Source organism: Panicum virgatum, chromosome 4N, assembly GCF_016808335.1.
Source record: "Panicum virgatum strain AP13 chromosome 4N, P.virgatum_v5, whole genome shotgun sequence".
NCBI classification, from domain to species: Eukaryota; Viridiplantae; Streptophyta; class Magnoliopsida; order Poales; family Poaceae; genus Panicum; species Panicum virgatum.
The window spans coordinates 6,116,193-6,186,086 of NC_053148.1; the positions used below are offsets into that span (position 1 = coordinate 6,116,193).

Below are 69,894 nucleotides of genomic sequence, written 5' to 3' on the forward strand. Positions count from 1 at the left end.
ATAAATAGCTACACAAGAGAACTGATCATGAAATTTTTATAGCAAAGCTAGTGTAACATGATTCAACTACCACAAAAATTTCAGAGCAATACAAGCTTTTAAGCATCAGATAAGAAAAAGATTAAAGAACAAGTATTTATATACCTATTAACACAAAACCATTTATACAGCAAAAGTTTGCAACTAAAGCCTAACATATTATGGTTCTACTGCATAGAGATCTTCAAGAGGATTCCAAAACATCAAGATTTGCTATTTTACGAATTTTCTACAAATTGATATTGAATTTCAAAGATCACAGCAAACTATTTCAAACAAGTCCTTAGAGCACTATTCCTCTGAGTCACTGACATCGCAGACAACCCCCTGAGCTTTCTCAAATTCAAAACCGAGCTCCTCGGGTCGGGTCAGAGGGGGAGGCAAGGTTTGACCGGTGGTTTCCCGGCGAGGGGCTCACCGGCGGCGAGGGTGGAGGGGTGCGTGAGCCTCACGGGTTCAAGGCGCACCTCTGGGTGCTTGGAATCGAGGCTAGGGCGGTCGGAGAGGGGGTGTCGACGGCGAGCGGCGGCTTGCGGGCTCGGAGCACGGCGGCGGGGTGGCTCCGGTGGTGTTCGGGTGAGGGGAAATGGCCTAGGAGCTGCGCGAGGTCGAGGCGGTGCTAATGGTGGGGGATGTAGGGGTGGAGCGGGTCTGGGTTGGCGGCTCCGCGGTGGGGTGGAGCTCGCCGGGGTTCAAGCGGGGCGGCGATGGTGTTCTGCAGCGTGGGAGCGAGGAGAGAGCAAAGGAGCGAGTGAAATCGAATCCTGGGGTTCTTGTAGTGCTCAGGCGCGCGAAAGATCGAGAGCTGGGCCTCTGGTTTGGGCTCTCCACGGCGGCGTCGCGGTGGCGGCCGCCGGGGAGGTTCTGGGCACGGCGGGGGTGCGTGGCGAGGGGTGGAGGCTCCAGCACGAGGCAACAGGAGGGGGAGGAGCTCGCCGGCGACGCGTGGAAGCCAGCGCACGGCGAAGTAATGGCCGGGAAAGCCGGGAAGGCGCTCCACGGCGGCGCTGTCGGTGGCCGGCGGCGAGAAGCAGAGCAGGGAGGGGGAGATGGTCATAAGGGCGATTTTGCAATTTCTAAAAGTTCCAGGGACCTTTCTGTAAACAAGCAATAACTTTTAAACCAAAGCTCAAATGAAAAAGTGCCCAACATGAAAGTTGTTCAACTTTTCAAGATCTACAACTTTGATGTTGTGCAAAAATTTATTTGACCAAATACTCAAGAGCTAAAATTAAAATCATTGAAGGGATTTTGAATTCTAGGAAATTTGTCTTTTTCAAAGCAAAATCACTTCAAATGTAGACTTACAAGCAAAATGACTACCATGCATTAAATGCACTGAAATTTTGCACAACACCCTCCACTAAAACTATAATTACACAACCCATTCAACACAACTGCAAAAAGGACCTTGCATAGAATCATAATTACACATATAACCTTTCATAATTACAAAAAGATCCTTTTTACGCATTTCAAGCACAAGATGCATAGCAACAAACACAATTACTGTGCAGACACCTATTTAATTACTGTGTAAACACCCGGGGTGTTACAGTGAGGTTGCAGCGGTTTTGCTTTTTTTTATTTTATTTTTTTATTTTGATAAATTTTTTGAAAAATCACAGTAAATCACAAAAAAATCATAAAAGGGATAATTTGATTTTGTTGAACTCCACATAAGCAAATCTACACATGAAACATATTATATGACATAATTTAGTACAAATGTTTTGCTGTAGATTTAGATATATATTTTTCTGTAATTAATTTATAGTTATAGTCTCCGTCGTCCAATTACGGTGAAATTTTTATGGCGGTCTAATCATTATATGATTGAGATGTAGTAAAAAATTTATGATTATCAGATTATGTATGACTGAGTTATTGATTTATCTATGTTTATTTATAGATTGGTCTAGATTTATCTAGGTTTATATAAATAAATCTATAACTCAGTCAAATATGATCCAATAATTATAAAATTTGTACTATATCAATCATAGAATGATTAGCCCACCATAAAAAATTCACTATAATTGGACAATAGAAACTATAGATATAAATTAATTACAAAAAATCATATATCTAAAATTATAGAAAATAATTTGTACTAAAGTATATCATATAATATATTCAATGTATAGATCTACTTACGTGGAGTTCAACAAAATTAGATTTTCTCTTTTATGATTTGTTTGTAATTTACTGTGATTTTTTAAAGATTTTGTCAAAATAAAAAATAAAAGAAAAGTAGAATAACTGCTGCCACCTCACTCTTAAACTGTTCATGGAGGTTATATGAACGGTTTTGTGAGTCGGAGGAGGCTGGACTTCAAATTAAGCATAATGACTGTAATTTGAACACATCAGGCGCATTAGCTTAATGGTTTAATTTGGCGATCCTTTCTCAACTCACGGCCCGATCGAAACAACACCGGTAGTTTCACACGAAGGTGAGCGCAGATGCTACGAGCACCACACACTACTTAAAAATACAAACACCACATGCTATGAAACATTTAAATTACAAACCGAGCTTGAAATACATAATAATATACAAGTGTGTCTACCATTTATACAAAATTTGATAAACATAGAATCCACCACTACAATATATAAGAACGGAAATGAATTACACACTCAGCCCACGAGTGTGCAATTCCATACACTCCAAAGCTACGCGTCTGGGTCTTCAACGTTCCACTCATCCGCGTCCAGTCGAACGATGGTCCAGGGAGGAAAAATAGATTCGGCCCAAAGTTAAGGGAGGAAAAAGAACTTTTTCCATTATTATCTTAGAAGGCCCAATACGGACTAAAATGTCGTACGGGCTGAGAGTGAGCTCGGCCCACGAAATCCTCGCCGCCACCCCACAAGAAAAATCCTCGCCGCGTGGCATCCTCACCCGCTCCGGCATAGTTCTTCTCTCCGCAGCAGCAGGAGCCCTGCCGCCGCCAGCAGCATCCTCTACAAGTTCCAAGCCCAGTGCCCAGAGAGCCTGACGCCATGCCGCCCTCGGCTCCTTCCCGTCTGCTTCCCAGCCTCACCCTCCACTCCAGGCGAACCGTCGCAGCCGCTTCCTCTCCCGCGCCGGCAGGAGAGCACGGCCGCCGTCCCCTACGGTACGCCGTCCTCGGCGCGGGCTTCGCGGGTCTCTCCGTCGCGTGGCACCTCCTCAAGGTCACCCTCCCCCTCCACGCCTCCGCTTCCCCCTTCCTCTTCTCTCTCCCCCTTTGTGCTGTGACAAGCAGAATGGCCTGAACCCGCCGGTGTCGATTTCAGCATAGCCCGAGGGATTCCCGCGTGTCCGTGGACATCTACGACGAGAACGGGGTCGGGGGAGGCGCGTCGGGCGTCTCGGGAGGGCTTCTCCATCCCTACTCACCTAAAGGTCCGCCACTTCATTGTGTCCAGCATCGCAAATTATGGTTTAAAATCATTAGTTTCGTACCCTACCTATGCTATTCAGCGAATGATTTGGCACCCAGTATCCAGCTTAATCCATATTCGTCACATCTATGAATTCTCCGTTAACTGCAGTGAAGCTTCTCTGGAGGGGTGCTGAGTTCTGGAAAGAGAGCATGGATCTCCTCCGAAGCGCAGAGCAGGCAAATGGAACCGCCGCATCAGATATGACTAGTCAAGACGAGAGCCTTATCTGGAGAAGGTAATCATTCCATCTCTGTAGTCTGTATTAGTAGTCTTAGTCCTTACTTGTCTCCTGCTGCTCTATGTTTAAGATGGGTTTGTAACTGAGCAGGGGGATTGTGCGGCCACCTACAACTGAGAAGGCCGCTGATATATTGCTGGAGGTATTGCTGAACTAAGATTACGCAGATGCTCTCTCAGGTGCTTCTGTTGTGTTTGTGGCGCACCATTTTAATTGCTTCGACCTATTCAAGATAGAATGCTCAGAGTTGCCTCGAGAGTTGCAGCCTTCAGGTGCTTGATTCTGCTGCCGCGCAGCACCTGATCCCTGGGTTGTGTGTTCCATTTGACTTTGCAGTTTATATGCCACTGGCACTGAACATCAACCCTAAGAAATATTTACAGGTGCTGCATTGCTTCTCGCTTTGTCTTGGTCTCACTTGTTCTGCCATCCTCTGTTCTTATAAGCTGGTCTACTTCGTTCCTGGATTTGTACAGGCACTGTTCTCTGCATGCCAAAATCTGGCAGATGAAGCATCCTCATTACCAAGTGAGTCGAAAGAATTGAAGCTTTACAAGCACCATGTTGATAATCTACACCAATTGGCAGGTACATTCTTGTAGTCTCTAATGAGCATATTACTTAACCAATAACTTGGACTTCTATTTTGGCGTTGTTCTTTACATAATTGTAGTTTCGGTCTGCGCTTAAGTATTTTAAGTGATGCCGCTACTAAATCTGAACTCCAATATTGTCACCTTGACACTTTATCAGTTCAGCAAAAATGTTAATGGATTGCATATGTGTGACAGTTTGCTCTTTGAAGCAATTGCATTGCAATAACCATTAAGAATTTTTTTATGCCTAAGCCACTTCAAACATGTGCAGGTGATTATGATTCGGTGATCATCTGCCTTGGGGCAAAAGCTTGCTCACTTCCTGAACTTGCAAATAAGTTGCCTCTTAGATCCTGTAGAGGAGTTATTGTTGAATTCCAGTTGCCATCAGATACAGTGTAAGGAGGTTCTGTGTACTTGAAAGTCATTACAGCATTAGTTCAAAAAATCTGATTGATGCATTTACTTCCTGCAGAGAGGAATATGGCAATCAAAGCCCTTCGATCTTATCTGATGCATGGATGGCATTCCAAGGTCCCCGCACAGTTTCAATTGGATCAACTTGGCAATGGAAGTCTGAGAACTACTCTTCAACTGTATCTGATGAAGAAGCTCTTATGGCAAAGGATGAACTGCTCCCAAAAGCTTCTGGTGTTTATCCAGGAATAACTAAATGGGACTTTGTGCACGCAAGGGCTGGGATACGAGCCATGCCTCCACTAACAGCAAATGGATCATTACCACTTTTGGGTTGTTTGGATGAAATGATAGGCAAGAAGAGCAACTGTAAATTTTGGCTAGTTGGTGGGCTTGGTGCAAGGGGCCTTCTGTATCATGGTTTGGTTGGGAAGCTGACTGCTAAAGCTGCTATTTCCTGTGACGAAAGCATAATACCTTCTGAATTCACTTGCTGGAAGGCGGTGAAGCCTTTGCAATGAATAACTTTATGCAGTTCAAACTTCAAGCATGCTTTCCTTTATCAGGGATATTGTAGAAGTCCAAGGAGGAGGATGGTGCAAAACCCATGGGTACTATCCTAATGCAGTGACTATTACTCCATATTGAAACCTGAGCAGTGAGCACGGAGACATTTCCAGTCAACACACGGTAATGCTACAGACACAGAAAGTAAGGTTCTGCTTCAGATGTCTGAGCTAACTGTTCTAAGAATTGTGCTAGCTCTATGTTTTCGATGGTGAACTCAAATGTCAGTGCTGAAGCTTGGTTGATCTGGAAGTCATTCTTGGTGTCCCAGGAAAGCATCGGTTAGGTGTTCAACAGAGGTCCGTGCATTGGTTAGGTGTTCAAGTTCGACAGAGGTCCGTTGACACACTTGCCTAGAGGAATTGCTTTGCTTTTATTTTCCTATATTTTGTCTGTGTTTCTGTAAACCTGTCAAAAAGATTGTGAATTTTGCCTGAGTAGAGTGAGTATTATGGCATTCACTAACCTGTTGTCTCCCACTTACCATGTTTAATAGTAGGAAATGCTTTGGACTGTTTGAGATTAGTCATGCCTGGACTAATAATATACTTCCATTACTCATAAGTAAAAAAGTCAATGAACCAGAAAACTGCTGTCAAGATGGTAGATACAATTAGTTATGTCGTATATGGACGTTACACCCTCACCATTCCCGTACCGTTGTATAATGTATAGCTGTACAGAATTAAGGACACAACAATACTCCGTAGGTACATATTTACTTGATCAGACCCAAAATCGGATACACCAGTTTCACAAACCAACCTCTTGCCGCTCGAAATCCACCCAAACACAAGTACACCTAAGGAAACGAAGAACACAGGACTCCCTCTCCGGCCGCCGCTGCAGGCACCAAGAAGACCGGCGGCGAGATCAGAGGCTGGAGATGGTTAGCTAGCCACCGGCGGCCGGCGAGGAGATGGAAGCTGCGTACCTTGCGACCTCGGCGCGCTTGGTGGCCCTGCTCGGCGAGCTCGGAGTGCTAGCTCGTCCTTGCTGCCGAGAATGAAGGTTGGATCGGAGGAGGTTGCAGGCTGGTTCAGGCCGTGGATGGAGTGTCCTCTGGTCCTCCGCTCACCGCCCGTGCCCCGCGCTCGCCGCCCTTGCCCCTCTAGTCCTCCTTGTTCGTGCACGCCCTCCGCGCGAGACAAGCACCGCCCGGAAATGTTTCACTGGAGTGGAGACGATGACATGAGCAGCAAGAAGCAGGCAGCCGATCAATGCAAGGTCGATGATGATGCATCGCTTGCCTTGTTGTGGTCGCTGGTGCAGCCCTTGTCTCTGAGCGCAGAGCGGATCATGAACTTGAGCACGTCAAGCGGGATGTAGGTGACGACGCTGAACATCCAGATGGCGCCGGCCCACGCCCAGCCGATGCCCTGGATGCGGCAGAACTCCCAGTCGGCGTACACGGCGATGGACGTGGCCACCAGCTGGGCGGCGAAGAAGGCGAAGAGCAGCAGGTAGCCCGGCCGCTCGACGAAGGACCAGCTCCGGGACCGCGTCACGAAGATGAGCGCCTGGCTGATGATGCTCACCTGGAGGTAGAGCGCCGACATGAGCTCCCCGTCGTTCTCCTTGATGGACGTCACGCCGAACACGTCCGTGAAGAAGTCGGTGTCGTGCGCGAGGTAGAAGAAGAGGGCGGTGACGAGGGCCATGTAGGTGCCGAGCACGATGCCGGTGGCGAAGATCTCGTTGAGCTTCCACGAGTCCGGCTTGGGCGACGGCTTCACGCGGTCCTTGGAGATGGTCATGATGGTGCCGTCGTTGAGGATGGCGATGATGAGCACCATGAAGGGCGCGAAGTCGAACTTCCAGATGAGCGCGATGAGGAGGAAGCCGAGCACGATGCGGATGGTGATGGACACGGCGTAGATGGTGTAGTTCTTCATGCGCTGGAAGATGGAGCGGCTCGTCAGCACGGCGCTCACGATCACGCTCAGCCCGGGCTCCGTCAGCACGATGTCCGACGCGCTCCGGGCCGCGTCCGTCGCGTCGTCCACGGCGATGCCGATGTCCGCCTTCTTCAGCGCCGGCGCGTCGTTCACGCCGTCGCCGGTCATGCCGCAGATGTGCCTCCGGTCCTGGAGCCGCTTCACGATCTCGTACTTGTGCTCCGGGAACACGCCGGCGAACCCGTCGGCCTTCTCGATGAGCTCGTCGATGGGCATGCCGTTCACCGTGCTGCCCTTGTCGCCCAGGAGGGTGGTCGAGGGGTACATGTTGGTGCCCATGCCCAGCCGCCGCCCGGTCTCCTTGCCGATGGCTAGCTGGTCGCCGGTGATCATCTTCACGTTCACGCCCAGGTGGAGCGCGCGGCGGATGGTCTCCGCGCTGTCGTGCCTCGGCGGGTCGAACAGCGGCAGGAGGCCGATGAACTGCCACGGGTCGCCGGCGCTCTCCTTGCTCTTCTCCGGCACCTGCTGGTACGACACGCCGAGCGACCGGAGGCCGCGGTCGGCGTATCCGTCGATCAGGGCGTGGACCTTCTTCTCGGCCTCGGCGCTCATGTTGCAGAGCTCGATGATCTGCTCGGGAGCACCCTTGCTGACCCTGTGCCAGTCGCCGTTGCCATCGATGTAGGTGATGGCCGTGCGCTTCTCCACCGGGTTGAAGGGGAGGAAGTGGACCTCCTGGATGCCGGCGCGGGCCTCCTTGGGGTCGGCGAGCATGTTGACGATGCAGGTGTCGATGGCGTCCTGGTTCTCGACGCGAGAGGCCCTCGCGGCGTAGAGGAGCACCATCTCCTTGTCGACGCCCTTGGAGTACACCTCGATGAGGGACTTGTCGACGGTGAGCTTGTTGAGGGTGAGGGTGCCGGTCTTGTCGCTACAGAGGATGTCCATGCCGGCCATCTCCTCGATGGCGGTCATGCGCTTGGTGATGGCCCCCTGCTGCGACAGGCGGTGGGAGCCGATGGCCATGGTGACGGAGAGCACAGTGGGCATGGCGATGGGGATCCCGCCGATGAGCAGCACGAGGAGGTTGTCGATGCCGTCGCGGTACGCGCGGTGCTGGATCGGGTACATGACGACGACCTCCACCAGCATGCCGGCGGCGATGGAGATGATGCAGAAGTTGCCGATGGCCGTCAGCACCTGCTGGAAGTGGCCGACGTTGTTGGTGCTGTCGACGAGGTGCGCCGCCTTGCCGAAGAAGGTGTGCACGCCGGTGGCGATGACGACGGCCTCGATCTCGCCCTGCTTCACCGTGGAGCCGGAGAACACCTCCTGCCCGGGGTGCTTGTTCACCGGCAGCGACTCGCCGGTGAGCGCGGACTGGTCGATCTTTAGCGGGTCGCCCTCGAGCAGCCTCGCGTCGGCGGGGATGATATCGCCGAGCTTGATGCTGATGATGTCGCCGGGCACCAGGATCGACGCGTCCTGCTCCTCCCACCTGCCGTCCCTCAGCAGCTTGGTCTTGGGCGCCAGCCCCGCCATGAGCGCCGCCGCCGCGTCCCCGGCGTTGGCCTCCTCGATGTAGCTGATGGTGGAGTTGATGATGAGCAGCGACACGATCCCGACAAAGTCCTGCCAGTCGGGGGGCTTGCCGCCGCCGTTGGCGAGCACGATGGCCATGATGGCCGCCATCTCCATGACCCACGACAGCGGGTTCCACATGAAGCCCAGGAACTTGAGCAGCTTGCTCTCCTTCTTCTCCTCCAGCTTGTTGGGGCCGAACGCCTTGAGCCGGCCCTCCCCCTCCGCGCTGGACAGCCCCTTGCGGCTGCACTTGAGCGTCTTGAACACCTCCTCCACCGGCATCTTGGACTGCAAAAAAGGAAAACAATCCCAAAAGCCATGAGACGCGAGTGCTGCGTGCGTGGCGGCGGCGCCGCCGGTGGAGGACGGACGTACCAGATCGACGTTCCCATTGCGGACGTCCTCCGGGGAGATGGACGCCATGGCTGCTTCTTTTTCCTCTTTTCTTTTATTGAAGGGGGTGGGCGTGCGGCGGGGCTAGCCTCTAGCCAGAGGAGCGGCACGCCGTCCGGCCGGTCGCGAGCTCGCCGCGCCGGGCGCGGAGGTCTTCGGGGCGCACGGAGGGAGGGAGGGGCACGCACCGGCTGCCTGCCTCTGCCGCTCTCTCCGCGTGGATGGACGAAGACGGCGATGCCCGTGGCGCGGGCGCGTCCGTCTTATAAGGCGCGGCGGGCGCGGGCCGCGACGCCGAGCTCTTGGCTGCCCGGCCTTCGTGGGGCGCCTCTGGTTCCCTGCGTGCGCTGGCCCTGCATGCAACTCGACTTGAACTGCATGCGATTCTGCGACAGAGACGACATATATAGGAGATCAAACTAAAGGAGAAACAGCCATTCATACGCTCGTAAATAAACGACAGTTTGATTCAAATTGGTTTTCTGTAAATTGAGTAAAGTTACAAAAAAATTATTTCAAGTTTTTCCTATAAATACACTCAAACTTGTAGCTAGAGAACATGTTGATGCCCATAACAGAGTAGTGCTTCTCTAAGCATGTGTTTGGTTTGGAGATAGGTTGGGTCCATCCCTATTTTTTAGGTTGGGTTCAACCCGGGTTCAACCCACGTAGTGTTTGGTTGGAGGGATAGGTTTAACCCAGTTTTTTGTTTGGTAGGAGGGATGAGGTTGTTTGTGATGGATGAAATCTTTAACACCGTTACGCATCTTTCTCACAAGACCCACGTGTCAGTCTTTGCTCACTTCTTTCTTCTTCCTCTTCCCTTCCTCCACCCGCATGAGCTCGTCCCTCGTCAGAGTACCCGCGCCCGCGCCTCTGCCCACGGCTGTCTGCATCTCCCGGCACCTCCGCTCCTCAGTCCGCTTGCGCTTGCCGCCGTTGGCTTCACTCCGCTGCGCATCGCGCCTCAATCGGATCGCCGTCGTCCACCTCCCTCCGTGCCTCCACACCACAGCTCCCCACCCGTCCGCTCGCGCTTGCCGCCGTCCACCGCACCTGCGCCTCCACTCGCCGTTGTCCGCCCCGCCGCAGACCATGCTCCCCTGGCCCCGCACCCCTCCCGGGCCGCCACGAGCGGAAGTTCCCCAACCCGGCACCACTCCCGCGCCGCTCCGCCGCCGTCGCTCGCCCCCGCGCCTGTGTGCTGGCCGCGCCGCGCCGGCCACCGTCGCCTGCCCCCGTGCCTGCGTGCTGGCCGCGCCGCGCCGACAGCCGTCGTGTCGGGTACCATGATTAGGGGCACCCTAATCAAGGGACTAAATCGCCCTAAAAATGCAAACACATATTAGCCAACTGGGCCCACGAAGGCCTACAGTCTCCTTCCAATCCGGAGAAAAGGAAAGGACGCAAAGAAGCCCGATCCACGGCTCAAGTACACAGTGCAGCCCATCCAAACCCCCACGAACCCGCGGGGCGATCTCTGCTTCGCTCGAGGGCTCCCCGCCGAGACCCTCGACAAGCACCCCGCGTCTCCGCCTAGCTCGAGGCCACCCCTCGACGGAAAGGACAAACGGCCATCTGCTCACCCGTCCGCTGTACGGGGGCATTAAATGCCAACCACTCCTCCGTAGCGCTCGGGTCAGATGGCGTTAGGTCGCCACACCGCACAGTGGCTGTGACCGGAGTCCCGTCCGCCAACTCCGGTCACTGCTCCGCCATTCTGGATGCTATGGCGCCACTGTAGGAACCTGCGACGCTGTGCGAGACGTGCTCGGCACTGCTCCAGCCACTGTGCTGCCAACTCTCCGTACTTCCCTTGTACTTTCCTCCCCGCGGAACCCTCAAACGGCATGGGCACAGCCCTCGGAAGCGGCCCCGACCTTGACCAGGACAAGACCCCGGCCTGCAGGACCCTCGAAATGCCGCCACGTCGGGCGCAGAGGACGGTACCCTCTACAGCAAACACCACACCGCCCGCTGGGGCTGTCAGGATGCCGGCGCGATCTCCGCAAGGCCAAGGACGACACCCAGGATGACTACACGCCCGGCGCCTCACTCTCCAGTGCGGCACAGTGTACTTTCTACAGTATTCTGCCACTGCACGCCCCCGATTCGGTGAAGACGACAACTTCTCCCTCCCCCCTGTACATGTACACCGCCCCTCCTTGTGTCTATAAAAGGGGGAGGCGGTCACTGTCTTCTCCATCTGGGATGTTTTCCACCCTCAGCACCACTCACAGAGCACACACACTCTTGAGCCCCGATATTGGCACTCGCCTCAATCACTTAGCAGAGACTTGGGAGCTTCCCTCCCTCTCTCGCCTCGCTTGTACCCCCTACTACAGGCTCCCCCGGTGCAAGATAGTATAGTGCACTCGCACACCCCTTTATTGGGCGTACGGCCTCGCGGCCGGAACTAGGATAAACCCGTGCGTTACTATGTTGCCTCTTGCATCAACCATCTGGGACTAGGGACACGCAGCAGCATCACTAGTTGGTGCCGGACCATCAGGTCAGGACACCGACAGTTGGCGCGCCAGGTAGGGGACGCTGCGTGACATTCCTCTTTTGTTCCCATTTGATCTCTAGGGATGGCGAGCAGATCCAACCCATTTCCCATGGGCGCCTTGGATCCGCTCCCAGCGGGATACGTGATTTGGTTCAGGAGTCTTGAGTTCAGGGCAACCGGCAACGGTTACCTCATGGAGCTCCTCTCGCCCAGACGCAACTCCGACGCTCCGACTTCACCATCCTAGCGGAACAGGCGCTCGGGCCAGCGCTCGCGACAAGCGCGCATGGAGCGGCACAGGACAGCACGCCTCAGCTCCCCCACATGGGTCGAGGATGGCATGTTGCAGCTCAGCGTCGCGGCCGATGGAATCACCACTTCGACACCATGTGCTCCGGCGCCATCTTCGCCGGCACCATCACCGACTGCAGCCCCAGTGCCTCCCAGGGAGGGCGCGACTATGCCGTCACCTTTTCCCTTCGGGATGCGCAACGCTGCCACCTACGCCTCTTCAGCCAGCACCAACTTCACCGAGTACAAGGATCTGCCGGGTCATCACCTCTCCTCGATCCGCAACCTCATCGCGTCATCTCCTGACGACTCCTACCCCGAGACGGCGGGCTCGATCGCCGACGACATCAACTTCTTCATGGACAACTTCACGGCCGAGGAGCCGTAGACTACTCCGGAGTCCGTGACCCCGACGTCTTCCGCTCGTTCCAGCTTGCAGCGGCTTTCTGCCACACCTGCTCCGAGGATTCCAGCGAGGGGGATTACGATACCTCTCGGGAATGCTTCATGGTCGAGCTGGCAGACGGAGCCGTCGAGGAAGCATTAAGCAACGACGGGGACCACAGGGAGCACCTGCCAGCGAACCAGGTGGTGGCACCCCCACCAGCGAACGGGGGGCAGTTCCCCCTCCGAACCCCGCCGCTTCGTCAAGCTTGGCATCACGACAGGCGCAGCTGGCGCAACTCACAGAGCTCGAGAAAAAACTCGAAGAGGAGCGTCGGCAGACACGACTGCTACGAACCATGCTTGAGCAGGAGCGCGCGATGCGCGGTGTGTGAGCTCAGGCAGCGGGACGCATCGCCCGGTAGCGGATCCTGTCCGACGACAACGTCAGCAAGTCGCTGGAACTGAAAAGGGCCAGCGAGAAGCTCGTCGCTGCAGCTTAACTACTCCAAGCCATGCCGGAGCCCTCTACGACTGAGGGACGCAACTTGCATAATGAGGCGAAGGTGCTCATCGAGCAGGCTGCAGTGCAGCAAGCTGAGAGCTCTGCGTCTCGCATGCGCTCGGTATTCCCGAAGGCCGGAGGTGAAGAACACCAGGGCCGCGAGGCCTCGGTGCACCCTCCCCCGGAAGGAAAGGGCAAGGCGGCTGCAGCGGACGACGCGAGAGCACCCTCGGTGTACAACCGCATTAAGAGGACTCCTGCGAAGGAGCACCTCCACGACACGCGCGGGCACGCCGGCGACGGCGACGCCCGCAACATCATCAACGGGAGGATATACACTCCTCGACGGGGTGGACGCTTCGATCCTGAGCACGACAGGGGATGCGCCTGGCATGCCAACTGGGCGATGCGACGGATGACGCTGTGATCATCCGCAACCTTCCTCTTCACCTTGCCGACGCCACACGAATGTGGCTCGAGCATCTGCCCGCGGATCAGATCCACGACTGGGCCGACCTAGTCAAGATCTTCGTGGGTAACTTCCAGGGCACTTACGTGCGCCCTGGAAACTCCTGGGACCTCAAAGGATATCGGCAGAAGCCCAATGAGTCCCTGCGTGACTACATGCGGCGCTTTTCCAAGCAATGCACCGAGCTCCCCAGCCTCACCCACGTCGAGGTCATCAACGCCTTCCTCGAAGGCACGACGTGCAGGAACCTGGTGCACGAGCTTGCGCGAAGCCGTCCCGCCAACACCAACGAGCTGTTCGACGCCGGGTGCCATCTTCGATGGCAAGGTGAACAAGCGCAAGGAAGATGTGCCCGCAGACGGCAGCAACAGCAAGACCAAGTCCCCCGCCAAGAAACAAAAGCGGGGGAAGAAAGGAAAGAAGCCGGCCCCACTGAAACAGCGCGGACAGGGGCAGGTGGAGGACTCCGACGAGGCCTTCGTCGCTGCCCCGGACTGCAAAGGTCCTCGAGAGTTCCCCCCGGTGGACAAGAAGAAGGACGCATGCGACAAAGGTGGAGACGACGAGTTCCCCCCGGTGGAGAACACATTCTTCATCTTTGGAGGGCCGACGACGAACATGACCTCTCGGTAGCGCAAGCGTGAGCGCCGAGAAGTCTTCTCCGTCACCAAGGCCACGCCATCCTACCTCGACTGGTCAGAGGACACCATTTCCTTCGGCCGCGAGGACCACCCCGACTACGTCCCGCATCCGGGACGGTATCCACTCGTTGTCGACCCCATCATCGGCAACACCCGCTTCTCCAAGGTGCTCATGGACGGGGGTAGCAGCCTCAACATCATGTATGCCCACACCTTGGAGCTCATGGGGATCGGATTGGACAAGCTCTGCCCCAGCAAGTCGCCATTTCATGGCATTGCGCCGGGGAAGCGAGTCCAACCCCTCGGCCAAATCGACCTGCCCGTCTGCTTCGGCACGGCGGCCAACTTCCGCAAGGAAGTGCTCCCCTTCGAGGTGGTGGGGTTCCGGGGAGCCTACCATGCCATCCTTGGCCATCCCTGCTACGCCAAGTTCATGACCATCCCCAACTACACCTACCTCAAGCTGAAGATGCCGGGCCCGAAGGGTGTCATCACCATCGGCTCCTCGTTCGAGCACGCCTCCGAGTGCGACGTCGAGTGTGTCGAGCATGCCGAGGCTCTGGCGCTCGACGAGGCCCTTGCCGCGCAGCTGCAAGGAATGACAGAGGCGGCCATGGACTCCAAGCAGCGGCACGCTGGCACCTTCGAGCCTGCCGAGGGCACCAAGGATGTTCCCCTCAACCCAAAGACCTCCGATGGCAAGACGCTGAAGATCAACACCACCCTCGACAGCAAATAGGAAGTGGTGCTCGTCGACTTCCTCCGCGCCAATGCTGACATCTTCGCGTGGAGCCCCTCGGACATGCCTGGCATCCCGAGGGAGGTCGCCGAGCACTCCCTTCATATCCTGCCGAACTCCAAGCCGGTCAAGCAACGCCTGCGGCGCTTCGACGAGCTCAAGCGACGGGCGATCGGCGAGGAGGTACATAAGCTTCTGAAGGCCGGATTCATCAAGAAGGTATTCCATCCCGAGTGGCTTGCTAACCCTGTCTTAGTTAAGAAAAAGAGTGGGAAGTGGAGGATGTGTGTAGATTATACTAGTTTAAATAAAGCATGTCCTAAGGTTCCCTTTCCTTTGCCACGAATTGATCAAATCGTTGGTTCAACTACGGGATGTGAACTTTTATCCTTTCTTGATGCATATTCCGGTTATCATCAAATCAAAATGAAAGAGTCCGACCAGCTCGCGACTTCTTTTATTACCCCTTTCGGCATGTACTGCTACGTCACAATGCCCTTTGGCCTTAGAAACGCCGGAGCCACATACCAGCGATGTATGCTCCATGTGTTCAAAGACCATATAGGGCAGACCGTAGAGGCATACGTCGACGACATCGTTGTGAAATCCAGGAAGGCGGACGACCTGGTAGCCGATCTCAGGATCGCATTTGATTGCCTTAGGGCTAAGGGGGTGAAGCTCAACCCCGAAAAATGTGTGTTCGGAGTCCCTCGAGGCATGCTCTTGGGCTTCATTGTCTCCCAGCGGGGCATTGAACCCAACCCTGAGAAAGTCTCAGCCATCACTCGGATGGGACCGATCCGAGACCTAAAGGGGGTACGGAGGGTCATGGGATGCCTGGCGTCCCTTAGCCGATTCATCTCGCGCCTTGGCGAGAAAGGCTTGCCCCTGTATCGACTCCTGAGGAAGTCCGAACGCTTCTCGTGGACCCCCGAGGCCCAGGAGGCCCTCGACAAACTCAAGGCGTCGCTTACGAGCGCTCCGATCCTAACACCACCAGTGGACGGCGAGCCCCTCTACCTATACGTGGCAGCAACGACTCAGGTCGTCAGCACAGCCATCGTTGTAGAGCGGCAAGAGGAGGGACATGCTCTGCCCGTCCAGAGGCCGGTGTACTTCATCAGTGAAGTGCTGTCTGAAACCAAGATACGATACCCACAGATCCAGAAGCTGCTCTAGGCAGTGATCCTGGCTCGGCGCAAGCTGCGCCACTACTTCGAGGCTCACCCCATCACAGTGGTCTCATCCTTCCCCCTCGGGGAAATAGTCCACAACCGGGAGGTCACGGGTAGGATAGCCAAGTGGTCAGTGGAGCTGATGGGAGAGACCCTCACCTATGCACCTCGCAAGGCGGTCAAATCCCAGATCTTGACAGACTTCATAGCTGAGTGGACCGACACTCAGCTGCCCCCACCCCAGATTCAAGCGGAATGTTGGCTCATGTACTTCGACGGGTCGGTGATGAAGACCGGCGCAGGCGCGGGCCTGCTTTTCGTCTCACCCCTCGAAGAGCATGCGCTACGTGGTGTGTTTGCACTTCCCGGCATCCAACAATATGGCGGAGTACGAGGCCCTCCTTAGCGGCCTCCGCATCGCCATCGAGCTTGGCATCAAGCATCTCGACGTCCGGGGGGACTCCCAGCTCATCACCGATCAGGTGATGAAGGAGGCAAGCTGCCATGACGATAAGATGGAGGCGTACTGCAACACAGTGCGTCGCCTCGAGGACAAGCTCAACGGGCTCGAGCTCAACCACATCGCGCGCAAGTACAACGAGGAAGCAGACCAGCTAGTCAAGATCGCATCCGGGCGGACCACCGTTCCCCCGAACGTCTTCACCCGCGACCTCGTTAAGCCGTCTGTCGACTTCAAGAACCCTGCAGAAGCCGTCGGGGCGGCGCCCAGACCCTCTGGGACTGCGACCACGGGGCCATCGGCCGAGGACCCCTCGACGGAGGAGCCCGAGGCCATGGACACTGACTTCGAGACCTCCTCTGTGGATGAGGCTGAAGCAATGGAGATCGACGAGGCCCCGCCACCGCGAGATTGGTGCATCCAGTACCTTGACTGGATGATTCGAGGGGTATTACCCTCGGACCGTGCTCAGACACGGCGCATCGCTAGGCGGGCCAAGTCATTCGTTCTGATCGACGACGAGCTGTATAAGCGCAATCCCTCGGGCGTTCTGCAATGATGCATTCCCATTCCCGAGGGCAAGGAGCTGATCCGCAACATCCACGCTGGCATCTGCGGTCACCACGCCGTGCCGCGCACCCTCATGGGTAATGCGTTTCGTCAAGGCTTTTACTGTCCCACCGCGGTCGCCGACGCCACCGACGTCGTGCGGACCTGCGAGGGTTGCCAGTTCTATGCCCGGAAGATGCACCTCCCGGCCCACGCTCTGCAGACCATCCCCATCACGTGGCCGTTTGCGGTATGGGGACTGGACCTCGTTGGCCCACTACAGAAGGCGCCCGGGGGCTTCACCCACTTGTTGGTGGCAATCGACAAGTTCTCCAGGTCGATCGAGACTCGACCCATCGGCAAGATCAAGTTTGAGCAAGCTGTTCTGTTCTTCACTGACATTGTCTTCAGGTTTGGGGTCCCGAATTCGATCATCACCGACAACGGCACCCAGTTCATGGGTAAGAAATTCTTGGCATTCTGCGACAGCTACCACGTACACGTGGACTGGTCGGTTGTGGTGCACCCACAGACGAATGGGCAAGTGGAGCATGCCAATGGCATGATCCTCCAAGGCCTCAAGTCAAGAATCTTCAATAAGCTGAACAAGTTTGGCCGGAGGTGGCTCACAGAGCTGCCCTCGGTTATCTGGAGCCTGAGGATGACCCCAAGCAGAGCCACGGGCTTTACCCCGTTCTTCCTCATCTATGGCGCCGAGGCCATGCTCCCCACAGACTTGGAGTACGGGTCACCGAGGCTCAAGGCCTACCAAGAGCAGTAGAACCAGCAAGCCCGCAAAGACTCGCTAGACCAAGTGGACGAGGCTCGAGACGTGGCGCTCCTTCACTCAACACGTTATTAGCAGTCCCTGCGAAGGTATCAAGCGCAGTGAGTTCGACGCCGAGACCTCAACAAGGGCGACTTGGTGCTGAGGCTTCGGCAAGACAATAGGGGACGCCACAAGCTCTCACCACCATGGGAAGGCCCATATATCATCGCTGAGGTGCTCAAGCCCGGCACGTACAAGCTAGCGAATGAAAAAGGCGAAGTCTTCACTAACGCTTGGAACATACAGCAGCTACATCGCTTCTATCCTTTGAATTCCAAGCTCTTTGTACATAGCTTGTACTCGTATTTAAAATTTCCCGAAGCAATAAAGAGTATGCTTTACTTATTTATCTTTGGGAACTTTTCGAACCCTCAGGGGCTCGGGCGCGCACGAACACTGAGGTACACTTGGCTTTACCCTCGGCAAAGTCAAGCCTCCCTCGGGGGCTACTACGGGGGAAACCCCCCGAACGTCCCTAAAAATTGCAACGTTTTTTCGAAAAAATTCTGTATTTTAGTTTCTCGTATACTTGGAAAGGAAGACGCAAGACGTAAGTGACTAAGGAACGGGATCGGCCGAGCCGCGGGACCGCCTACGCCTCCGGGATACGGCATCCCCACTCACCTCCCCACGTCTAAGTCACTTATGAATGACAACTTCCTCGCTGAAACCTATCTAAAGTATATGCGAGAACACATAAATAAAGTAGGAAAAACGAGGGCTCGAACGCACAAGGCCTCGATGGGCCACACTGTCGATTTACATTAATAAATTTCTCAATCCAAAAGTACGATTATGATAAAGTACTAACTTATTACATGGGCTCCGAGGCCTAGATTCCCTACAGGTTATCTTCCCCCCTCGGCGGATCTTCGACGGCTTCAAAATCAGCTATGAACTCCTCGACGGCGGCGTCGGCATCATCCATGATGGCCGACGCAGTGTCCACATCGGCGTCGGTCGGGACGACGTACCCCGACGACACTAGCGGGAGGTCCATGTCGTAATGCGTCGAGGCCACGGCGAGGGCCCGTTGGACACCGAGGCGGAAGGTGCTCTTCGCGTGCTTGGCAACTCGATCGCTCAGCGCTCGCAGGCGGCTGGCTGCCGAGCTGCCAGACTGAGCATTTGCCCCCTCGAGCTCCTGACACACGGCCACGGCGGTCTGCTCCAGCTGGGCGTACTCGTCCTGCACCGCCGTGAACGCGGTGTTGGTAGCCTCCTTCGCCGTGGTCTCGTTCGCCACCGCCTTCTTCAGCTCTGAACAAGGGAATCAAGATAATTTGTGATAAAAAAGAGTCGAACAACAACGAAACCCCAGATACTTACCCGCGATAGCTCCTTGCGCCTCTTCTTGCTGGACCCGCGCGGCTTCCTCGTGCATAGACAAGGAGTCCTCCTTCTCCTTGAGGGCAGCCTCCGCGTTATGGAGGGCCACGACCTTTTCCTCGAGGGCTTTACCCTTTTCCTCGAGAGTACCGGTGAGCGTGGCGACAGTCGCCCTCTCACGTTGGAGCTCGGTCTCCTTGCGTTGGAGCTTGGCCTCCTTCATTTCGAGGGCTTGCTTCTTCTACTCGAGCGCCGCTCTGGCTTGCCGCAGCTCGGCCTCACATGCCTCGGCCTCCTGGGCCTTCTGGTCAGCTGTGGCTCGCTGGGCGTTGCGCTCACTGGTGGCTCAGGCCAGCTCCTGCTCCTGCTCCAACTCGTGGATGCGCGCCTCCAAGGGGGTCACCTGCTCGGCCCGAGCGTCGACCTCGTCCAGTCGCGTGGCCAGGGTGGCGTTGTACGAGTCAAGCCAATGCACCCTGGTGTGTAACCGAGTTGCTGCAAGAGGGGAGGCACGTGAGGAAGCTTGAGAGGAAAGCAAACTCGTAATATCGAAAGTGGACGAATAGAACACTTACGTTACTGGAGTCGTGGTACGCCTTCGAAAAAAGATCCACGACCCGGGAAATCCCCTCCTCGATCTGGCCTCCGACGGCCATATGGTTACGCCAGGCGTCGTCCTCCTCCCGCTCGGCGTCAGCGAAGTCCGAGGGGATGGTGTAGGCCCGCCAGTCGCCGCCTCCTCCCTGCTCGGTGCGGGCAATGTCCGAGGGGGCCCCGGATTGAACGATCGCCCAGTTGTCGTCACTACCGAGTTCCTCGTACATCTGCGTGCCAAGAACCTCCTTGGAGGCCGAAACGAACTCGGCAACCCGGTCGGCGGCACTGGCCACAGCAGGCGGGGTTGATGTCTCTCGAGTCCCCGTACTCCCCGCTGCTCAACGACAGCTCCACCACTGACACCGCGTTCTCCGGCTCCGCTTGCCCCATCGCCGCCGCAGCGGCACCCTCATCCCCGGCCCTCGCAGGCTCCGGGACACGGGTCTCCTCCACTACCGGCGCCCTTAGCGCCGACTCCTCCTCCGTAACACCCTTGACCCCAGCCCTCGGGGGCTCAAGGACGAGGGTCTCCCCCTCTCTTTGGCCGGTGGGGCGCTCCTGCGCGCCCCCACCAGCTCCTCCTCCTGCGACCGGCTGGGCGGCGCTATCCGCGTCGCCCCGACCGGCCTCGATTTCGACATCCGGCCGGGCGGCATCATTCGCGCCGCCCCGGCCAGCCTCCTCCTCGGCACCAGCCCGAGCGGCCGTTACAACTCCGCTCTGGCTGGCGTCGCCCCCACTCTCCAGCGCTCGAGCCAGTTGGGCCTCCAGGGTCCCCCGAGCCACCGCCTCTCGGAGTTTTTCGGTCCCCGCCTCTAAGACCGGGTCCGCTCTGATCGGGGGTTGTGGCGCCGTGTGCGGCATCGCGTGCGCCCCGGTCTTGAGGGCCTTGGTCAGCGCAAGGCGGACCGAATGCTTGGAGGTGGCCCTACAGCTAGGCAATCGTGGAAGAAACGTTGAAGTCAACAGGATTGGAGGGTCGAGTAAACGAACGCAAAGAATAAAATCAAAATCACTTACACTGACCGGGCGCTCATGCTGCGCTTGCCCGTGCCGCTCCTCAGGCTCGCGGCACGCTGACACCCCCCGAGGATTGACCCGATGACGCCACCCTCGGGTCGGCCTGGTGCCTCGAGGCCGTCTGCGCGGGCGTCTCCGCACTAGCCGCGGACCCTCCGCCGCTCGTCGACACCGCGGGCGCGGGTGTCCTCCTACCCGTCGCCGGCGGAGCCGACCTCTGCCCTGTCACGGGCGTGGACGATCTCCTGCCCATTGCCGGCGTGGGCGACCCTCATCCCACTGCTGGCGTGGGCGACCTCCGCTTTGTCCTCGCGGCGGGTGGATCCACCAGCGACCCTGGCGTGAGCCTTGCCTCACCCAGCACCACCGTCGGGCCCTCACTGCCAGCCCCTCGATAGACCGGCGGGGAACCCGCGCCCGTCGCCGCCTCGTCGTCATCCGAGAAATGGAGCTCCACGTCCGAGGAGTCCTCCTCCTCGGTGGACTCAGGCATGGCGGGCCGCAGAGCACCCTCCGCTTCCGCAACCTTGCACTCTTCAGCGTGCCTCTCCTTCCTCTACCTCTTCCTGGTGGCGGTGTCCTTCGCCGCGTCCTTTTTCTTCTTCACTGCCTCTCCATGCAGGCGGTTGGCTTGGCGTTCCTTCGGGACCGGGGGCTTCGAAACATGGCCCTTGTGGCTCACCCCCTGCAAATGCGATCAAGTTAGGATCAAGGAGTGGCGAGAGGAGTGGCACAAATCGACAACGAATTAAAACTTAAACTCACCACAAAAATGTACCCCGTCTCGGGGCGCATCTTGATCTCCCAGAGATCGTCTGGGTTGACGGGGAACTCCGCCACCGCACTCTTCGCCCTCCGGGCAGCGACGTCATGGGGGAGCAGCACGTTCGACATCCTCGAGCCAGCATACGGGGTCTCGGGGGTGAGGTCGAAGATTGGCAAATTCCTCTCCGTGAGAGGAATCACCCTTTGCCGATGAAAATTTGCGATGACGGCGGCTGCCGTCAGTCCCTTCCTCGCCAGGCGCTGTAGTGCGTTGGTTAGCACTTCGAGCTTGGCATGCTTGCTCTGGGGTGACACCCCCCAGCCCCGCTTCTCCGGCCTCTCCCGGAGCACCTTGTTGGTGAACGCCGGGAGCCAGTTGCCGTAGTTGCGCAGATAAAACCATCCCCGGGACCACCCGGTGTTGTTCTTCGTCATCCTATTGGGGATGTACAAATCCGACCGGGTTGTGCGCAAGTGGAGCATCAAACCACCGGCGCGGGTGAACCTCTTCGGCTGGCCCCGCACGTTCTTGATGTAGAGCTCACCGCAGAACAGGTGGATCCACAGATTCCAGTGTGCCTCGATCCTCAGGTAACCCTTGCAGAGGGCGACAAAGACCGCCGCTTGCGAGATGGAGTTGGGGCCGAAGTTGTGCAACTCTAGCCCGTAGGAGTTGCACAGCGCCCGCATGAATCTGACGATGAGGACGCTGAATTCCCGCTCGTGGAGCCCCACAAGGCTCACGATGTAGCCGTCGGGGGGATTCGGCTCGGTCTCCTCCGGCCGCGGGGGAATCCACACCGGCCGCTCCGAGTTGTTGTTCATCGGAAGCAGCCTCTCTGCGTCCAGCTGCTCCAAAACCGCCGCGGTGGCGGTGGACTTCCCCCACGGTAACGGCTCCTGGACATCCGACATCACTACGAACTGCCGGGGAATGCGGGGAAGCAAGCTCTACGATGGCTAAGGTGCGCTCTTGCTCTCTCCTTCTTCTTCTTCCTCCTCTCGCTCTCGGCTCTAGGCTCTGGATGCAGGGGAGGCGGAGAAGGCAGGGGAGACGAAGGCAAGATGGCCAGGTGAGCCCAGACAATCCCCCTTCCCCGCTTTTATCCATCACGACGGGCGGATTCGTCGCCGCAGCCCGAATCCACCGCATTGAATGCAGTAGATTTTGCTGTCGCCGACAGCTGGGCCCCACGATTGCGGAGTCCCCCACGCGCGTACTTGGCGATAATTATGGCGCAGTAACCGATGGCGCGCGGCGCGACTGTAGCACTGTTCCATCCGTCAGCCGCCGCCCATGCCTCTCCGCCTACCCAAGGCAGCCGCCTGAAAAGGCGCGCCCGCACAACCCGCACGTACTGGGCCGCGTCAGCCACGATCGGCGGGAGACCCGCGCACGACCGGCGACTCCACGCCGTTTAAAACGAACTGTTATGGAATATTCCCTTCAAGACTCCTTACCATCGAAGAAAATCGATTTCGAGGCCTTACTGATCAGATGTTCGAAGCCTGGCCCGTCGAGAGTTCGACAGGCGCCCCAGATCACCAGAGTCAGGGACTGCATGGGCATGCCATACAAGCGACACTCGAACGCGGAGTTCGAGATGCCCTACACAGTGTTCGAGGCCAGCCGAGGGTGCCTAGCAGGGGGATCCCACCGAGGGAGAGCATCGAGCTCTCGGACCTTATCGAATGGGTCCGAGCTGCGCCTAGTGAACCTTTGCGAGCGCTTTATGTGACGTGTCCACATACCACAAGCCAACCCTTACCGAATGGGGCACGGACGTCCACTTGAACCACCCGCTAATAGCTCACTGAAGCAACCATGACTCGTGGCCCAGGCTTGGGTAGCATGGCGCGCTTCACCCCTCCTCCCTGCGGAAGGGCGACGAGGGTCGTAACAAAGTCGAGGGTCCCCTGAACGCCTTCACGCAGGCCAGGGCTCGGGGGCTCCTCGCACACCGCGGCTCAGGCCGCACCCTCGAATGAATCGGCAACCATCGATTGCGGAATTCCACGTGTTTAATCAACCTCCCACACTTAACTCGCGCCTGCCGAGTTGCTCAGTCAAATCACGGGCCGCTGCAACAGCACGAAAAAAGCCGAGGCTGGCTAAAAGGAACACCGAAGCCGGCTGAAAAAGACAATGGGCAGTCATCCCAATCAAGCAACCATGTAGGGCGGCGTTTATAGCCCTTGGACGAGTGCAAGCACTCTTCCAAGGCCTCGGGGGCTACACCCGCGGGTGCGCTGACGCGCCCCCACGGAGAAATCTGACACATTCGAGGAGCAAAACCCTCCGCAGACCAGTTCAAATACCCTCAGCAACACGACGGCGACATCCCCAGCGACAGCGCCATGGTGCTCGAGCCGACTATGATCTGCATAGACAACTCGGAGTGGCCTCCTCATTGCTTCTCCAACGACAAACCCCTACCTTGGATCAATTTCCTCCGACAACGCTCTCCGGAGCACCATCGCGCCCCCGACGGGCAAGCTAAGATCCCCACGGTCAGCACCCGAGTCGCGCCCTCGAGGAGTCAAGCCTCTGCAGGGCTGATGCTCATCCCCACAAAGGCTCGGGGGCTACTGTCGGGTACCATGAATAGGGGCACCCTAATTAGAGGACTAAATCGCCCTAAAAACACAAACACATATTAGGCAATCGGGCCCACGAAGGCCTACAGCCTCCTTCCAATCCAGAGGAAAGGACTCAAAGAAACCCGATCCACGGCCCAAGTACACAGTGCAACCCATCCAAACCCCCACGAACCCGCGGGGCGATCTCCGCTTCGCTCGAGGGCTCCCCGCCGAGACCCTCGACAAGCGCCCCGCGTCTCCGCCTCGCTCGAGGGTAGCGAGCCTACCCTCGAGCGAGCGGGTCGACTCCGCCTCACTCGAGGTCACCCCTCGACGGAAAGGACAAACAGCCATCTGCTCGCCCGTCCGCCGTACGGGGGCATTAAATGCCAACGACTCCTCCGCAGCGCCCGGGTCAGATGGTGTCAGGCCGCCACACCGCACAGTGGCTGTGACCGGAGTCCCGTCCGCCAACTCCGGTCACTGCTCCGCCATTCCGGATGCTGCGGCGCCACTGTAGGAACCTGCTACACTGTGCGAGACGTGCTCGGCACTGCTCCTGCCACTGTGCTGCCAACTCCCCGTACTTCCCTTGTACCCCCCCCCCCCCGCGCGGAACCCTCGAATGGCATGGGCACGGCCCTCGAAAGCGGCCCCGACCTTGACCAGGACAAGACCCTGGCCTGCAGGACCCTCTGAATGCCGCCACGTCGGGCGCAAAGGATGATACCCTCTACAGCAACCACCACGCCGCCCGCTGGGGCTGTCAGGACGCCGGCTCGATCACCGCAAGGCCAACGACGACACCCAGGACGACTGCACGCCCGCGCCTCACTCTCCAGTGCGGCACAATGTACTTTCTACAGTATTCTGCCACTGCACGCCCCCGATTCGGGGAAGACGACGACTTCTCCCTCCCCCCTGTACATGTACACCGCCCCTCCTTGTGTCTATAAAAGGGGGAGGCGGTCACTGTCTTCTCTATCTGGGCTGTTTTCCACACTCAGCACTACTCACAGAGCACACACGCTCTTGAGCCCTGATATTGACACTCGCCTCAATCACTTAGCAGAGACTTGGGAGCTTCCCTCCCTCTCTCGCCTCGCTTGTACCCCCTACTACAGGCATCCCCGGTGCAAGATAGTACAGTGCACTCGCACACCCCTTTGCTGGACGTACGTCCCCGCGGTCGGAGCCAGGATAAACCCGTGCGTTACTGTGTTGCCCCTTGCATCAACCATCTGGGACTAGGGATACACAGCATTATCACTAGTTGGTGCCGGACCATCGGGTCAGGACACCGACACGTCGCCTACCCCGGTGCTGGCGAAGCCATGCCTGCCGTTGTCCCGACCACAGCAAGCCTCCCCTCGTGCTGACGGCGTCGAAGTGGATCGGGATGGTCCGCTCGATTTGGGCGGACCATATCGACCCGCATCTGAGAGGCATATTCCTTATAGGGATGAACCCAATCCACCTCTCATTGCAACCAAACACGGGTCGAAGTAGGTCGGATCCATTCTCAACCCACTTCGACCCCCACCCCAACCAAACACACCCTAAATGGCTATGAAAATCTTACCTACTGCAAATTTAAAGGCCAGTTGTGAAAAAAAACGAACTCCAGCATGCCATGCCACTTCCACTATCTAAATAGCTACGAAAATCTTACCTACTACTTCAAATTTAAAGGCTGGTTGTAAAAAATCGAACTCCAGCATGCCACTTCCATCCTCTGCGAAAATCTTACCTACTACTCCACATTTAAAGACCAGTTGAAAAAACCCAACTTTAGCATGCCTCTTCATCCCTAGAACAGGAGCCCTCCCCTTCCAAATCCTCAACCATGTATGTACCTGTGCGTGACCTGAAGACATACGGTACACAAGGGAGAGGGGAGGTCACACTAGTGGGAGGGAGGAAGAGAGATTCCAATGGCCAGCCCCAAGCCCCCAAGCACTTCAGTGCCGCCAGGAAATAAACAGGCCGCCTCAATACCTCATTAGGCTCGCTGGGCAATGTGAGATCTGAGAGATGTTCGACCACCAACTGCTTTACTGCTCGCTCGTCCGGTCCCCAAAGTCCATCGATGAAGCAAGCTATGGCATCCAATGTTCTAATCTTTATATCTTTAGTAACTCTCTAAATAGATGGCACTTCCCGACCTTTTCTGGGTGAAATCCAATGGAACGGATGAAGTGTTTTTTTTTTCTGAAGTAAACTGCAGAGGAAGGTTTAACACGATTCCATCTATCCTTCCAAGCCATTACAGAAAAATAGGTGAAGAAAAAATACTGAAGGACATATGAAATTCAGAACTCAACACGACAACTGCAGGACTGCAGCCCAGCATCCCAGCTGCCAATAAGCACCAGGAACTGATTGGTTATTCAGAAGATTGGGCAGCACCAGATGCAGTCCAGGACTTCAGATTGTGAAATAATAACTGGACAAACCATCCACTTAATACAGTGGCGGTAAATGTCTTAGCAGAATTACACCAATTCAACTGACCACCAGCGCCACAACCAGTTCACAGCATTTTTTTTGAAACTCAAGTGTCAAAACGGATAGTTCCAAGAACCATTCAAGTAATTCACTCGTATGGACCCGATGCAGCACAGAAATTACACAAATCCATATATATAACTCAATATGTACAGCACTTCCCAATGGGAAACGCTCATGCTTTTTTCATAGCAACATGTTCATGTTAGCTCATAATTTTGGCAAGTTTGTAACTACAGACACTATACAAATACCAAATAATAAAGTTATCCTCAAGGAACCTCATTAGATGCTAATGATTAGGAGCACAAGAAGTCTATCACCAATTTGAATGCAATTAGGAGTAGCAGTGGGAGCTATCTGATGACCATGCTTTGCACTAGCTAGGGTTCGATAGCAAAAGGCAAAAGTACTCTAATTGTTCTGAATACTAATCCACATGCCTACAGTATGCCACTAACTATAAACATGTACTTGACAGTAACTAGCAGATCAAATGCACTACAAAATCATGAGTAAATTAACCAACCTAGATTGTAAACAACAGTTAAAATCATAGCAATTAAGCCATCAATGAACCAGCATCTACACAAGACAAGTAAATCGAAATACTCAAGTGCAAAAAAGCTGCCCAGATCAACTGATTAACGCACGGCAGATCAAGATAGCTTCGGCATAATTATAAATGATGTTCTCCAACCATCAGCAAAACATGGTATTCTCAGTTCGCTAAAGAAACAACTGATAAGATCAATTTAACACAAGCAAAATCTAAACAAGCAGCTTCCTAGCATGCGGAATCATGGAAGCGTCCCGAGGCCGGCTCGTAATCACGAGTTTCCCCAAGCATCGGTGCCCGGCATCTCTTCCCCCGCTCAGAATCCGAGCTTGGTGCGGCGCCAGTGCCTGCGCTTCGCGTTGTACCTGGCCCACGAAGCAAGAACCAAATGAGCTACCGAATCACAGGACGTCGTACCGAATCACAGGACGCTGCCAGGAATGGTAGCGAAACACTACAGGGGTCATGAGAGCGACGAACCTGATGGTGTTGTCGGTGCGCATGCGGATCCAGTAGGGGATGGGGCGGTTCTGGCGCTGCTTCTTGGCCAGCTTCTTCTTGATCCGGAAGGTCTTGTGGGACGGCTGCGCGGGGGACGGGAACAAACGCGACGAGGCAAAGCGTGAGATGAGCGGGGGGCACCAGACCACCAGTACGAGCGCATGAATTCGAGAACTTAAGCCCACAGGATACGTACCATGGCTGCGGCGGCGGCGGCGGCGGCAGCGAAGGCGGAAGCGGCGGTGGCGAGGAAACCCTAGAGAAATAGAGGGGAAGGAGGCCGTTGGGTTTTTATAGGAGCGGAGCCAGAGAGGTGTGGGATAGGCGCAAATGGGCTCGAGATTGGGCTTCAATCAACACGGCGTGGGGAAAATGAGCTTATGGAAATGTTCACCCAAGATTGTAAGGCCCAATATACTAGCAGGTCGAAAATGGGCTGTGATTTCCAGTCCGTAGTAGGATCCGGACGGAGTGTTGTCCGAAAATGGCCCAGCATTGCCTCTCATTGCCTGCTCAGGCCTGGAAAGCAATTTCTTTTAATAATAATTCAAAAGAAACAGGGGCTAAATTCTCTGATCTCAGGTGGAAAAAAGTCTGGTAAATGCCAAGGTCCTTTTTTTTGCGAACGTAAATGCTCAGGTATCAAACGTCGCTCTCGTTGCCATACCAAACGCACGCTGCCAAGTTTATTCATCGGAGGAGGGATCAGAGAACCAATCAGCAATCACCATAATATCCTCTAAAAAGTGTCATCAAATTTCATAGTATCTCTCAATCATATCTTGCTCGACTTGTTCATTACCATGCATTGCATTCGAGCTTTTTTTCTCCAATCCCATTGGCCACTCTCATCGCCCCCAAATGATAGAGATTTCCGGACACGGCAATCATGGTCACATGTCGCCCCCAGATGCTGTCTTTCCAACGCCAGGAAACTGGTTCTTAGCAGCCAAGAAGAACGGGAGGAGTTGGAGAACTTGTGCCGACAGAGACCGGGCGATCGACACGCGGAAAGTCGCTTGGTTTGGGTCAGCGACGAGTCCAAATCATCGCACGTGCAGTAGAAGCCAGAGCGACGGGAGCAGGACACGTCTCGTGTTCGCGGGCGTTTAGAATTAGCTGAAGATTAGGCCCAATAATCCACGTCAAAGCACGCACACATGCCCTCACATAATTTTGTCTGCTTTAAAATTATATGTGTATATATATAAATATAGGCTTTTTGTTGTGCAGTGTGCTAGCTGCTACTTCTCCAGATTCATTCTGAATGCATGCATGATGATATGTGTAGACTGCAGACAGTATCTGGGGTTAAGTTTGAGTTGTTTTGGCATTTGGATCTGAAAGATCGAGTTGACAAGTACAGTACTTTTGGTACTATAAAAAAGGTATTGGATCATCACGTCCAGATCACCGTGCTCTTCCCTATCTCCCGGAAGCGACATGAGTCTATGACATATGGATCACGTTCAGAATCACAGCTGATGGCCAACGCCTGCACTCGATGTCACGGCGGCCTGACTAGTTTCAGAAAAGCCAAGGTGAAAACTGAAAATGCTGGTTTGGGAGATCACAGTGAGGCTGGTTTGGGAGATGCTTTTGTAATGAAGAAAGACTAGAGGATTACATAAATGAAAGGGCAAAGATTGGTATCTTTTTCCCTGGATGGACCTAAAATGCTCTGCCGGTGATGGACTGACGCGACTTCATGGAGTATACAGAATATATCTTCAGCTTGCGATTCGTCAGCAACCGGCGCATGTGTTAGGTGACAACATGGACCCCTCACCATGCATCTATTCTCTACGACTTGAGAGACGACAAGGGTGCAAGAAAAGGGGAGAAGAAGATAGGAGGATGAATTCATAACAAACAAGGAGATCAAAAACACTAGGCTGCTAGCCTTTGAACGGGAGTAAGGACATGCATGCAGAGAATAGGCGAGGAGGCAGTTCTCTCACATTGTCACATGGCTGACGACTGAACTTGAAAGAAACATAATGGTCTTTACTCTTTACGTTAATCGGTCCTTATCCATCACTTTCCATCAGTAACACATCATGCAGAGGCCTTGTTTGGTTGCTTTGTGCTAATCCCTAGCACAAATTTTTTTTCCATGCATGGAGTACTAAACAAAATTTATTTGCAAAACCTTTTTAGGAATTGGTGTAACTTTTTGCGACGAATTTAATGGCGGTAATTAATCCATAAACGGCTACAATGATGCTACAGTAACTATCGCCTACTCGTGCGGTCAAGGGCCTCATTAGATTCGTCTTGCGAAGTAGCGCAGGGGTTGTGGAATTAGTTTTGCAAACTGACTTCATTTAATTCTAGTAATTATTGGTCAAAATTTCCTAGCACAAATTGTGCTAGGGAACCAAACAGGACCAGAATGTGTGTGCTTCAAAGTAAAAAAAAAACGGTTAAAAAAATTGAAATCTAACATGTGTGCCTCCTGCAGCCTGCGGCAGCTGAACAGCGGCGTTGCTGTAGCAACAGGTCTGCAGATCGGGAGATCCGGCCAAGATCCGCCCTCGGATCTCTTCATCAGTTCTTCCAAAGCTCTGAGCCCCCCTGATCCTGCACCCTGACGCGGCCATCTCCCCGTCTCTCGCATGGGGGGCCGTAGGGGCCGGAGCGCCGCCGTGCGGCCACGTCGGGCGCGCGCCGTGCGAAGGACCAGTGGTCGCCCTGGCGCGAGATCTCACGATGCAGATTCGATCCCGTGGCATCGATCGCCTCGACCGGCATCGTCCTCCACCCATGAGGCCATGACAAGACGATCCTATAATGTTTGGACAAGCAGCTGAGCGGGTAGCACTAGCAGCTCGTGCTTTCGGCCCTGGCAGACAAGGAGGTCAACAGTCAGGAACACCTGTGCTTGGGCAGAAATGGTTTGTAGCCCGCAGCAGAACCCTAGCTAGACCCCTAGCATCTCCATCTTGTTCCATGTTCTACCAGCTAGTAGTACTCTTTTGTTCAAGCAGGAAACTTTATTTATGATTGCAGTTGTAGACAGACAAATAGATGCATGCATATTTTCTGTTCATAGCATGTGTGATCATGTTCTGAGGTGGGCAGATTAACGTCCCTACCGGTACTGTGGATGCAGTATGCCAGCATGTCTGCACCCAATTCTTTTGAGATTCATGCATGTAGCTAGTCTTTAGCATGCCAACCAATCGGAAGTTGCCACTGTATAATGTATGGGTATAAAGATCAGACGAACACCCTGTGTGATATTGACACAACAGCCTTTTCTTTTTTTTAATAAAAAAGAGTAATAAATAAGTTTGACAAGAAACTGCATGTGGTTCCAACCTTTGATCCTTATCACATTATGATCAGTTGATTAGACTAGCTACTGCATGCTTACAGATTACCACCATTGCCTATACGAAGCTAGCCCATGACCCTCCATAGGAAGCACACAGCAACCCTGCCCTAATCCCCCCCAATGCTCCCCACAACATGACACCACTACTCCTCTGTGACCCTTCCTGAAACATGCTGTCTGAAGCCATGTTTAGTTCCCAAAAAATTCCTACAGTAACCATCACAACAAATCTTCGAACATATGCATGGATCATTAAATGCAGTTGAACAATAACTAATTATACATTTTAATTGTTTATGAAGCCATGTTTAGTTCCCAAAAAATTCCTACAGTACCCATCACAACGAATCTTCGAACATATGTATGGATCATTAAATGCAGTTGAACAATAACTAATTATACATTTTAATTGTTTCATACGAGATAAATATCTTAAATCTAATTAGTTCATGATTTAACATTAATTATTAAATAAAAATGAGATGTGCTTACCAAAATTCAAACTTTTTCGCGAACTAAACAGCCTGAATCAGATCAGATCGTCACCTGCATGAAAAAGGGGCACAAGACCCATGCCAGCACGCTGTGTGAAATAAAGCTTCAACTCCATGGACCATTTTTGCATAGACGCTGAGTGTAACCACTTGTGTAGAACTCCAATTGCCTGACAGTACAGACCATGAGACCACACACACTAACGCTAGCGTCCAAGCTAGGGCCGGGACGAAGGAAGATCGTGTGGCGGATACGGTTCATGCACAAAGGCCAGCCGGTGATGGCATGCAGGATTTGCAGCGGCAGAGGTGGTGGTATGCATGCCTCGTCAGCGGCAGGCATGGACGCACTCGAATAGTGGCGTGGTCTTGGTCTTGTGCCCTTGGATATGATCCGCCGCCTGCTCTTCCCAAGGACGAGCCCATGGCCATGCATGCTCTTCCCAATGCGACACTCTGGATCCATGGATGGTGCCAAGGGAACTACGATGTATAGCAGCCCGATGATGGGGGTGATTTCAGCATCTCATCGTCTGCGCAGGGCATTCCAAGTCCCAAATTGGTTGCTTGTGAATTTGTTGTGATCTCGGATGGCGCGTTGCTAAACCAATAACAAGGATTTCTCTGAAAGTTGAATCTGTATGTACTTGCAGTTACTCAGACAACTAAAACGCTGCACTCAGTTCAGGCCGTGTTTAGTTGTTTATGTGTAAAAATTTTGCAAAGGAATTATGCTAATTTGAAGTACTAAATGAAGTCTATTTATAAAACTTTTTGCACAGATGAGTTGTAAATCGCGAGACGAATCTAATGATGCTAATTAATCTATGATGAATTCATAATTAGCAGATGGTTACTATAGCATCACTGTTGCAAATCATGACTTAAGTAGGCTCATTAGATTCGTCTCGCGATTTACAGCCCATCTATGCAAAAAGTTTTGTAAATAAACTTCATTTAGTACTCCATGCATGTGTCAAAATATTCGATGTGATGTTTTTTTGCGTTTACGGTTTTACGGGTAAAGATCTAAACAGCGCCTCAGTTTCAGAATAGAGGCAAAGCGGCCATCATTTGATTTGGTACGGCATCCGAAAATCAAACTTCGACTTTGATCTTAAAATAAATAGCATCATAACAACATCTGATCATTGGTAGATGCTACTGTTAATAGCAGCATGCAAACCATAACTATATATAAAACTTGCATGTTTTTTATGTATGTATATATTATGTGGTACCATATCAATATCGTACCTAAAATCAACATATCATTTGTCTCGTTATTTATTGGTAAAAGATTATGGAGTTTGAACATCAAGATATGTGCATGTATGCTTTAAAAAAAATCCAAATACACCTTAAGTACTTTTTAGTTTAGCACCTGCAACTATTTTTAGTTTCCATATCCTTTGGCAATGTTGATCATCTGATATGGTTTCTATAGGCATCCAGCTGCATGAGCATCATGGATTTTTGATGGATATGAGCATCATGGATTGGCCGTGGCACCCTTTTTAACTCAAAGTGATCGCTACAATTACTTTTTTTTATAGGAGCGATCGCTACAATTTCAGTCGAGGGGAAGAATCAGGGTACAAATTAAGGCCCTGCTTGGTTTAGCTTCAGCTTCTCTTGAAACAGATGGTAAAGCAGCTTCTCTGGTGAAGTTAAAACTATTCTGGAAAACGTTTGACATAATAGCTTCTTCCTGGAGAAACTAGGTGAAGCCACGGTTTTGTATCTTCACCCCTCTAGTGGAAGCACATGGATGACTTCATGGATGGCTTCAAGCTTGAAGCTAATAATAATAAAAAAAGTCGTTTGACATAGCTTCATGTGAAATTGTCTATGAGCCTCCTGTTGGCGCAGATTTATGACCAACACACACGAATGCGCACGATGCCCAGCGAGCGACAGCACAGGTGCGGCGCCGATGCTCAGGGCGGTCAGATCGGTCAAATAGACCGGTCAGACCGGTCGCCGGGGTGAGACGGCGAGATCTAACGAACGCTCACCCGGGAGGGAACCCGTCAGGGCAGGCGCACGTAGGGTTGTTCTAGGATCGGCATGCCACCTAGAACGCCTTCAGACGTCGCGGAGACGAAGGAAGAACAGCAGAAAAGGGTTGGAAGGAGCTAGGGTTTGGAGATAAAAATAGAAACAATAAGCATAAAGAAAAGTAATGTATTTATGTATTTTTTGATTGATTGGATGTCTCAATCGGCCGTGGCCCTTTATATTTATAGGGTGGGTGGACTTGTCCCGCAAGAAATTCTATTATAAGATCTAAATCTATGAAAATCTCTAGTTGTACTCGGACTCTTCTTGGACCGGATTGGCTACATCGTCACAGACCAGTCAGACCGCCTGGGGCGACCGGTCAGACCGGTTGGTCTAGTCTGTTGCCAATTTTTGTCGTCAACATATGCCCCCCTGTTCTTTGGCAAAGCTTACGTGCCAAAGAACACTCTTCTGGACCAAAATTGTCTAAAGGCGATGATCAACGATACATCGGCCATTTTTTGTGCTAAGGGCAATAAAAATTATCGGCCATGTCTTGCTTTTCTTCAAGTTGATGATGAATCAATTTGCTTCGGTCTCCAAACTTTCTTCATGGCTATTGGCTTTGTTGGCTTGACCTCCACTTCTTGCCCCATCGTTTCTTGTTTGTGTAAACAATGTAATCTTCGCTTTTGGGTACGAGACAAGCCTGAGGGACACCACCTCAGCTGTAAATATTTTGAATCTTGTCTCATGTCTTCTTTGCTGCAATTAAAGTCTTGTCGGGTACCACAATTAGGGACACCCTAATTGGGGTACTAAGATCACTCTAAAAAACGCAAACACATGTTAGGCGACTAAGCCCATGAAGGCCCACAGCCACCTTCCAATCTGAAAGAAAGGAAAGTACTCAAAGAAGCCCAGCATGCGGCCCATTTGCGCCCCCCTCGGACCCGCGGGGTAATCTCTGCCTCGCTCGAGGGATTCCATTGAGACCCTCGACTACGCCCCGCCTTTCTGCCTCGCTCGAGGCCACCCCTCGGCGTAAGGGACAAACGGCCCTGCTGCTCAACCGCCCGTCGTACGGAGGCATTGAATGCCAACCACTCCTCCACAGTGCTCAGGACAGACGGCGTCAGGCCGCCATTCCCCACAGTGGCTGTGACCGGAGTCCCGTCCGCCAACTCCGGTCACTGCTCCGCCATCCCGGACGCTGTGGCATCACTGTGGAACTTGCGACACGGCACAAGATGGGCTCGGCACTATTCCCATCACTATTCTGCCAACTCCGGTTGTCCGGACTCCACCTCACCACCCGTAAGGCCCCGGACCCGCCTCCTGCTTGGGAACGGGTCCGGCGTCGCCACGTGCCGCCCCCCGAAGAAGGATGCCCGGCGCTAGCAGCCGGAGGCCCGGACCTCCCTCCTCGAGGGGTCCGGGACCTCCACGCGACCCTCGGACTTCCTTAGTGTACACGCCAGCATTCCGTCCGGGGGGTCCGGGACCGCCGCGTGCCCCGCCGCCGCCGGTGCACGCAAGACCCTGACCTGCAGGGCCCACGGAACGCCACCACGCCACATCTGGAGGCCTGTACACCCTACAGTGACGACTAAGCCGTCCACTGCGGCTGGCAAGACGCCGGCGCGATCTCCGCAGGACCAAGGACGATATCTAGGACGACTGCCACGCCCGACGCCATGCCCCACAGTGTACTTCCTGTAGTGTTCGACCACTGCACCTCCGCGATTCGGGGGAAGACGACAACTTCCACGTTCCCCCACTCATGTACACCGCCCCTCCTTGTGACTATAAAAGGAGGAGGTGGGCTTCCTTTAAGGGGGACATTCTGGACGTTAGCTATCATCACCTATGTTCGCGATCATTACCACACTCTCAGCACCGCTGAGCACTCGACTCACCGACTTCTCTTCTAGCAGAGACCTGGGAGCTTCCCTCCCTCTCTCGCCTCGCTTGTACCCCCTACTACAAGCACTCCGGGTGCAAGATAATACAGTGCCCTCGCACACCCCCTTGCTGGACGTACGGCCCCGCGGCCGGAACCAGGATAAACCCGTGCGTTACTATGTTGCCTCTTGCATCAACATCTGGGACGAGGAAACACGCAGCATTTACTAGTTGGAATCCGGACCCCCGGGTCGGGACACCGACAGTTGGCGCGCCAGGTAGTGGCTCGCTGCGTGACATTTTCTCTCCTTTTCCCATTTGATCTCCAGGGATGGCGGGTAGATCCAACCCATAGCCCATGGGCGTCTCGGATCCGCTCCCAGCGGGATACATGATCTGGTTCGGGAGTCTCGAGTTCAGACGCAACCTCGTCACTTCGACTTCACCAGCCTGGCGCAACAGGTGCTCGGGCCAGCATTCGCGACAAGCACGCGCGGAGCGGCGCCGTGCGGCACGCCACAGCCCCCCCACGTGGGTTGAGGCTGGCATGTCGCAACTCAGCATCGCGGCCAACGGGGCCACCATTTCGTCATCACGTGCCTCGGCGTCGTCCGCGCCGGCACCATCATCTACTGCAACACCAGTGCCTCACAGGGGGGGTTCGACCTCGCCGTCGCCTTTTCCCTTCGGGATGCGCAACGCTGCCACCTACGCCACTTCAATCAGTACTAATTTCACCGAGTATGAGGATCTGCCGGGTCATCATCTTCTGTCGATCCGCAACCTCATCGCGTCGTCTCCTAACGAATCCTACCCCGAAATGGTGAGCATAATCGCCGACGACATCAACTTCTTCATGAACAACTTCACGGCCAAAGAGGCTGAGGACTACTCCGGGGTCCGCGACCCCGACGCATTCCGCTCGTTCCAGCTGGCGACGGTTTACTGCCTCACCTGCTCCGAAGACTCCAGCGAGGGGGATTACGATCCTGCCCGGGAGTGCTTCATGGTCCAGCTCGCGGATGGGCAAGCCGACAACGCCCCGGGCGACGACGGGGACGACGGGGCGGACGCACAGGAGAACCAACCGGTGGTGCCGCCTGTGGCCCCTTCTTCGTCGTCAAGCTCGGCGGCGCGGCAAGCTCAGCAGGCGCAGCTCAAGGAGCTTCAGGCCAAGCTCGACGAGCAGCGTCGGCAGACTCAGGAGCTACATACCGCACTCGAGTAGCAGCGTACCGCGCGTGGTGCACATGCCCAGGCGGCGGGACACGTCGCCCGGGAGCGGATCCTGGCCGACGACAATGTCGACAATCCTCCGGAACTGAAGACGGCCGGTGAAAAACTCGTCGCTGCGGCCTACCTACTCCAAGCCATGCCCGAGCCATCGACGCCTTCGGGTCGCAACTTGCGTCGCGAGGCATAGGTGCTCATCGAGCAAGCTGCTGTGTAGCACGCCGAGAGCTCTGCGTCTCGTATGCGCTCGAAAGGCCCGGAGCAGCCCGGTGGGACTGCACGTCAGAACCCCGAGGCCTCGGCGCACACTCCGCCAGGAAGGAAAGGAAAGGCAGCCGTAGCGCCCGGTGCGAAAGCACCCTCGGTGCATGACCGCATCGGGAAGGCTCCTGCAAAGGAGCGACTCCACGACACGTGCGGGCATGCCGGCGACGGCGACGCCCGCTACATCATGGACAACAGGAAGTACATCCCTCGACGGGGTGGACGCTTCGACCCCGAGCATGACAGGGGTGAGTCAACGGAGCCTCTGGGCACCCGGGTATTCAGCCGGGAGATTCGTACTGCATCTTTTCCACCCGCGCTTTCAACGGCCCACCACCCTCGTCAAGTACTCGGGCGAGACCGACCCCGCAGTCTGGCTCAATGACTACCGCCTAGCGTGCCAGCTGGGCAGTGCGACGGACGACGCGGTCATCATCCGCAACCTTCCTCTTCACCTTGCTGACGCCACACGAACGTGGCTCGAGTACTTGCCCGCGGACCAGATCCACAACTGGGCCGACTTAGTCAAGATCTTCGTGGGCAACTTCCAGGGTACATACGTGCGCCCTGGGAACTCCTGGGACCTCAAAGGGTGGCGCCAGAAGCCCAACGAGTCCCTGCACGACTACGTACGACGCTTCTCCAAGCAATGCAGCGAGCTCCCCAGCGTCACCCACGTCGAGGTCATCAACGCCTTCCTCGAGGGTACGACGTGCAGGAACCTGGTGCACGACCTTTCGCGAAGCCGACCCGCTTACACCAACGAGTTGTTCGACACCACCACCAACTACGCCACCGGCGAGGAGGCTGTTGGTGCCATTTTCGACGATAAGTCGAACAAGCGCAAGGACGATGCGCCCGCGGAGGGCAGCAACGCCAAGCCCAACGCCCCCGCCAAGAATCAGAAGCGGTGGAGGAAGGGAAAGAAGCCAGTCCCACCGAACCAACGTGAATCGGGGCAGGCAGAGGACTCCGAGGAGGCTTTCGCTGCCGCCCCGGACCGCAAAGGACCTCGAGGCCCCCCTCGAGGCGGTGGTGGCCTGTTCGACGACATGCTTAAGAAGCCGTGTCGTTACCACAAGGGCTCGGTCAATCATACCCTCGAGCAATGCGAGATGCTCAAGAAATACTACAACCGCGTCGCGCATCGTGACGAGGACAGGAAAAAGGATGCTGGCGAAAAAGGTGAAGACGACGAGTTCCCCCCAGTGGAGAACGCATTTTTCATCTTTGGAGGACCAACAACGAACATGACCTCCCAGCAGCGCAAGCGTGAGAGCCGGGAAGTCTTTTCCGTCACCAAGACCGCGCCATCCTACCTCGATTGGTCGAAGGATACCATCTCCTTTGGCCGCGAGGACCACCCCGACTACATCCCACACCCGGGACGGTACCCGCTCGTTGTCGACCCCATCATCGGCAACACTCGCTTCTCCAAGGTGCTCATGGATGGAGGCAGCAGCCTCAACATCATGTACGCCCACACCTTGGAGCTCATGGGGATTGGACTGAACAAGCTTCGTCCCAGCAAGTCGCCATTTCATGGCGTTGCGCCGGGAAAGCGCGTCCAACCCCTCGGCCAGATCGACCTGCCTGTCTGCTTCGGCACTGCAGCCAACTTCCGCAAGGAAATACTCACCTTTGAGGTGGTGGGGTTTCGGGGATCTTATCACGCAATTCTTGGTCGTCCCTGCTATGCCAAGTTCATGGCCGTCCCCTACTATACCTACCTCAAGCTGAAGATGCCGGGTCCGAAGGGCGTCATCACCATCGGCTCTTCGTTCGAGCACGTCTATGAGTGCGACGTCGAATGCGTTGAGCACGCGGAGGCTCAAGCAGAGGACGAGGCCCTCGCTGCCACCCTCGACAAGATGGCAAGCAAGGCCTTGGACTCCACGCACCGACATGCAGGGAGTTTTGAACCCGCCTAGGGTATCAAGAAGGTGCCCCTCGACCCGAGCCACCCCGACGACAAGGCATTGCAGATCAGCGCCACCCTCGACAGCAAATAGGAAGTGGTGCTCTTCGACTTTCTCCGCGCCAACGCGGACATCTTTGCGTGGAGCCCCTCGGATATGCCTGGCATACCGAGGGAGGTCGCCGAGCACTCCCTTGATATCCGACCCAACTTCAAGCCGGTGAAGCAGCGCCTGCGACGCTTCGACGAGCTCAAGTGCCGAGCGATTGGCGAGGAGTTGCAGAAACTTCTGGCGGCCGGGTTCATCAAGGAGGTATTCCATCCCGAGTGGCTAGCTAATCCTGTATTAGTGAAGAAAAAGAACGGAAACTGGAGGATGTGTGTAGATTACACTAGCTTAAATAAAGTATGTCCGAATGTTCCCTTTCCTTTGACACGTATTGATCAAATCGTAGATTCAACTGCGGGATGTGAACTTTTGTCCTTTCTTGATGCTTACTCCGGTTACCACCAAATCAAGATGAAAGAGTCCGACCAGCTCGCGACTTCTTTTATCACGCCTTTCGGCATGTACTGCTACGTTACGATGCCCTTTGGCCTCAGAAACGCCGGAGCTACATATCAGCGGTGTATGCTCCATGTTTTTGGAGACCATCTCGGGCGGAACGTTGAGGCATATGTCGACGACATCGTTGTAAAATCCAGGAAGGCGGACGACCTGGTTGCCGATCGCATTCGATTGCCTACGGGCCAAAGGGGTAAAAGTCAACCCCGAGAAGTACGTGTTCGGGGTGCCTCGAGGCATGCTCTTGGGCTTCATTGTCTCCCAGCGGGGCATCGAACCCAACCCTGACAAAGTCTCAGCCATCACTCGGATGGGACCGATCCGAGACCTAAAGGGGGTACAGAGGGTCATGGGATGCCTAGCGTCCCTCAGCCAGTTCATCTCGCGTCTCGGCGAGAAAGGCTTGCCCCTGTATCGACTCTTGTGGAAAACCGAGCACTTCACGTGGACCCCCGAGGCTCAGGAAGACCTCGACAGGCTGAAGGCATCGCTCACTCACGCCCCCATTCTCACACCACCCACGGACGGCGAGCCCCTCTATCTATACGTAGCCGCAACGGCCCAAGTGGTCAGCGCAGTGGTCGTTGTCGAAAGACAAGAGGAGGGCCATGCCCTGTCCGTCCAACAGCCGGTGTACTACATCAGCGAGGTGTTGTCTGAAACTAAGACACGCTATCCGCAGATTCAGAAGCTGCTCTACGCAGTGGTTTTGGCTCGGCGCAAGCTGCACCACTACTTCGAGGCTCATTCCGTCACCGTGGTCTCGTCTTTCCCTTTGGGAGAGATAGTCCGCAACCGGGAAGCCGAGGGTAGGATTGCCAAATGGTCCGTGGAGCTGATGGGAGAGACTCTCACCTACGCCCCCCCGCAAAGCGATCATGTCCCAAATCTTGGCTGACTTCGTGGCTGAGTGGACGGACACTCAGCTACCCCCACCGCAAATCCAGGCCGAATGCTGGACTATGTACTTCGACGCGTCGGTGATGAAAACCGGCGCCGGTGCCAGCCTCCTTTTCATCTCACCCCTCGGAGACCACATGCGGTTCATGATACGCCTGCACTTCCCTACGTCTAACAATATGGCAGAGTACGAGGCCCTCCTCAGTGGCCTCCGCATCACCATTGAGCTCGGCGTCAAATGCCTCGATGTGCGCGGTGACTCTCAACTCGTCATCGACCAAGTGATGAAGGAGGCTAGCTGCCATGACCCGAAGATGGAGGCATACTGCAAAGCAGTGCACCGCCTCGAGGACAAATTCGATGGCCTAGAACTCAACCACGTCCCGCGCAACTAAAACGAGGGCACCGATGAACTAGCCAAGATCGCGTCGGGGCGGACCACCGTCCCCCCGAACATCTTCGCTCGCGACATCCCCAAGCCCTCTGTCGAATTCAAGGATCCGGCGTAGCCAGGCCCCTCGACCGTCGGGCCCTCCGGCGGGAACCCCCCCGGCGAACGAGACCGGGCCCATGGACATTGACTTCGGGACCACCTCCGCAGACGAGGCCGAAGCAATGGAAGTCGACGAGGCCCCCACTTCACAAGGTTGGCGCGTCCAGTACCTTGACTGGATGATTCGAGGGGTCCTACCCTCGAACCGCGCCCAGGCGCGGCGTCTCGCCAGGCGGGCCAAGTCCTTCGTTCTAATCGACAATGAGCTATACAAGCGCAGTCCCTCAGGTGTCTCGCAGCGATGCTGGAACCTGCGGTCATCATGCCGCACCGCGCACCCTCGTGGGTAACGCGTTTCGGCAAGGTTTCTACTGGCCCACTGCGGTCGCCGACGCCACCGACGTCGTGCGGACCTGCGAGGGTTGCCAGTTCTACGCTCGAAAAACACATCTCCCGGCCCACGCTCTGCAGACCATCCCCATCACATGGCCGTTTGCCGTTTGGGGACTGGACCTCGTCGGTCCGCTGCAGAAAGCACCCGGGGGCTTCACCCACTTGCTGGTGGCTGTCGACAAATTCTCCAAATGGATCGAGGCTCGACCCATCGGTAGGATCAAATCCGAGCAAGCGGTTCTATTCTTCACCGACATCGTCTTCAGGTTCGGGGTCCCGAACTCGATCATCACTGACAACGGTACCCAGTTCACGGGCAAGAAGTTCTTGGCATTCTGTGATAGTTTCCACATACGTGCGGACTGGTCGGCTGTGGCGCACCCACAGACGAACAGGCAAGTGGAACGTGCCAATGGCATGATCCTCCAAGGATTGAAGCCGAGAATCTTCAACAAGTTGAACAGATTTGGCCGGAGGTGGCTCACGGAGCTACCCTCGGTTATCTGGAGCCTGAGGACGACCCCAAGCAGAGCCACGGGCTTTATCCCGTTCTTCCTCGTCTATGGTGCTGAGGCCATACTCCCCACGGACTTGGAGTATGGGTCGCCAAGGCTCAAGGCATACCAAGAGCAGCAGAACCAGCGAGCTCGCGAAGACTCGCTGGATCAAGTGGACGAGGCTCAAGACGTGGCGCTCCTGCACTCTGCGCGCTACCAGCAGTCTTTACGAAGATATCAAGCGCAGAAAGTCCGGCGCCGAGACCTCAACAAAGGGGACTTGGTGCTGAGGCTCCGACAGGACAACAGGGGCCGCCACAAGCTCTCACCGCCATGGGAAGGACCGTACATAATCGCCGAGGTGCTCAAACCCGGCACATACAAGCTGGCGAATGAAAAAGGCGAAGTCCTCACCAACGCTTGGAACATACAACAGCTACGTCGCTTCTATCCTTAGAATTTCGAGCTATTTGTACATCGTTTGTACTCGCATTCTCGATTTCCCTAAATAATAAAGAAGTACGCTTTGCTTGTTTATTTTTGGGAACCTTCCGGACCCTCGAAGGCTCGGATGCGCACGAACACTGAGGTATGCCTGGCTTCACCCTCGGCAAAGCCAAGCCTCCCTCGGGGGCTATTATGGGGGGAACCCCCGAACGTCCCCAAAAATTGCCAACGTTTTTTTCGAAAAACTTCCGTCTCGCCTCTAAGCTTCTCGTACACTTGGAAAAAATGGACGCGAGGCGTAAGCAACTACGATACGGGGCCGGCCGAGTCGTGGGGCCGCCTACGCCTCCGGGATACGGCACCCCCCTCACCACCCTACGCCAACGTTGCTTATGAACGTAAAATTCCTCGCAGAAGTTTATCTAAGTCGCGTACGAGAACACGAAAGTGGAGTAAAGAAAACGTGGGCTCGAACGCACAAGGCCTCGATGGGCCACACAGTCGATTTAACGAAAACAAATTTCTATATTCATAGATGCGATTACAAAGTGTAATTACAACGAACACTAATCTATTACATGGGCTTCGAGGCCCAGATTTCTTACAGGCTACCATCCCCCCTTGCGGGTCTTCAGCGGCGTCGAATTTGGCTATGGGAGGGATGTTAGCTTCGAGCTTCCCGACGAGGACTTTGGCGAACTCCTCCGCGGCTGCGTCGGCGTTGTCCATGATGGCCGACGCGGCGTCCGCATCAGCGTCATCGGGAACGACGTACCCCGACGACACCCTCTGGAGATCCATGAGGTAGTGTGTCGAGGCCACGGCAAGGGCCCGCAGGACACCGAGGCGGAAGGTGCTCTTGGCGTGTTCGGCAATCCGACCGCTTAGCGCTCGCAGGCGGCTGATCACCGAACTGCCCGAGACGGCACCCTCCGCCTCGAGCCCTTGGCACACGCTCACGGCAGTTTGCTCCAGCTCAGCGAATTCCACCTGCGCCGCCGTGAGTGCGGTGTGGACTCCTTCCTTCGCCGCGGACTCATCCGCCACCTTCTGCCTCAGCTCTGAGCAAAGGAAATCAACGTAAGTTGCGAAAAGAAACAAACCAACGAAAACTCGAAGGTACTTACCCATGATGCTCTTCTGCGAATCCTCCCTCTGGACTCGGGCGGCCTCTTCGAGCGAGGATAAGGAGTTTTCCTTCTCCTTGAGGGCGGCCTCCACGTTCTGGATGGCCACCTCCTTCTCCTCGAGGGCTTCGCCCTTCTCCTGGAGGGTCCTGGTGAGCGTGACAATGGTCACCTCCTTGTGGAGAAGCTCGGTCTCCTGCTGCTCAAGCGCTGTTCTAAGGCGCCGCAGTTTGGCGCTCTGCGCCTCGGCTTCCCGAGCCTTCTCCTCAAGCGCCGTCCGAAGCCATTGCAGCTCGGCAGTCTGAGCCTCGGCCTCCCGAGCCTTCTGCTCTGCTGCGGCCCTCTGGACGTCGCGCTCGCCGGTAACCCGTGCCAAACCCTCCTCTAGCGCCTGCTGACGGGCTCCCAGATCCGCCATTTTAGTGTTGGCTTCAATGTTCTTGAGCACTAGCTCGGCGTTGTGCTGCCCAAGCCAGCTCTTCTGGGAGTACAGCCGGGTCATCTCGGCGCTATTTTCGCGCGAGATTTCCCTCAGCCGCTGCAAGTGGAAGGGCGTGGGTAAAAGCACATTAATGTAACACCCGGTTTACAAAAGGACATAAACCGAACAATCATATACGTGCCAGGATCAAGTCACACATATATACAACAGAATGAACAGTATATCAAAGCACATATCACGTAAAAAGATATAATAAAGCGAATACGAATGTTATTTATTACATTAATGACAAAATGTCTGATACAGAGTAAGCGGAAGCGTAAAAAAAAACATATACGAGAAGCTCTCGGAAGCAGGGCGCCGCAGGGACGTCGACTGGGAGACGAACGCCTAGAAGTCCTCGTAGTCCTGGTAGCGCTGAGCGAACTCCCTCGCGTCGGCAGGAACTGAGCAGTAGTAGAGTGTCCAAGAGGAAAAAGTAGAGAAGAGGCAAGAGTGAGTACACAACTTGTACTCAACAAGTATAACACAAACTATGAGGCTCTAGGTTGGCTGACTGACTGCATTAGCTTTTAAGTCTTGGCAAAATTTTATTAAAGCTATTTACTACAAGTTGATGATTTACCATAAAACCCGGTTACATAGTAATTAATCAAAATTAATCATGTTACTACTGAGAACCAAACCGAAACCACCAAGGTAACCCCGAGAGGCACCTCCCTCCTCGGAAGGAGACAACCCCACTAATCAAAAGGAGGATCTGGGCCGCTCATGACCGTGAGCACGGCTAGTATACCAGTTTTACACTCTGCAGAGGTTGCACATCTTTACCCACAAGTCGTGAGCTACGCTAGTTGTTCATCACACTTCCTTAGGTGAGATGACTAGCAAACTCACTATGAGGCCGTTACAAAGGACACATTGGTAAGGTGTAACCGCTAAGGAATCAGGCTCCGCAACGATGGTAACCACCTCGAGGGGTACGCACACCAAGCCTCGTAGCATGGCCCGTCGGTAAGTTACTCCCGAACCAAAATGACCTAATTAGTAAGCCAAGACCGTCCCATTCCAGTCTTGTGGTAGCGCTGTTGTCCCAGGTTGTCGCTCTATGAACCGATCCTTATGGAGAGTGGCCAACCAGGCAGTAAGCACCATGCCGGCCCCCTAAACCATGTTTCTAACAAAACCAATTTTAATGAGAAGTGAGCCACTCAAGCCACACAGAGGGCCACTCTCAGAATTAAGTTGCATATACCATTAATCAAATTAATTAAAAAGGACCATCATGTGTTATAGCGTGGCACCTAGCACATCTAGCCAAAATGCAACCCAAGGGATATATATAAAGGATATAAAGTGGCTAGGAAAGTCCTTATAGGCATACAGTATTAAAATGCAGTATGAAATTGTATTTAAAAGTGATAGGTTGTTCATGTTATACTTGCCTTCCTCGTACTGCTCCTACTACTGCTCAAAGTGGTCAGAAGACGGCTGCTCTGGGTACTGGTACTGGGGCTCCTCCGGTAGCTCAACGTCTACTCACGAACACATGGCCAAAACAAGGCACAACAATAAGCATACAAGCAAACACTAACAAAAACTAAGAAACAATACATCAATACATAAAAACAGCACACTAAACTAGTCTAAAACTATTCTACGCGTTACAACGATCGCGTGGGTTTAAAGAACGCCTAAAACGGAGCTAAAACGCAAAATTTAGGCCAAACACAAGTTCTAGGGGCTTATCTGCGAGAAAAACTAGGTTCCAGGGGGTTTTTTGAAAAAACCGAGGGTCTAAACGTAATTAAAGGTTAGTTCTGGGGTTTAATTCGTGAAAAGGACAGGTCTGGATGGCGGGTTTGAATTCTAGAAAACTCAGGGGGGTCCGTGCAAAAATATGGGCCGATCTGTAATTATTTCTGAACATGAGTGGACTGCGGGTTGATTTCAAAGAAAGGCGAGGGCTCTTTAGCAAAAGTGACAGGCCGAAGGGGTACGGTTGGATCTCAGCCGTTGGATCACCACCCGGTGGCTCAGATCTGCTATGGACGCGATCTAATCGTGGGCGTCCAAAACAGATCGGACGGACAAGAGGAAAGAGGGTCGACGGCGGCGGCGCTGGTCGCCGGGAAACCTTTCCCGCGGCGGCGCCTCGCCGGAGAGGCTCGAATCCGGTGTTCCAGTGGCAAAATCAACCCGAATTTGGGTCTGGGTTAGCCTACACGCAATGCGTGATCAACCTGTGGCCTAAGCTGGGCTCGGGGAGGACTGGAGCGGTGGGTTCGTCGGCGGCGGCGGGTCTGTGCGGCGGTGCTCGCCGGAGTGCAAGAGTTCCGGTCCCGGGGTGGCCTACGGGCTCCAGAGTTTAGCGCAAAAGAGAGAGGGGATCGGGGTTGGGCTCACCGAGCGCGGAATCGGACGGGGGAGCGACGCAGACGAGCCGGCGGCGAGCTCGGGCGGAGTAGCTGGATGGAGATCGGGGAAGACGCGGCTGCAGGGGTGCTCCGGCTTCTGGACTCCGTGGATCGCCGAGTGGAGGGCATGCAAGGGAGCCACGGTGGTCAAAGATGCTCGGGGGTCGGCAGCGGTGAGAAAACGGGCGGTGGACCGAACTCACCTATGGCGGCGCTCCGGAGAAATTCCGGTGCGGTTGGGGTCCGGGGTCGGGGACAGCGGCTCGGGGAGGTTCCTGGTGCTCAGGCGAAGCTCCGGCGAGGATCCTCGGTGGATGTGGTGCAGCGGGGTGGCTGGTCCACGGCGGTGCAGGGGGTGCTGCGCGGCGGAGCGGTGCAGGGCGTTCGAATCTCGGGGCTCTGGGCGCAATGGAGTGGATGGTGCGGCGCAGAGGGTCTCGGGCGGTGTTTAAAGGAGGGGGCCGAGGATCATGGGCGTGCGTGCCCAGCGTGATCCCGGCGGGGATAGCGGCCGCGATTCTCGGCCGGGCGGGGCGGATCGCGCAACGGCCTTGCGCGGTCCCAGGTTCTGGTGGCGGAGCTTCTAGAAGGAGGGAGACGCTCGGAAGGTACTGGCCAGTGGACCCTGCGGAGCTAGGGTGGTCCATGGGGCAGCGGGCAGCGGGTCGCGGCGCAGAGAGAGGCGCGGGTGTCACGGCGGGGAAGAAGGAGCTGACAGCGGGCCCGGGGCGTCGGTGGGAGAGGGCGCGAGCGCGCGGAGAGGGAGATTGCCAGGCAGGCCCGGCTTGTCAACCAGAGGGGGCGCTCGCGCGGCTGAGGCAGCATCGAGCTGGGCTGAGCGGGGCGGCCTGCGGAGAGGGCGCTGGGCCATGGTGTGGGCCGTGCGGGGGAGGGGATTGGGCTGGACGTGGGGAAAGGGGGCGGGCCCGAGAGAAAGGGAAGAGTGGGCTGATGGGAGAGGGGCTTGGGCTATTTTGGGTCCGGGTGGGTTTTATCTTTTCCATCTCTTTTCTATTTCTAAATAATTCAAATCTATTTGAATTCAAACTCCTATGCAAACCAACAAATAAAACCATGCACCGGCATGAATGCAACAACAAAGTTTTAATCTAAGGAAAATTTTAATTAATTAAGGAACAAAAATTAGATTAAATGCAAGACTAGCACAATAATCCATAGAAATTTAAATAAAGCCAAATAAATTTATTATTAAATACTGGAATTTAAATTAGGGTGTTACAGACCCTACCCCCTAAAAGAAATCTCGTCCCCGAGATTTAGCTGGGCTGGCTAGCAAAGAGATTCGGATATGTCTTCTTCAACTCATCTTCTCGCTCCCAAGTAGCCTCAGCTTCACTGTGGTGACTCCACTGAACTCTGCACATCTTGATGCGCTTGTTCCGAGTAACCCTTTCTGATGTTTCCAGAATTTTCACCCGATGCTCAGTATAAGTCAGATCTTCCTGTACTTCTAACCCATCCAGTGGTGCCTGCTCCTCGGGTACTCGCATACACCTTTTCAGCTGAGATATATGGAAGACATCGTGAACTCCAGCGAGACTGGGAGGTAACTCCAGGCGATAAGCAACTTCGCCTTTCCGCTCTAGCACCTTGAATGGCCCCACATACCGAGGTGCTAACTTCCCCTTGACATTGAATCTACGGATTCCTCTCATCGGAGACACCTTCAGGTACACATAATCACCGACACTGAAGGTCAGATCTCTCTGTTTGCCATCAGCATAGCTCTTCTGTCTGCTCTGTGCAATCCTCAGATTTTCTCGCACAGCCTGAACCATCTGCTCTGCATCATCTATGATCTCAGGGCCAAAGAGCTGCTTCTCACCAATCTGATCCCAATAGAGAGGAGTCCTGCACTTTCTGCCATACAATGCCTCGAAGGGGGACTTCTTCAGACTGTCCTGATAGCTGTTGTTGTATGAAAACTCAACATACGACAGGCACTTATCCCAACTAGTTCCATACTGAATAGCACAAGCTCTCAGCATATCTTCCAACACTTGGTTGGTTCTCTCTGTCTGCCCATCTGTCTGAGGATAATAGGCGGTGCTGAATCGTAGCTTCGTATCCAAGGAATCATGAAGCTGCTCCCAGAACCGAGAAGTGAACTGAGACCCTCTGTCAGATATGATCTTCTTGGGCACACCATGTAAGCAGACAATCCGAGAGATGTACAACTCTGCAAGTGTAGCACCGGAGTAAGTAGTGTTCACTGGAATGAAGTGAGCAACCTTCGTCAATCGATCCACTACTACCCATATAGAGTTGTACCCTTTCTGAGTACGAGGCAATCCAACAATGAAGTCCATAGTGATTTCTTCCCATTTCCACTCTGGAATCTTCAAAGGCTGTAATAGACCTGCTGGCCTCTGATGCTCAGCCTTGACATGCTGACAGGTGTCACAAATAGCCACGTACTCTGCCACTGAACGCTTCATCCCATACCACCAGAAGCGTTCCTTCAGATCATAGTACATCTTCGTGCTGCCCGGATGAATAGAGTAAGCTGTATCATGGGCCTCACACAGAATCAACTTCCGGAGATCATTCACATCTGGCACACAGATCCGGTTCTTGTACCACAAGGTACCCTGATCATCCTCTCTGAAGTGTGGAGCCTTGCCCTTCTTGAGCAACTCACGGATCTCCTGCAGCTTCTCATCTTCCTTCTGATGCTGCCTGATCTCTGACTCTAGAGTCGGTACTGCCTCAAATGCTGCACTCGATGTATGACGCAAGAAGCCCAGACTCAACTGCTCGAACTCCTCGCATAACTCTAGAGGCATCTGGAAAGCCACGGCCATGTTGACATAGCTTCTCCTGCTCAAAGCATCTGCTACAACATTGGCCTTACCCGGATGATAGTGAATCTCCAGGTCATAGTCCTTGACCAACTCTAACCATCTCCTCTGCCGCATGTTCAGCTCATTCTACGTGAAAATGTACTTGAGGCTCTTGTGATCAGTGTAGATATCACACTGCTACCCATACAAGTAATGCCTCCAAATCTTCAGAGCATGCACGACTGCGGCTAACTCAAGATCATGAGTGGGATAATTCTGCTCATGCCGACGTAACTGCCGTGAAGCATAAGCAATCACTCTGCCCTCCTGCATCAGAACACACCCAAGACCATCCTTCGAAGCATCACAATATACTGTGAACCTCTTCGTCTGGTCTGGCAGAGTCAGGACTGGCGCCGTAGTCAACCTTTTCTTCAGCTCATCAAAGGCCTTCTGACACTCATCAGTCCATATGAATGCTACATTCTTCTCTAGCAAGGAAGTCAAAGGCTTCGCGATCTTGGAGAAATTCTCAATGAACCTCCGATAATATCTTGCTAAGCCCAAGAATGACCGGACTTCCTTCACTGTCTGCGGTGTCTCCCACTCGAGCACATCCTTCACCTTGCTCGGATCAACAGCAATGCCTCCCTGAGAGATAACATGACCAAGGAATGGAACCTCGTCAATCCAGAACTCGCACTTGCTGAACTTAGCATACAGCTGATGCTCTCTCAATCTCTGCAACACGAGCTTCAGATGCTCTTCATGCTCTTCCTCTGTCTTGGAGAAGATCAGAATATCATCAATGAAGATCACCACGAAGACATCGAGATAATCCATGAAAACTATGTTCATCAAGTGCATGAAGAAAGCCGGGGCATTAGTCAAGCCGAAGGACATGACCGTGTACTCATACAACCCGTACTTGCAAGTGAATGCCGTCTTAGGAATATCCTCCGGACGGATCCTCAGCTGAAAATAACCCAAGCGAAGATCAATCTTCGAGAATATACGAGCACCTCGAAGCAGATCGAAGAGATCCTCAATACGAGGCAGTGGATGCTTGTTCTTGATGGTAACTGCATTCAACTCCCGATAATCGACACACATCCTCTTTGAGCCATCCTTCTTATCTACTAGCAACAATGGAAAAGCCCAAGGAGAGAAGCTGCGACGGATATAGCCCTTGGCTAGCAACTCATCAATAGTCGTCTTAACTTCCTCATGCTCTATAGGTGCCATGCGGTAGGGCCGCTTTGCAATAGGAGCAGTGCCTGGCAAGAGATCAATACAAAACTCAATGTCGCGTACAGGCGGCATACCTGGCAAATCATCCGGAAAGACATCCGGGAATTCAGACACCACGCGAATACCATCCGTGGGTTTAGCCTCCATCTGATGAAGAAATCCCGAGGGCTCTGAAGCACTGACTGTCACCTCTTGGCCATCAGATAATGTCAGGTGAACTGTCCGATGAGCACAATCAATTCTGACTCCCCACTTGGCAAGAGTATCCATTCCCAGAATCACATCAATACCCTTGGTGTCTAGCACCCTCAGATCAGCACTGAACGTTGCCCCCTTATGGCTATACTGACTCGAGGGCTAACAATATGGGATCTCAACTCCCCTCCCGGTGAAGAGACTAGCAGATACTTCTTTAATGGGGTGGTAAAGAAACTATGCTGCTCAACATATGACTTGGTGATGAATGAGTGAGTAGCACCAGTATTGAAAAGCACTGTAGCTGGGTGGGAGTTGACCATGAATGTACCAATAACCACGTTAGGAGCCTCAGCCGCTGACTCAGCCGTCACGTGGTTCACTCTGCCCTGAAGTGGCGCCATGGGCTGAGCTGGGCGCCCCTGCTGTCCCGCCTGCGCCTTCCGGGGGCAAGCGTTGGCGTAGTGCCCCGGCTGGCTGCAGTGAAAGCACGTGCGAGGAGGTGCCTGCTGTCCGGCAGGAGGAGCTGCCTGCCGTGGTGCCTGAGGTGCTGGCGGAGCTGGTGGAGCAGCACGAGCCGGAGGTGCCGGTAACCTCGGGCCCTGACTTGCCTGTTGCTGTCGAGGCAGGTACTGCTGCGGCCTCTGCTGGTACTGCTGAGGCGGCTGGAGGCGAGGACGAGTGTTGCTGCCGGAAGCAACGGGGACAATCTTCATCTTCTTGTCCTCCATCTCCAAGTGCTTGCGCTCCGTGTTGAGCGCGCTGTCAACCAGATGGTTGAAGTCGTCGAAGCGGAGGTTGAGCAGCGCGTACTGGAGGTAGTCCTCAAGGCCCTCCATGAAGTGCTCCTGCTTCTTGCGGTCATCCGCAACATCGGCAGGGGCGTAGCGACCAAGCTGCAGAAAACGATCACGATACTCCGTGACCGTCATAGTCCCCTGAAGTGAAAAAGACAGATATATTTATCGAAGGATTAATTCATGACTCAGAATGATAGAACAAGGGGGTATTAGCTCAAAAGGAAAAGCTGAATGATTATTTCTGAGATTACCTGCTTCAGTGCAAGGAACTCCTTCTGCTTCATCTTCATAACGCCCGCGGGGACGTTGTGGCTGCGGAACCGCTCTCGGAACTGGAGCCAGGTGAGAGCCTCGCGGTCCTGAACTGGGTGGGACTCCCACCAGTCCAAAGCTGCCCCTCGCTGCTGTCCTGCTGCGTACAAGACTCGCTCCCGATCATCGCACTGGGCGATGTCCAACTGACGCTCCACTGCACGGAGCCAATCGTCAGCCTGAAGAGGGTAGGACGTGTGAGAGAACGTCGGAGGGTGACCCCTCAGAAACTCGGCACGCCTGTCACGGGGCTGCGGCGGTGGATGAGGCGGAGGCTGAGTGTGGATCTGCTGCAGTGCCTGAACAGTGTTGTTCAGGGTGGCCATCATCTGCATCTGGAGCTGAATGAATTGCTCCGGAGTCAAGGGTGGAGGCATCGGCATCCCGGTACCCTGGTTGTTCTGACCCTGGTTGTTCTGCCCCTGCTGGTCAGAACCAGGCCTGGTGTTCACCATCTGATTTTGGACAAAAGATTTATGAGCAAAGATATTGCAGGAATAGTTTAGACGGATAGGATAACGCTTTTGCGGAAAAGACTCAGACATGATAAAGTAGACATGATAGAGTGGACTATTTTACCCCCCAACAATCTAACTCATTTTATTAATTAATTAACTTTAACATCAGAGTGATTTTCTTTAAACAAATTTAAACTACTAAGCTATGCAATCATTCAAAAATCCAAATCAAACATGTAGCATAATAACAAGCAGACAATTTTCACAACTTAGCCGAGTTTAACACACAACTCGACTAACACAACGCGTCGCAGAACGTTCTATCGTATTATTATAAAAGGGTCACCTATCTTATACTCATGGTGGTCAGATGACTGATTCAGTCCAAAGTCTACGAAAACTATTCTTTAGAGAGAGAAATCAAGGCAAGACGAGTAAAAGTCATAGAATTCAAGGGGTATAATAGTAAAATAGTTTCAGCCGGCAAGGATTTGGAGAGAAGAAGTCCTAAAACTCGACCAGTTCTATCTAGGCTTCGTCCTATAGTCGATATGGCTCTGATACCACTCTGTAACACCCGGTTTACAAAAGGACATAAACCGAGCAATCATATACGTGCCAGGATCAAGTCACACGTATATACAACAGAATGAACAGTATATCAAAGCACATATCATGTAAAAAGATATAATAAAGCAAATACGAATGTTATTTATTACATTAATGACAAAATGTCTGATACAGAGTAAGCGGAAGCGTAAAAAAAACATATACGAGAAGCTCTCAGAAGCAGGGCGCCACAGGGACGTCGACTGGGAGATGAACGCCTAGAAGTCCTCGTAGTCCTGGTAGCGCTGAGCGAACTCCCTCGCGTCGGCAGGAACTGAGCAGCAGTAGAGTGTCCAAGAGGAAAAAGTAGAGAAGAGGCAAGAGTGAGTACACAACTTGTACTCAACAAGTATAACACAAACTATGAGGCTCTAGATTGGCTGACTGACTACATTAGCTTTTAAGTCTTGGCAAAATTTTAATGAGAAGTGAGCTACTCAAGCCACACAGAGGGCCACTCTCAGAATTAAGTTGCATATACCATTAATCAAATTAATTAAAAAGGACCATCATGTGTTATAGCGTGGCACCTAGCACATCTAGCCAAAATGCAACCCAAGGGATATATATATAAAGGATATAAAGTGGCTAGGAAAGTCCTTATAGGCATACAGTATTAAAATGCAGTATGAAATTGTATTTAAAAGTGATAGGTTGTTCATGTTATACTTGCCTTCCTCGTACTGCTCCTACTGCTGCTCAAAGTGGTCAGAAGACGGCTGCTCCGGGTACTGGTACTGGGGCTCCTCCGGTAGCTCAACGTCTACTCACGAACACATGGCCAAAACAAGGCACAACAATAAGCATACAAGCAAACACTAACAAAAACTAAGAAACAGTACATCAATACATAAAAACAGCACACTAAACTAGTCTAAAACTATTCTACGCGTTACAACGATCGTGTGGGTTTAAAGAACGCCTAAAACGGAGCTAAAACGCAAAATCTAGGCCAAAAACAAGTTCTAGGGGCTTATTTGCGAGAAAAACTAGGTTCCAGGGGGTTTTCTGAAAAAACCGAGGGTCTAAACGTGATTAAAGGTTAGTTCTGGGGTTTAATTCGTGAAAAGGACAGGTCTGGACGGCGGGTTTGAATTCTAGAAAACTCAGGGGGGTCCGTGCAAAAATATGGTCCGATCTGTAATTATTTCTGAACATGAGTGGACTGCAGGTTGATTTCAAAGAAAGGCGAGGGCTCTTTAGCAAAAGTGACAGGCCGAAGGGGTACGGTTGGATCTCAGCCGTTGGATCACCACCCGGTGGCTCAGATCTGCTATGGACGCGATCTAATCGTGGGCGTCCAAAACAGATCGGACGGACAAGAGGAAAGAGGGTCGACGGCGGCGGCGCTGGTCGCCGGGAAACCTTTCCTGCGGCGGCGCCTCGCCGGAGAGGCTCGATTCCGATGTTCCAGTGGCAAAATCAACCCGGATTTGGGTCTGGGTTAGCCTACACGACATGCGTGATCTACCTGTGGCCTAAGCTGGGCTCGGGGAGGACTGGAGCGGTGGGTTCGTCGGCGGCGGCGGGTCTGTGCGGCGGCGCTCGCCGGAGTGCAAGAGTTCTGGTCCCGGGGTGGCCTACGGGCTCCAGAGTTTAGCACAAAAGAGAGAGGGGATCGGGGTTGGGCTCACCGAGCGCGGAATCGGACGGGGGAGCGACGCAGACGAGCCGGTGGCGAGCTCGGGCGGAGTAGCTGGACGGAGATCGGGGAAGACGCGGCTGCAGGGGTGCTCTGGCTTCTGGACTCCGTGGATCGCCGAGTGGAGGGCATGTGAGGGAGCCACGGTGGTCAAAGAGGCTCGGGGGTCGGCGGCGGTGAGAAAACGGGCGGTGGACCGAACTCACCTATGGCGGCGCTCCGGAGAAATTCCGGTGCGGTTGGGGTCCGGGGTTGGGGACAGCAGCTCGGGGAGGTTCCTGGTGCTCAGGCGAAGCTCCGGCGAGGATCCTCGGTGGATGTGGTGCAGCGGGGTGGCTGGTCCACGGCGGTGCACGGGGTGCTGCGCGGCGGAGCGGTGCAGGGCGTTCGATTCTCGGGGCTCTGGGCGCAATGGAGTGGATGGTGCGGCGTAGAGGGTCTCGGGCGGTGTTTAAAGGAGGGGGCCGAGGATCATGGGTGTGCGTGCCCAGCGTGATCCCGGCGGGGATAGCGGCCGCGATTCTCGGCCGGGTGGGGCGGATCGCGCAACGGCCTTGCGCGGTCCCAGGTTCTGGTGGCGGAGCTTCTAGAAGGAGGGAGACGCTCGGGAGGGACTGGCCAGTGGACCCTGCGGAGCTAGGGTGGTCCATGGGGCAGCGGGCAGCGGGTCGCGGCGCGGAGCAGAGGCGCGGGTGTCACGGCAGGGAAGAAGGAGTTGACAGCGGGCCCGGGGCGTCGGTGGGAGAGGGCGCGAGCGCGCGGAGAGGGAGACTGCCAGGCAGGCCCGGCTTGTCAGCCAGAGGGGGTGCTCGCGCGGCTGAGGCAGCGTCGAGCTGGGCTGAGCGGGGCGGCCTGCGGAGAGGGCGCTGGGCCATGGTGTGGACCGTGCGAGGGAGGGGATTGGGCTGCACGTGGGGAAAGGGGGGCCCGAGAGAAAGGGAAGAGTGGGCTGATGGGAGAGGGGCTTGGGCTGGTTTGGGTCCGGGTGGGTTTTATCTTTTCCATCTCTTTTCTATTTCTAAACAATTCAAATCTATTTGAATTCAAATGAAATTTGAATTCAAACTCCTATGCAAACCAACAAATAAAACCATGCACCAGCATAAATGCAACATCAAAGTTTTAATCTAAGGAAAATTTTAATTAATTAAGGAACAAAAATTAGATTAAATGCAAGACTAGCACAATATTCCTTAGAAATTTAAATAAAGCCAAATAAATTTATTATTAAATATTGGAATTTAAATTAGGGTGTTACAGTTAAGGTCAAATCGAATCCGAGTAATTTTCAGGGGAAAGTATTTACCTTGCTGACCTTGTAATCTGTCTTCTGATAGAGCTGGAAGGCGCGGTCGAGGGCTTGCAGGATCTCGCGGCCGACGTCGAACTGCGTGTTCCAGGCCTCCTCATCCTCTTGCTCGTTGCGGAGAAACTCTGAGGGGAGCCCGGACGGGATGATCGCTCCGTGATAAGGCCCCTCGGACGCCCCCGCGTTGAGCACATCCGCGCTGGCCGACGCGAACTCGGCGATGTTTTCGGCGGCGCTTGCCGCAGCAGCAGGGTCGATGTCCATCGAATCCCCGTATTCCTCGCTGCTGTCCGGCAGCTGCACCACCGGCACCATGCTCCCCTGTGCCATTTGCACTGGCACCGCCGTGATGATACCCTCGTCCCGGGCCTCGGTGGGCTCCGAGACGGGGGATCCTTCCATCCCTGGCGCCCTTAGCGCCGTCTCCTCCTCTACAACGCTCTCGACCTCAGCCCTCGGGGGCTCGAGGACAAGAGTCTCCACCTCCGCATGACCAGCGGGGCGCTCCTCCGCATCTCCACCAGTTTCTCCTCCTGTAACAGGCCGGGCGGTGCAAGCCGCGTCGCCCTGACCGTCCTCAACTTCAATGTCCGGCCGGGCGGCGCCGTCCGCACCACCCCAGCCAGTCTACCCCACGGCGTCAGCCTGAGCGGCTGCTTCAGTACCGCTTTGGCCGACGTCTCCTCCATCCTCCCGTGCTCGAGCTTGCTGGGCCGCCTGGGCCCCTCGAGCCATCGCCTCTCGTAGCTTCGGGGCTTCCGCCACGAGGTCCACGGCAGGCAGGGGCTGCGGGGCCGTGTGCGGCGTACTGCGCGCCCCGGTCTTGAGGGCCTTGGTTGGGGTGAGCGGGACTACATCCCTGACAACGGCCCCGGGGCTGGAAATCGGGGAACAAAAGTTGAGGACAACAGGATCGGGAAATTGATCAAGCAGACAACAGGAACGAAATCCAAGTCCACTTACCCGGATCGAGCGCTCATACTCCGCTTGCCCGTACCGCTTCTTCGGGCCCGCGGCACCGTGCCGCCCCTCGAAGACTGTCCCGAGGGCGTCGCCCTCGGGTCGGCTTGGAGCCTCGGAGCTATCAGCACGGGCGTCTCCGTGCCCGCCGCCGGCTCGCCGCCGCAAATCAGCACCCGAGGCACTGGCATCTCCTCAACCGCCGCCGGCGGGGGCGACTCCCGCTCCGCCCCCTCGAGGGACGGATCCGCCAACGACTCCGCCGCGGTCCTTTTCTCCCGCGACTCTGCCGGCGCGTCCTTGACGCCTTCCTCTTGATAGACCGGCGGGGAATCCACACCTGTCGCCACCTCGTCACCACCCGGAAGGTGGGCCTCAACATCCGAGATGTCCTCCTCCTCTTCGCTTGTGCACTCGGGCGTAGAGGGCCGCGGCTTCCCCTCTGAGCGCGCAATCTTGCACGCCTTGTTGTGTTTCTCCTTCCTCTTCCTTTTCCTCTCGGCCTTCGCCTCCGCCGCATCCTTCCGCTTCTTCACCACCTCCGCGTGGAGGCGGTTGATTTGGCGTTCTTCCGGGACCGGAGGCCTCGAGGGGTGGCACTTCCACCCCTGCAAAATACAACCGAGTCAAAGTTAGGGGCGAGGAAAGGGGCCGCACAAGACACACACTGAATTCGGAATCGAAACTCACCAGAGAAATGTACCCCGGCTCCGGGCGCATCTTGATCCTCCAAACATCCTCGGAGTCGTTGGGGAACTCCGCCACCGCGTACCTCGCCCTCCAGGCGGCGGTGTTTTGGGGAAACAGTTCGATCGCCATCCTCGAGCCCGAAGCCTTCCCGGGGGTGAGGTTGAAGATCGGCAGGGCCCTCTCCATGAGAGGGATCACCCTCTACCGATGAAAGTTTGTGATGACGGCCGCCGCCGTCAACCCCTTCTTCGCCAGGTGCGCCAGCGCGTCGGTGAGGACTCCGAGCTTGGCTTGCTGTGCTGGGGGCGATTCCCCCCAGTCCCACTTCGGTGGTCGCTCCCGGAGTACCCTGTTGGTGAACGCCGGGAGCACGCCGCTGTAGTTCCGTAGGTAGAACCACCCTCGACCCCACCCGGCGTTGTTCGTCGTCATCTTACTGGGGATGTACAAGTTCTTCCGGTACGGGCGCACGTGGAGCGTTAGGCCACCGGCGCGCGCGAACGGCTTCGGTTAGCCCCGTGCGTTCTCGACGAAGAGCTCGTCGCGGAACAGGTGGATCCATAGATCCCAATGAGCTTCGATCCTGAGGTAACCCTTGTAGACGGCGACGAAGACCGCCGCCTGCGAGATGGAGTTGGGGCTGAAGTTGTGCAGCTCCGCTCCATAGTACTCGCACAACGCCCGCATGAACCTGCAGACGGGGACGCCGAAGCCTCGCTCATGGAGACGCACGAAACTCACGACGTAGCCCTGGGGGGGCTTCGGCTCGGTCTCCTCTGGCCGCGGGGAAATCCACGCCGGCGCCCCCCAGTCGGGGTTCAACGGCAACAGCCGGTCGGCGACCAACTGCTCCAGAACCGCCACGGTGGCGGAGGACATCCCCCACGGCAGTGGCTCCTGGACATCCGACATCTCTTCGAGTCGCGGGGAGACGTGGGAATGTGGGCTCCGGGACGGTTAAGGTGCGCTCTCACTTTCCTTCCTCTTCCTCCTTTCACTCTTGGCTGCGGGCTCAGGATGCAGGGGAGGTGGAGAAGGCAAAGTGAGACGAAGGCAAATAGCCAGGTGAGCCCAAAACAACCCCTTTCTCTTCGTTTTTATTCACCACAACGGGCGGGTCCGCCGCCACAGCCCGAATCTACTGCATTGAATGCGGTAGATTTCGCTGTCACTGACGGCTGGGCCCCACGACCGCAGAGTCTCCCATGCGCGCACGCAGCAATAACTGCGGCACAGTAACCGGCGGGCGCGGCGCGACTGTTTCACTGTCCCATCCGTCAGCCGCCGCCCACGCCACTTCGTCTGCCTGAGGCTGCCGCCTGAAAAGGCGCGCTCGCACCGCACCACACGAATCGAGCCACATCGCCCGCAACTAGCGGAAGACCCGTGCGCGTGACTCGCGACTCTGTGCCGTTCTCAAATCGTGACGGAATATTCCTCCCGAGGGCTCTCTCCCCTCGAAGGAACCGCATTCCGAGGCCTTACTGATCAGGGGTTCGAAGCCTGGCCCGTCGAGGGTTTCGACAGGCGCCCCAGATCACCAGAGTCGGGGACTGCATGGATGTGCCATACAAGCTACCCTCGAACGCGGAGTTCGAGACATCCTACGCAGTGTTCAAGGCCAGTCGAGGGTGCCTAGTAGGGGGATCCCATCAAGGGAGAGCATCGAGCCCTCAGACCCTATCGAACGGGTCCGAGCCCCGCCTAGCGAACCTTCGCAAGCGCTTTATGTGATGTGTCCATGGACCACGAGCCGACCCTTATCGAACGGGGCACGGACGTCCGCTTGAACTACCCGCTAATAGCTCACAGAAGCAGCCATGGCTCGCGGCCCGGGCATGGGTAGCCTGGTGCGCTTCACCCCTCCTCCCTGCGGAAGGGCGACGAGGGTCGTAATCAAAGACGAGGGTTCCCCTAAACGCCTTCACATGGGCCTGGGCTCGGGAGCTCCTCGCACACCGCGGCTCAAGCCGCACTCTCGAATAAGTCGACGACCGTCGATTGTGAAGCTCCATGTGTCTAACCAAATCCCCCACTATTAACGCATGCCCGCCTGATGGTTAAGCTGAACGCCGGGTCGCTGTACCAGCACTGAGAATGCCGAGGGCGGCTGAAAGAGTACCGATGCCGGCTGAAAAACACACTGGACGGCCACTCCAGTGAAGCAACCCAGCGGGGCGACGTTTATAGCCCTTGGACGAGTACAAACTCTCCTCCAAGGCCTCGGGGGCTACACCCGCGGGTGCGCTGACGCACCCCCGCGGAGGAGACTTCACATATATTCGGGGACTGTAACCCTCTGTACATCCCTATACCCTCGGTCATCCTCCCCGTAAAGGAGAAAGGGACTTTACTGCTCAATGCAAACAAAGATTACAAAGGGTTACCGGCGCGAAGCCATCGAAAAATACAAACGCGTTGCCACCTGCGTGGCAATTTTCCCTATCTTGGGGAGGAGAGAGCTACGAACAAAAGCACCGAGCCCCTGGCTGGCGCGACGGCCAGGCTGCTAGGGATGCGAGGAACAGCCCCCAGACCGCACGGGTCCAGTGGGATGCTCTCCTCGCAAGCTTTCTTCTAGCATCTCCTCCGCCAAAGACTATGCGGGGGGTCAAGCTGGCGGACAGCACCCTCCGCACCGTCTCCCCGAGAGCAACCTTGTCGCCGGGGGGGGGGACGATGCGAAGAACAGCCACCAAACCTGGCACTAACGACATGTTCAGGCGTCTCCATCCCCCTTTAGGCTAGGGAACATCGCGGGAGCAGGACCCCACGGGCCCAATGCTCTTCTGCTGATCCCACTGAAGCTGAGGGATGATGCACACGCCCTCTCCGGCTTTCCCCCGCCGCTCGCAAGCATTCTTCTAACACCAAAGCCTAAAAAAGCCAGGCCACCCCATCTGGGGGCCGGTCATGAAAGGCAAAGGAAAACATTACAAGACTTAGGCGATGTTAGAAGAAAGAGCAGGGAAGTTGGAGAGGAAAGGGAACCCCACGACCCCTATTTATAGCTGCGTCGGGCGCCAAGCTTCAAGCCTGTCGAAGGGCAAAGATTTGGGCAGCCCGTGACGGCGCGGCACTCCACGAGCGAAAAGATGCCCTCGGTTACCGTGCCGAGACGCAACTGAACAAAATAAAGCCGGGTCCCTGGATACTGAGCGGCACAGCATCGGCCCAGGCCGACCGCCCTCGAACGGCGTGTCGCAAGGCGACCAGGGAAAGCGGGGCCAAGGCCCTGAGCGCGGGACAGCGCGACGGAGGCACAGTTGCTGAGCAGCAGGCGCCATCGTCACCCTGGCCCACTCAGCACGCAGATGTGTCTCGCCCCCGGAACAAAACAAAGGATGTGCGCGCCTCGAAGTACTCTCCCCGCAGGCGCACTACCCCGACCGACGAATTGTCACATCCGCTGGGCCGCCACCCAGGTGCATCTGGCGGGTGTACAGCACCGTCTAATCACGTCAAGGGGGAAGGCCGCCGAAATACCCTTTGGCCGAATCCCTTGACTCGATCAAAGCCTCGGGGGCTACTGTCGGGTACCACAATTAGGGACACCCTAATTGGGGTACTAAGGTCACTCTAAAAAACGCAAACACATGTTAGGCGACTGAGCCCATGAAGGCCCACGACCACCTTCCAATCTGGAAGAAAGGAAAGGACTCAAAGAAGCCCAGCATGCGGCCCATTTGCGCCCCCCTCGGACCCGCGGGGTAATCTCCGCCTCGCTCGAGGGATTCCATTGAGACCCTCAACTACGCCCCGCCTTTCCGCCTCGCTCGAGGGTAGCGAACCTACCCTCGAGCGGGTAGCTCATCACCACCTCGCTCGAGGCCACCCCTCGGCGTAAGGGATAAACGGCCCTGCTGCTCAACCACCCGTCGTACGGAGGCATTGAATGCCAACCACTCCTCCACAGTGCTCAGGACAGACGGCGTCAGGCCGCCATTCCCCACAGTGGCTGTGACCGGAGTCCCGTCCGCCAACTCCGGTCACTGCTCCGCCATCTCGGACGCTGTGGCAGCACTGTGGAACCTGCGACGCGGGACAAGATGGGCTCGGCACTATTCCCATCACTATTCTGCCAACTCCGGTTGTCCGGACTCCACCTCACCACCCGTAAGGCCCCGGACCCAATTCCTGCTTGGAAACGGGTCCGGCGTCGCCACGTGCCCCCCCCCCCCCCGAAGAAGGATGCCCGGCGCTAGCAGCCGGAGGCCCGGACCTCCCTCCTCGAGGGGTCCGGGACCTCCACGCGACCCTCGGACCTCCTTAGTGTACACGCCAGCATTCCGTCCGGGGGGTCCGGGACCGCCGCGTTCCCCGCCGCCGCCGGTGCACGTAAGACCCTGATCTGCAAGGCCCACGGAATGCCACCACGCCACATCTGGAGGCCTGTACACCCTATAGTGATGACTAAGCCGTCCACTGGGGCTGGCAGGACACCGGAGCGATCTCCGCAGGACCAAGGACGATATCTAGGACGACTGCCACGCCCGACGCCATGCCCCACAGTGTACTTCCTACAGCGTTCGACCACTGCACCTCCGCGATTCGGGGGAAGACGACGACTTCCATGTTCCCCCAGTCATGTACACCGCCCCTCCTTGTGACTATAAAAGGAGGAGGCGGGCTTCCTTTAAGGGGGACGTTCTGGACGTTAGCTATCATCGCCTACGTTCGCGATCATTACCACACTCTTAGCACCGCTGAGCACTCGCCTCACCGACTTCTCTTCTAGCAGAGACCTGGGAGCTTCCCTCCCTCTCTCGCCTCGTTTGTACCCCCTACTACAAGCACTCCGGGTGTAAGATAATACAGTGCCCTCGCACACCCCTTGCTGGACGTACGGCCCCGCGGCCGGAACCAGGATAAACCCATGCGTTACTGTGTTGCCTCTTGCATCAACATCTGGGACGAGGAAACATGTAGCATTTACTAGTTGGGATCTAGACCCCCGGGTCGGGACACCGACAAGTCTCTTTTGACCAGATCATTGCTAGCAACAATCGGTCTTTGTGGTGAAGCATAATTTGGATACTTAGGAGGAAATTGAATATAATATGATTGCATATGCATCCTACTATAATCCATAGGCGTATAAAAATAAGGATGAAACCAGGGAGTAAACGGCCCATAACAATTATTTTGATGTGAACAACAAACCGATTGCTCTTGAAGTTTTAACGATAAGCTAACATCCTTAGCTTCATCTGATCGCTTCTCCTTCTTCTGAATAACTTCTTGCTTCTCATACTTAGCCAAGAGTTCTTTAAAACTCGGCCTTGTCTTGTTTCTGGAGAAACTCCCAGATTCTCAGCACGCACCGGTCAGACCGGTCTTCGTACCAGTCGTACCGGTCAGACCGCCTCTGGAACCAGTCAGACCGGTAGACTTGTTGTTGGTCTTCCTTTTATCTTGCCCCCCCCCCCCCGAGGGTTGAAAGATCTCAAGAGGTTTTGTTCTGCTGCATCTTCTTTTCAGGTCTCTCTTCTCCAATGATCACGTTTTTTCCCTTTGTTGATTCGGCTTGATTCGGCCGAATTAAAACTTTGGGATTTTTCAACTCAAGCACATGTGTATGCATTGGAAAAGGATTTTGATCGACTTGCATTCCAGAAATAACTAATCGTCCTTCGTCTATGGCCGATTGTATTTGTCTACGAAGAACATTGCAATCATTTGTAGCATGAGAGAAGGTTTTATGCAATTTACAATAAGCACGCCTCTTCAACTCGTCTACCGATGGAATAGTGTGAGAGAACTTAATATTTCCAAGCTTTACTAATTCATCAAAGATTCTATCACACTTAGACACATCGAAAGTGTATTTAACTTCATCATGCCAACTTTTTGGAATCGGCTTTAAAGAAGTATAAGTGCTAGGTTTATCGCTAGGTGACCACACAAATTCAGCAGCATAAACCTCACTATTCTCATCGTCTGAAGAATCACCATGAATCATATGCATACCAAGACGATCAGATTTACACTTAGACTCTTTGCTTCGGCTTTCTTGAGCCAAAGCCCTCTGCAACACTTGATTAACAGTTCGAAACTCATATCCTTCTAATTTTTCTTTAATATGAGATCTCAAACCATTAAGAGCTAATTCGGCAAGATCCTTTTCAGAAATAACCAAGCTATAACATCGATTTTTTGTATCTCTAAATCTTCTAATAAATTCAGCAACAGACTCATCATGCTTTTGCTTAACCGATGTTAAATGACATAGCCTCAACTCATTTTCACCATTATAAAAATGATCATGAAATTTACGCTCTAATTGAGACCAAGTTTGCACAGAATTAGGAGCTAATGCCGAAAACCATGAAAAAGCAGTGTCAGATAAAGACAAAGGGAACATTCTAATTTTCAAATGATCAAAACTCCCATAAATTCCCATTTGTGCATTAAACTGACTAACATACTCCCATGTAGTTCTACTATCCTCTCCAGTGAATTTAATAAATTCTGGTGCTCTAAAATTCTGAGGATATGGAATAGAATCAAAACTCTCAGGATAAGGCTTTTGACAGACTAGAGTTTTGTCCTTCAATTCTACGCCGAAAGTTTCTTTAAACATAACAGCCAAATCTTTCTTATGCTTCTCAAGTATTGATTAAAATAAGAATTATTTGGCATTTGAACATTGGTATTAGAGCTATTCGGCACATGCGGTATATGATTCGGTTGTATATATGGTATTTGCTGCAAATGTCCATTATTTGGCATTGTACCATATGAATAACCTGAACCCTGAGGAGGCATAGTGTATGAATTATTCACCCTGCTAAAGCCAGCCAAAACATAAGGTACACTAGTAATTGGTTCAGGAGACGATGGATATGCAACTAAAGCTCCAAAACCGGTCGGATCTGTAGGAACCGGTCCTCCATGACCGGTCTGACAGGTCTGCGAGACCGGTCCGACCGCTCCATGCGCGTGATACTGCTCTGGAGTTCTCTGACCATAAAAATTCATCGGCATGCCGTATTGGGGCGCATGTGCTGCCGATGATTCAAGATGCATAGTATTATGATAAAAAGTGCCATCAATATTAGGTCTAGGAGTACCACTATCATCAATCAAAGGTTGCTTGCCTAATGATTTATCAATCATATTTTGAACAGTAGCAAGAATCTTTTCTTGACCACTAACCACCAATTGACTAATTTGCTCCAAAATAATGGGCGATGTTGCAGCACTTACATTGGTGTTAGATTTGGCCTGCTCCTCCTCATCTGAAAGAATGACCACCTCCTTGTCTTTGGAGACATCACCTTTCCAATTCTTGGAGAAGTGGGACAAGAACCACCGACGCTTTTCTTCGATTTCTTTTTCTTTGCGCCGTGTGTTCTCCTCTTCGCACTCCTTGATGAAGGCTTCATAAACTTGACGATCCTCGGGCGGCAACTCATCAACAAACGGCCTGCTGATATTATTGACGTTGATCTTACCGGGATCCGACAGCTTCACCATGGTAGTATATGGAGTAGATTAGATCGGTTTTACAACCAAAATATTTCTTCCCCAGCAGAGTCGCCAAAATTGTGTTGGCGCAGATTTATGACCAACACACACGAATGCGCACGATGCCCAGCGAGCGACGGCACAGGTGCGGCGTCGATGCTCAGGGCGGTCAGATCGGTCAAATAGACCGGTTGCCGGGGTGAGACGGCGAGATCCGACGAACGCTCGCCCGGGAGGGACCTCGTCAGGGCAGGCGCACGTAGGGTTGTTCTAGGATCAGCAGGCCACCTAGAACGCCTTCAGATGTCGCGGAGACGAAGAAAGAACAGCAGAAAAGGGTTGGAATGAGCTAGGGTTTGGAGATAAAAAATAGAAACAATAAACATAAAGAAAAGTAATGTATTGATGTGTTTTTTGATCGATTGGATGTCTCAATTGGTCGTGGCCCTTTATATTTATCGGGTGGGTGGACTTGTCCCGCAAAAAATTCTATTACAAGATCTAAATTTATAAAAATCTCTAGTTGTACTCGGACTCTGCTTGAACCGGTCAGACCGGTCAGACCTACTGGTCAGACCGGTCGGCTCCTGCTGGATCGGCTACATCGTCACAGACCAGTCAGACCGCCTGGGGCGACCGATCAGACCGGTTGGTCTAGTCTGCTACCAATTTTGATCGTCAACACCTCCCAAAAAGCTATGCCAGAGGAGCCTAGATTCCATGAGCGCGAGCGCAAGACAGACAAGAAAACACAGAAGAGGATTGAGATAGTGGTGAGGACTGTGCCCGATTACAATTTACAAAACACCTATCATAACTGTAGAGCATTTAGACCCATATTGGATAATAAACCTTGATAAGGAGAGTACGGAAATCTATTAAATCTAAATGTGTTAGACTATACAAACTAAAATATAAGTAGGTTTTTAGATTTATATTTGACGTACATGCTGCCTATGTTTCTTTAATCTAAAAAGTAAAAAGTGTGAATAAGATGACTCATACCCAAACATATAGTCTGCTCTAGCTCCAGCTCCGAATTTTGGAGTATGATTCAAAAAAAAAATCTTGGAGCAAATAAAAATGATACTTTAGCTGCTTCGAGAATTTTTTGGATAAAGTCATTGCTTTTTTTTTCATGGGTCGGACCATTGTACTGTGGTTGTTACTATATCCTAGCTACTACTACTTTGTACCCTTGTGGGGGATCCAATGCTCTGAAGTACGCACACTAATGTTTTCTCTCTTTTTTTAAGAGTATAGTATATCAGATGCCTGAATACCTACCATATGGGCTGATCAATAATGGACTGCACTGTACATAAATGGACAGTTAGGCTTAACTAAATTACCACAGCTTTGGCTCATTTTGGTCGTCGTGTTCGGTTTAAATAAAAATGTTATATTTTTTTGAGGAGAAAAAAATTTATATTTTTGGTGGTCACACGAGGCTGTTCGATAGTCTATAGGCGGGTTTGATACACATATATAGTGGTGGTTCTAGACCTCTCGGGCATCCTTTACCTCAAAGCCAACAACGTCAAACTAACGGAGAAAATGGAACATTTGTTTAGTGGAAAAAGTCAACCGATTGGGGTATGCCATACATTTGGCAATTTTGTGTTGAAATTTAGATGTTTAAAGTTAAAATGTAACATATAAATGTACGGTTGCCACTGGTATCGATTTTGAAATGAAATCGGATTCGTGGGTACTATCCATCCGGTGATACATAATACTCCCTACGTTTCAAATTATAATTTTAACTTTATCATAAGTAGGTCATACTATTCTAACTCAATCAAATTTATATTAAAAAATTATCAACATCTACAACAACACCTAGTTTCATTGAACCACATCATCCAATACATCTTGATAATACATTTGTTTGGTATTATAAGTGCTATTATATTTTTTATACAAACTTGGTACAAAGTCAGTGAAGTTATTCTGTGTGGAAGGAGACATGGTGAGCCGAAACGGATTTCTTTTGTAGAGTGGGATGGCGACTTCAGTACCTCACCCATGTCGGAGCACTTTGGCCCTTGAATCCTTGATCACATGGTCCCCAACCAGCCTCAACTTTACATCCTCGGGCATGCTTTGCGGCTGGCCGGGGCCCAGGAGACAGAGAGAAGTAAAGGATGCTCAACCCAGGCTGGACCCACAGTCAGTCAGACACCTGGCACTTGAAGCGCCGGTGGGCCCACCTGGAAGCCTTTCAAACACCCCGCGAATAGTATCAGGTTCCCTCTTCTATTTAAAGCCCACCCAGAGGCCAGAGCTCGCGCAGCAAACAGCTCCGCTCTGCTCCTCTCCTCCTCCTCAGCTCCCTCTTCCACGGTTCCACCACGCCGAACGAGAGCAAGCTGCTCCCTCCGAGCGAGCGAGGGCGCATTCGTGTCCAATCCAATGGCGCGGCCACAGCAACGGTATCGCGGCGTGCGGCAGCGCCACTGGGGCTCCTGGGTCTCCGAGATCCGCCACCCCCTCCTGTGCTTGAACTCGCCTGCGCTCGATTGTTCCTCGAACCGATGGATGCTTGGCGTGGAGAGGTAGCTGATAATGGCGGGGGTTAATTGTCTGGTTGCAGGAAGACGAGGATCTGGCTGGGCACCTTCGAGACGGCGGAGGACGCGGCGCGCGCCTACGACGAGGCGGCGCGCATCATGTGCGGCCCGCGCGTGCGCACCAACTTCCCGCAGGACGCCGGCGCCGCCGCCGATGCCGGGCACCGCCAGGCCGCGTCGTCGTTCCTCTCCCCCGCGCTCGTCGCCAAGCTCCACCGGTTCAACCTCGCGTCCGTGCAGGCCGCGCAGGCGCGCGGCGGCAAAGCCGACCCCGCCTCCGCGACGGCCGCCGCCGCCGCCCCGACGCACGCCGCCGTTCTCCCGCGCATCGCGGCGGTGCCCGCCGGCAATGCCGGCATGGGGATCGCGCCCTCGCCGTCGGCGGCCGGGGCGGGGGACTGGAGCGGCGGGTTCCTCGAGGAGCAGTACGTCGACCAGATGATCGAGGAGCTGCTGGACTCCAACTTCTCCATGGAGATCTCCTACTAGCAACTCCATGCGCGGCGTCGCCCCCCTTCCCCGCCTCCTCTGCTCTGCTTCATCTCTCTGTTTGGCTTCGTCAGCTAGTGAGTAGCGAGCTAGTAGAGTAGTAGTATTAGCCATGCCAGGACGAACTCTAGTTACTTTGGTCAGACGAGTTCTTGAGCAGCCTCTTGTGTATACGGTAGCATCGTCAGAGCATTAAAAAAATTGGATTGGACTATTTTTCACTGAGGAAGTTTCTTCGATCTTCATGAACAGTGAGTGGAGAGCAAACGGAAAGAGGAGCGAGGTCAAATTCAGACTTGTTTTCAGATGAATATCCGATGAGCAAGCAATGAAGCAAAACAACACTGCATTGACCACGACCTCAAGAACAGTGCTGCTGCTTGGAAATCTGGTACGGACGACGCCTCATGGACATGTTTTCAGAAGACTTAATTAGATGCTTCATCAGTAAATTAAAAAAAAACATGCTAAAGAAATGATCGATGTGCTGTGGTCTGTACTACATGCCGTTGGTACTCAACTGCGAGCAAGAAAAAGAAAAAGAAAAGAGCTTCTGCAATCCATGGACAGGATCTCGGCGCCAAGGACAAAAGCCGCGTGATTTACCCCCTGGCACCCAATTCAGACGAATCCGAACTCCGCAGCCTGCACCTCCATGGCTGACGAGTTCAGCTGCGCCATGGCAGGGCGTGAGCCGTAGCCCGTAGGGTCGCAGCAATCTGAGGCGCAGTGCGTCATCGATGACACAGCAATGGTGAAGGCCGAAGGAGAAGGGGGGACGGACGGAGACGATCTGCTGCTGCTGGTTGATGGAGTGGTATCCAGGCGAGGATTCAGCTCATCATGGCATGTGCCTCCACATGCGCCTCGCCCAATCATGGCGGGGCTCTGCCCTCTGCCCTACTCTGCTGCCCGCTGGGCCTTGAGACTTGCGACGCAAGAGACGCCGTCAGCGTGCGCGCTTGTCAAAAGAATCCGGCGGCAGATTGCGGCTGTGACAGGGACGGATATGTGTTTTTTCCCCCTCGAATAGGGACGCAGCGGATCATTGTATTAAGACGAAAAAGAAATTATTACAGTGTTCGGTTACAACCCAAATAAAACAGACTCTAGATGAACATAAGCCGGCTAGCCAGCTGAACACAACCCGAAAGATAAACTAATATGAACTACTCACATCCTGCACAACCTAACGACGGGCTCTATACGTAGCCCTTAGTCAACGCTCCATCCCACGGAAGGAGAGCTGTTGATCTGGTACTTCAACATCAGAAGTATATCCCGCATTGCATCCATGTGGTGCGGCTGAGGTCCTTCGTGAAACAAATTCTCCACGGCTTGCTTTGCCGAAGCCGCCAAGGGCAGAGGCGCGGCAACCTTACCAAGTCGGCGCATCAGGAGCACCGACCCTCGTTTTGCTGGCTTGACGGCCGAGAGAGGGTCCAAGGCTTGGCGATGGCTCCGCCTGAGGCCGAGTACCTCAGACGAAGGCAGCTGAGGAGGCGCGTCGACGAGGACAGGGTCAACTCGACGGCGAAGATGCGGCTTATCCACAAGAGGTGGCGGAATATTCTTCGAAACTTTGCTGATGAAGTCCTCCAAGGCTGTAGAATTGTCCTCTGACGCCCCGACCGTGCCGGATGCCTCCACAGCCGGCACCACCTCGGCCGATGGTGGCACCTCCACAGGCGACACCCCCATAGGCGTCACGGGCGTGGCAGCCCCAGAGTGCTCCAGAAGACCGCCGGAAAGTAGCCTCTCTCGGGAAACACTCGTCGTCGAAGCCCGATCACGGAGCTCCTGAGACCGAAAGGTGACCACGAACAGCTCGGGGACAGCAGGCCCGAGGGTGAACTCGTCCTCCTCGATGCGAAGCACAGCCATGATCGCTGACTTGGCCGCAGCCAAAGCAACCACAGCCAAGTCATCGGTGGCAGAGAGTGTGAGATCAAGGCCACCATCAGTAGCAGCAGTCGTCGGCAACGGCCGAACGTCGGAGACCGAAGGGCGATCATGCCCAAACCCAGCAGGAACGACCCGACCGTCCAGCCGATGCTGGCGCGAGCGAAGCGGCGGGCGATGAGGCCGCAAGCAATCTCTGGCACGGTGCCGAAGGCCATGGCAGCGCAGGCACCGCGATGGCTGACGACACGAGAAAACCCGATGCTTGAACGAAAGACAGTTCAAGCATCGTCCATCAAGCACCTTGGGGAAGCATCGTCGCGGCGGTGCTTCCGGCCGAGAAGGCAGCTCCCGAAGGTCCCGAGAATGCGCGCACCGCCTCTCAACTCGCTGCCAACCATCAGGGTCGAC

The 69,894-nt window shown here is 54.3% G+C and overlaps 5 protein-coding genes across 5 annotated transcripts; 3 read left to right on the forward strand and 2 right to left on the reverse strand.

Annotated features, from left to right (window-relative positions):
- Positions 1-2,941: 2,941 nt before the first annotated feature.
- On the forward strand, positions 2,942-5,809 carry LOC120670078. The gene is made up of 8 exons (XM_039950066.1): positions 2,942-3,222; positions 3,325-3,433; positions 3,583-3,709; positions 3,803-3,854; positions 3,949-4,095; positions 4,189-4,300; positions 4,580-4,706; positions 4,784-5,809. The coding sequence occupies exons 1-8, from the start codon at positions 3,049-3,051 to the stop codon at positions 5,244-5,246; spliced, it is 1,311 nt and encodes a 436-aa protein (XP_039806000.1). The 5' UTR covers positions 2,942-3,048; the 3' UTR covers positions 5,247-5,809.
- On the reverse strand, positions 5,269-9,200 carry LOC120669049 (ATPase 6, plasma membrane-type-like). Its single transcript, XM_039948874.1, has 3 exons — positions 9,153-9,200; positions 6,543-9,065; positions 5,269-5,421 (listed from the first exon to the last, which is right to left on the reverse strand). The coding sequence occupies exons 1-3, from the start codon at positions 9,198-9,200 to the stop codon at positions 5,269-5,271; spliced, it is 2,724 nt and encodes a 907-aa protein (XP_039804808.1).
- Positions 9,201-16,398: 7,198 nt separating this feature from the next.
- Positions 16,399-16,902, forward strand: LOC120669050. The gene has a single exon (XM_039948875.1). The coding sequence runs from the start codon at positions 16,399-16,401 to the stop codon at positions 16,900-16,902; it is 504 nt and encodes a 167-aa protein (XP_039804809.1).
- A 10,239-nt stretch (positions 16,903-27,141) lies between these two features.
- LOC120671027 (60S ribosomal protein L39-like) lies at positions 27,142-27,907 on the reverse strand. The gene is made up of 3 exons (XM_039951248.1): positions 27,777-27,907; positions 27,560-27,663; positions 27,142-27,444 (listed from the first exon to the last, which is right to left on the reverse strand). Exons 1-3 carry the CDS (start codon positions 27,777-27,779, stop codon positions 27,396-27,398), a joined length of 156 nt encoding a protein of 51 aa, XP_039807182.1. The 5' UTR covers positions 27,780-27,907; the 3' UTR covers positions 27,142-27,395.
- A 38,920-nt stretch (positions 27,908-66,827) lies between these two features.
- On the forward strand, positions 66,828-67,806 carry LOC120671163 (ethylene-responsive transcription factor ERF003-like). Its single transcript, XM_039951438.1, has 2 exons — positions 66,828-67,017; positions 67,116-67,806. Exons 1-2 carry the CDS (start codon positions 66,935-66,937, stop codon positions 67,579-67,581), a joined length of 549 nt encoding a protein of 182 aa, XP_039807372.1. The 5' UTR covers positions 66,828-66,934; the 3' UTR covers positions 67,582-67,806.
- Positions 67,807-69,894: the final 2,088 nt, after the last annotated feature.

What these genes read in the sequence shown, in the direction of transcription:
- LOC120671163 (XM_039951438.1), top strand. Translation starts at nt 66,935, where the DNA reads ATGGCGCGGCCACAGCAACGGTATCGCGGCGTGCGGCAGCGCCACTGG. An exon ending in GAGATCCGCCACCCCCTCCT is followed by an intron (nt 67,018 to 67,115) that starts GTGCTTGAACTC and finishes GTCTGGTTGCAG; the next exon opens with GAAGACGAGGATCTGGCTGG.
- LOC120670078 (XM_039950066.1), top strand. Translation starts at nt 3,049, where the DNA reads ATGCCGCCCTCGGCTCCTTCCCGTCTGCTTCCCAGCCTCACCCTCCAC. An exon ending in TCGCGTGGCACCTCCTCAAG is followed by an intron (nt 3,223 to 3,324) that starts GTCACCCTCCCC and finishes TGTCGATTTCAG; the next exon opens with CATAGCCCGAGGGATTCCCG. An exon ending in TAATCTACACCAATTGGCAG is followed by an intron (nt 4,301 to 4,579) that starts GTACATTCTTGT and finishes AAACATGTGCAG; the next exon opens with GTGATTATGATTCGGTGATC.
- LOC120671027 (XM_039951248.1), bottom strand. An exon ending in CGCACCGACAACACCATCAG is followed by an intron (nt 27,445 to 27,559) that starts GTTCGTCGCTCT and finishes TTCGTGGGCCAG; the next exon opens with GTACAACGCGAAGCGCAGGC.
- LOC120669049 (XM_039948874.1), bottom strand. Translation starts at nt 9,200, where the DNA reads ATGGCGTCCATCTCCCCGGAGGACGTCCGCAATGGGAACGTCGATCTG. An exon ending in GCAATGGGAACGTCGATCTG is followed by an intron (nt 9,066 to 9,152) that starts GTACGTCCGTCC and finishes CCTTTTTTGCAG; the next exon opens with TCCAAGATGCCGGTGGAGGA. An exon ending in GCACCAGCGACCACAACAAG is followed by an intron (nt 5,422 to 6,542) that starts GCAAGCGATGCA and finishes CTGTGTCTGTAG; the next exon opens with CATTACCGTGTGTTGACTGG.
- LOC120669050 (XM_039948875.1), top strand. Translation starts at nt 16,399, where the DNA reads ATGGAGGCGTACTGCAACACAGTGCGTCGCCTCGAGGACAAGCTCAAC.